Below are 72,089 nucleotides of genomic sequence, written 5' to 3'. Positions count from 1 at the left end.
GAGGAAGTTGTCCTGAGGCCGTCATGCTCCGTCCATAATTTCTGGACCACTGGATTGACTATTTTAGGACGGTGTAACGGGAACACTTTGTTGTGATTGGAGCGGCCCTCAATGCTAATCCGATAGCATGTGGGCACTGAGTTAAAAAACTATCCAATTAAGTTGCTTTAAAGAATCAAATTACAAATTAAATGGAATGAATCTCAGTTAAAAAACCCAGATTGGCCCAGTCTCAGCGCTTTATTTTATCAGCTCAATGACTATGAAAGCTCAGGAGAATTTGGCCTCCAGTGGTTGTTAATCAGAAATGAAGGCAGCATGTTAATAGCAGGGCTTGGACTCTAGATGTCAGCAGTGTCTGGTGGTCCGCTGATGAAATGAGCACCAGTACCCATCTGCTTTGCATCCAGTTTTCGTTTTGCATGCTCAAGTTTCTGCTGTGAACTGGGAAAGAGGTTTTGATTAGAAAATAAGCTTGAGTTCATCCTCATACCAATAGGCTTTTGCACTTTTAGAATGTGATTTGTGGATCATATAAGTGTAAGTGACAGATTTGGTGGTGTATATTTGGCACTCAGTACAGATCAATGATTTTTGTGTTGTTTTTTTGTACCTGTTGGATGGTTTTGAATTGTCACTGTGCTCCATTGCGATGATAAGAACTGTGGTGGATGTAAGGAAAAGGCCTTGAGGCCTAATTTCTGACCTTGTCTCTCTGGTTCTGGAATTTAAGGGAAACGTAATTTTTTTACATTTGTCAGATGTGTCGTGTAGTGGTTAGCAATTGTGCTTCAGATGATTTTTAGAGCTATAGTGCTTATGTGGATGATTTTAAATATGAATTTGTCCAACACTGGGGCATACACTCTTAAAAATAAAGGGTCTTCACAGTGATGCAATATAAGAAACATTTTGTCTAAATGGTTCCGTAAAAAACCTTAAACATCTGAAGACCCTTTTTGCTTCACCAAAGGTCCTTTTGGCAGAAGAAGGTTCTTCAGATTATAAAAAGGTTAGAAGAAGATGGTTCTTTAAAGAACCTTTGACTGAATGGTTCTTTGTGGAACCAAAATTTGTTCTTCTGTCACATTGCAGTGAAGAACCTTTTAAGCTCCTTTATTTTAAAGAGTGTAAATCTTTTTTGCTGTATTTGTCTCCTCTCAGTTGGTTAAATAAATACATAAAATCTAAATGTTTTCAAAAAATTTTTTTTTTAAAATTTAAAGTATATTTCAAATCAAAATAACATTATTGGCATAATTCCTACACACAGCATTAAATGTAACATTCTAGAAGCAATGTTTTTTTTTTTTGGTTCCATCATTTCCTTACCCTCTTCCTCTGTGAGGGGGTGGTTGTGGGCCATTGGCTGGGGTTGCCAGGGCAACTGCTGGCATGGTGAGTGGGCAAGACGGTGACTGCATCGGGCAGGACAGCTGGGTGCCATGCAGACCCCATCAGACGGGCATTTCATTTGGCTGAGGGATCGTAACAACAGAATGCTGCGTTGAGCCAGAACCACGTGTTCCATGTGGCCGGAGATTAGTCTGATTTGAACATAACTTGATTAATTTCTTCTCCTTGTTTTTGTAGGGATGCACAATACGGCAGCACCATAATGGTTGTTGGTTGTCATCATCATTTCTTACACTACCATTCAGAAGTTACAGTGTCAGAAAGATATTTTTTTGATGTTTTAAGGAATTCTCTTAATGCTCACCAAAGCTGCATTTATTTGATCAAAAATACTGTAAAAACAGTAATAATGTTACTGCAATTAAAAAAAGAAAAAAATTCTATTTTATTGTATTTTAAAATGCAATTAATTCCTGTGATTAAGCTGAATTTTCAGCATCATTACTCCAGTCTTCCGTGTCACATGACCCTTCAGAAATCATACTGATATTGTGATATACTGATTTGCTGCTCAAAACATTTTTTGACTGTAATCAAAATTGAAAATGATTGTGCTGCGTAATATTTTTGTGGAAACCATGATACATTTTTCATAATAATTTTTTTTTGATGACTAGAAAGTGTGTATATATAGTACTAGACTTTAAGGATTAAGATAATTGTTAACATGAAAAGTATTTTCTATCCATCTTTAAAATCAAAATATAGCATAAACACGATTTTCAACAAACACTATTTATGTTTGTTAAAAAGGGATTTTTTTTTTTTTTTTAAATGAGCCGTTTATAATTTTGGTCGTAATATGAAAATAATGATCTACCTATTGAATTGGTGGGAATTTCAGAATTGGTGCATCACCAGTTTTGCACCACACCAGTTTAGTAATGAGTGTAAATCATGTAACCTCCTCCTTTAATCTTATGGAAAACTGTTGTTCCTGTGATTATTCTCTGTGTTTTGTTTGAAACAAATGTAATTTCATCATGCTGCTGGTTGCTAATGACCAAATAGACCAAATTAGACTCTACTAATACCTTTAGGCCTGTGTTTATGTTCTTGGTTGATGATTTCTTTGTAGATCTGCAAAAACGGTTTAATGTGTGAAGCCTGTAGTTTCTCTGACCTTTGACCCTGACCAGTGTCATCATACAGCTGATGAAACGTGAACCAATCAGCGTGTAGAACTCTGAGCGAAAACCATTGAATTGTCCTCCATCCATCTATCCATCCCAGGCAGTATGCTAGTGTATTGCGTTCAGACACATCAAGTGAAATGAGGGTCTGAAAAACGTCCTCATCTCCTCCGCCCTTTGCTTTCCGCCTGCGAGAACACAGCAAGTTCTTCATTAGGAGAGGAAATCATTCCCCCATCTTTCACACACTCCCAATCTGCAAATGTCACCGGGGTGTGGGCATGTTAAGATGCCAGATGGATGGTGGCATGAGACACTATTTCATGTTTGACTGTGCCTTGTGTTGCTGGGAGGAGAGTGTGTGTGTGTGATGTGTGTGTGTGTGCGTGCTAGGAACGGCTGTGCACAGCGAGAGATTAATTCTGCTAAATTAATTGGGCTGAGATTGAAAATGAGAGAGCAAGCAGGTTGCAGATGAGCACCCACACACACACACACACACACACACAGGCAAACCTCCTGCCTGTGACACACACTCTCTTATTTGCCATACACCCCTGATTGTTTGCAGTGTATGTTTTTGTGTGGTTACGAGTGTGTTTTAGAGTGTGTGCGTGTGCATGCACAGCAGGGTAGAATGTATACACACACACACACTCAAGCTGCAACGCTGAGATATGCCGTCAAACACACCCACACACACCCCGGTGTGTGCGGGGACTCAGAGTGGTGATTTTGAGACCAGGAGCCCCCATAAATCTCCTTCCATACAGGAGCTGAGTCTGCACAGGGACGAGAAAGAGAACATTACCATCTGGAGAAAGAGAGACTGTGCGAAAAGGAGAGAAGGTATAGTTTATATCAACCGTCAGTAAAGTCTCACAGGCCACGTTCACACCAGAGCCGCTCCTCTTCTGAGAGTGTAATCCGGTTCTGTTCACAAAATCTGCTTTTTTTCTTAAAGGATTCAGTATCAGGTTCAGTACAAGTTCTGTATCTGTGGCATGTTGCGGAGCCCTGCACATGACATGCAAGAAAAAATAAATAAACAGGGTGCACGGTTTACTAATTTGTTCCCTCGATGTACTAAAACATGCACACGATTACTATTTCATTTCCTTGATTTGCTAAATTGTGCGCACAATTTACTAATTCATTCTCTTTATTTATAAACTGTGTTCATGAATTAGCAAATCGAGGAGACAAATTAGTAAATTGTGTGCACAAATTGTAAATTGAGGGAACAAAACAGTAAATCGTACGCACGATTTAGTGTACTATTTTTTTCCAGCATGCCATGTGCGGGGCTCTGTAGCATGTTGTTAATTACCGCAAAAATTTCAAACTTGTCCCTCCTTTTCATACAAAGCAAAAATCTGGGATACAGCAATGCATTAAAATGGGAGTGAATTCAAAAATATAAACAATATGCATGTTACCACAAATTTAGTGTGAAAACTTATGAACTTACTTTTCTGTGTATAAAGATGCATCTGATTGTATCATTTTGTTTCCATAATGCAATGCAATTTTTTTCCCCATGAGTCCAAGATGCACATACACTCTTAAAATGTGCATTAAAAAGAAAGTAAGAAAACATGCATTTAAATGATAGAAACAAATGTACCTTATGAATTTATTCAGATGCACAATTGATTATGTAGGTTTAATAAAAATTTGTGCCAGTTTCCCAGGACAACTGGGGAAGTCGTGGCCTAATGGTTAGAGGGTTGGACTCTCAATCGAAGGGTTGTGAGTTCTAGTCTCGGGCCGGATGGAATTGTGGGTGGGGAGAGTGCATGTACAGTTCTCTCTCCACCTTCAATACCACGACTTAGGTGCCCTTGAGCAAGGCATCAAACCCCCAACTGCTCCCCGGACGCTGCAGCATAAATGGCTGCCCACTGCTCCGGGTGTGTGCTCACAGTGTGTGTGTGTGTGTGTGTTCACTGCACTGTGTGTGTGCATTTCGGATGGGTTAAATGCAGAGCACAAATTCTGAGTATGAGTCACCATACTTGGCTGAATGTCACTTCACTTTCACTTTTCACTTTCAAAGGATAGAAACAGTACTTTTTTCCCAAACTGAATTTGGAAACTTTTGCAACTTTGAATGCATGGCTACCTTAACCTTGACTTTTGTGCTTATCAACATTATGCCACAAATGCTGATCAGCAAATAAGGTGTCCAACTTGAAACCTGGCCAGATGCGTCTCTTGTGCCGGATCTCACTGTTTCAAAGGCTCATAAACTGGCCACACTATGTTTCATTTGAAATCTACCGATGTCAACAAGTTTCTGAGAGGTTTACTTTTAGAAGTAGAGTCAAGTGTTTTACCTTATTATTTTTTGTGTGAAAACCTTTAGTTCTTTGCTAATATAGCATTAAAGGTTTGGATGAAATGAAAGAAAGGTGGAGGCGGTTTAGACGGATCTTTACAGAATTCGGCTTCGCCTGATCGAGCAACTCAATTATCCTGTTAATACAGTCTCAGCCTCAAACACCGTTCCCATTACTGCAGAACACACTGCCTGCGGCCACACACACACACACAAATCAACAGCTGTGCTACAAAGAAACCTCACAGGCACAAACACACGCTTGCTGAAAAATAAAAGGAAGACATTATGAATCGGAACATCTTGTGTTCTCTAAAATGGATCAGTTTTTCCTTTTAATCTCTAGCTAACATGAAGGTCTACTGGCCTTTTTGGGTGATAATGAGAACATGTTCGAAGTTTCGAGTGCATGAAAGCTTAGCAGTTGTTATTTCAGTCTCTTAAACCGTCTACAGCTTCAGTGTGGAACTCTGGCCTTGTGAAAACAAATCAAATGTAAAGTGTGTCAGAAGAGACAGATTGATGTGTCTCTCATCTCCAGCCTGACTGAACATAGCTCATCATTACTGTCAACAGAGAGAGAGAGAGAGAGAGAGAAGGACTGAGAGAACAAATGAGTACAGGAGAAAGACAAAATGAAAGACTCTGGAAAGACAAGACAGGTTTAGACTCAAATGTTTGAAGTGAAGGGTTAGATGATGAAGTTAATATTATTAGGTATAGATGAAACATTGTAGGTGGAGACTAGGAAGAAGTATCTAGCCTAAATTATCTCTAATGCTAGAATGGGGTTTTCTTTTACTTTTTTTAAGAGCGACCCTATTTTTTTCTTTGTAAATTGACGTGGCTCATGCATACACACACACTGTGCGGATTGAGCAAATGTTAGTGAGTGACAACTGTGTCACAGAACGGTCTCAAGTCCCAATTTGCCTCACATTCATTTTGGCATATCTTATTTTGTCCATTCCATTGTCCAAGTCATTGCAATTTTGAGAAAATCCCCAATTTATGTGCGGATGTCAGTCCCAAAACTTTGTAGCATGTATGCCACATTAGTCCCCTTATCAGCATGAAAAGCAAAACTTTTATTCAAATTCTGAATGGACTATATAAGAAAGCATGCAAAGAGCACTCCCTTAAAGGGTTAGTTCACCCAAAAATGAAAATTAGGCCATAAATTACTCACCTTGAAGTCATTCTAGGTGTATATGACTTTCTTCTTTCAGACAAATCCAATCTCAGTTATTAAAAACATTGTCTTTGATCTTTCAAGCTGTTTAATGCCACTCAGCGGATGTTTCACTGCATCGGTCCTTAAGAAGTTTAATAAAAAGCTCATCCATTAAAAAAAGAGTCTCGCATGGTTCCAGGGGGTGAACAAAGGCCTTCTGTAGTGAATCGATGTGTTTTTGTAAGAAAAATATCCAAATTCGAAACGTTATAATCACTTTAATCAGCACTGCGCATGCACCGATGAGTCTTGTGGAAAACAATGGGTCTCATTCACTAAATATGCGTAGGCACAGATTTTTGCGTGAAATGTGCGTACGGACGTTTTCACGAATAAATCAAGATTCATCAAAAACTTTCGTACTAAAATTTATTCTAAATGTACGAAAAGATTCAAGAACAACTTATACCACACGTACACAATAATCATGTACAACCGGGTGCTTATAAGCATGTGTTTAGAACCCTATATAATTAGATGTTATCCATAAATTATAATTACAGTTCCAATTATATATAAATAATATTAGAGGTCCAAACAATAATCACCTGATCTATCCTTATATAAACGGTGATTAATGTGTCTCATCTTGTGTTTAGAGACATGGCACACTTGGTACTGCTTGAAGACATCGCGGCGCGTGCTCTAAGGAGAGAGCGCGTCTTTAGAGAGCGCACAGATATGTTCGCGGAGAGTGACGAATGGCTGTTCAGTCGCTTTAGGTTGCCCAGAGAAGTCCTCATTGATTTATGCAACTCACTGGAACCACACCTAAGCCACATCACCAACCACTCTCACCATATACCACCTTATCTCCAAGCCTGTGTTATAACCCATGCTTCCTTTTTACCTGTGCCCGTTATGCCAGTGGATACACTTTTAAATAACAAATAATTTTTCCTGGCTTCCACCTCCGACAGCAAAACCTCACACTCATTATCGTTAAAGTTATTTTTCTTTGTCTTTTGTTTCGGTGCCATAATTGTCTTTCTCTGTACAAGTGCCTCGTTGTGGAAAGCCCTTATATGGAGCTGGTTTGGGCGTGAATTATGCTAATTACTGACCTCGTGCACGCGGGCGCTCATTTAGAAGACTCCAAATTCACTAACAGAAGAACGAGTTTAAGAACAAGCTCATGTGCGTACGCACGTGTTGTGAATTAGGTGGAAATTTCTTGTGAGAAGTTCAAATGTGCGTATAAATTAGAAAATTGTACGCAAAAATTTGTGAATGAGACCCAATGTTTGTTAACAGGAGCAAAGGAAGCAAAGTTTTCTTACTTTGGCAAAGGAAAACCAGTGTCCTCTTGGCTTATATCAAAATCCTCTGACATTCTTCTTTTAAAATCCTCACTTTGTATTTTTAATTAGAGACCATTGTTTTGTTTTGATCTGTCCACTGCGTTTCCACATGTGTCACTTCTGAGCGGCAAATACACAAAGCTTACCTCCATACGTCATTTCTCCAGAACTGCTTCATTTACAACTGTGAGCGCAAGCTAGATTCAATTGATTATTACGTTTTGAATATGGATATTTCTATTTTTCTACAGGAGGCTTTTGTTCACCCCCACCCCTTCCCCAGTTTTGTGAAACCCTTTTTTTAAATGGATGAGCTTTTTATTAAACTTCTTTATTGAACAGCTTTAAAAATCAAAGACAATTTTTTTAAATAACTGACCGGATTCATCTAAAGGAAGAAAGTCATTTACACCTATAGGCTGACTTCAGGGTGAGTAATTTACGGCTTAATTTTTGGGTGAACCAACCCTTTAATCTCAGAAAATTCTGTTATAATCAATGAATCTCTCTGCACAGCTAAATTAATCTCTTATTTATACCGCGTCTACACTTTGTTCAGTGTAATGAGAGGATTTGCAAGCTTCCAGAACTCAGTACTGAATAAAAACTTTTTTTTTTTTTTTTTTTTTTTGCGGTGAGTGGATACTAACGGAAATGCCTCTGACTGGCCACTGCGTTCCAGAAATCAACCGATAAGTCTGTGATTGGCTACAGTGTTCAGCACTGCAAAAGCAGCACAAACACAAATACACACTGGATTCTGCTGCGAGGTGGTAGCAGCTTACTTTCGTTTAAAAAGCATTTGTATGCTTGTATGATATTCACCTGCAGTTTAAGTCTCCAAATACTTTTTTGTGGCCACTGTATTTAGTTTTGGATGAAGTGGATGTTTCTACTAAATGACAAAACGGTCTTTCTTCATCACACGAGATAAATCAATCCTCTTTCAGTCTATTATGTTATTAGGAGTCAGCAGTTGTTGACCTCGCAGCTCTTGCGGCAGGTTCATTTCTCTTGCTAAACATCAGCACTTATTCTCTCTCACTCCTTTTGTGCGTTTCTGGCAGCCACTTGTGTAGACCATCCTGTCTGTGTATCAATTTGTGACAGACTCGTGCGGGCCAGACAGTGGAAAGAGAAAACGGGAGGGATGAAATGAAAGACAGACAGTCAGTCCGACAGAGAGCCAGTCTTTCCTGTGAGAGCATCTGATCATCCAGCGCCAAAGCTAATGAGTGGTAAACAGCAGTAGACAGGAAACTATAGAGAGAGTGTCTTAAATCTACTTGCAGTGGAGTGTATTTTGTGTGTGCATGTGGTTGGGTCTGAGTGCATATGTTTGTTTATTATTGAATAAGGAGAACGAGGACTCTGGGAAGTAGGGAGCCTCTCCTAAGTGTACTTGGAGCCAGTCAAAGGTAATTAAGACTCGAATTAGGGCTGTTTGCTGAAGAGCTTTACATATTGCATGTGTTGTTTCATGGTGCAGTGCTCTGTTACTGCCAGTGAGGTGTCAGTAAGGTATTTTTTCTGCCTTTTAACACATCTACATTTACACTGCATTTCATCTGTTTACACAACTCTCTGGTCAACTGGTCAGATATTTCCTGATGTTCATTTTCATAATAAATGCATTAACGTAGAGCTATTTTCATGTCTTTCTCACCACCCTCCAGGATCTCTCATTTTTATACAAACTCAACTAGTGCAGTATTATATCTTAGTTATCAATTAAAGTGAAAATGACATTGGAGCACTTCAATATTCATAATACAGTATATATTTGTAACGATATTGAAATTCCATATACATCGGGAAGAAGGAGGCGGGAACCGGCGCACAATCAATGAAACTTTAAGAATTCAAAAATAAATACAAAACAGCGCACCAGCCCCTCGCGGACGACTGGTGCGTGCAAATAAAAACCAAAACACAAAATAATGTCCCAGGCCTGGTCCTCTCTCGTCCTTCACTATAGTCGCTCCAGTTTTATATCCTTCCATCTCCTACGTGGGACTCGATACCGGCGGTGGGGCGCAGGTGCAGCTCATCTCCAATCACTACACCTGGCCTCACTCCTCGTTCCCACGCCTCTCGGCCCTGCCCCACTCGCCACAATATTGTTGCAGTTTTTGTCTTATATATCACATCACATGTCATAATCATTTATTTAAAAAAAAAATATTTAGAATATGTAACTAAACATGCTTATGTGTGTGTAAATACATTCAAATACATATGTTTACAATAATTGGAACATACAAATACATACAGTATATTCCTCATATTTTCATCAAAAGTGTGTTGTACGCATAATTTGTTCATTTAGTTATCAAAGATAAAAAAAAAATTCTATCTCATTATGACTGATTAAATAAATTTATGAAATAAAATACAGTTGTATTACATCATATTTTTTTCTGCAGTTTTACTCATTGTCTGTTTGTGTGTGTATATATGCATCATATATACAGCAGTGAACATTTAAAGTGGATCAAAACCTTTAATCAAAGTTGTTCCAAAACCAAAATGTGTTCTTGTCTTAGGGACAACTTTGATGAACTTTTTGATCCATTTAAAAACTTGACTACATACTATATATATATATATATATATATATATATATATATATATATATATATATATATGCACACACACACACACACACACACACACACACACACACATATATATAGGTTAAGTACAACTATAATAAAATTATTAACAAAAATGTAATTATTGAACATGACTTGCATGTAATGATGTAACACTCTGGGTCCTATAATACAACCGGCGCAATGCTACGCAACGTGCAGTGCAAGTGTGTTTGCTAGTTTCAGTTCGGTGCCGTTTGCATTTTCCCGTCCATCGCCACGCCGTTAATTAGCAAATGCATTTGCGCTCATTTTTGTGCCCATAGGCATGCTGGTCTAAAAAAGAGGTGTGTTCAGGTGCATTGCTGGTGCAATGCTATTTTAAGGAGCTGAAAATAGACTGTGCCATAGACCAACTCAAACCTGGTCTAAAGTCTGGGGAAATGTTTTTTCTTTGTTATTTAAAGAGTGTACACGCTGCTTATCAAACACAGGGACGCACAGCAGCACACACACATGCCAAATATTACAAATTAAAGGATTGCAATGCATAAGATTTTTTTGTAGGCTAATTAAATATATATATATATATATATATATATATATATATATACAAGTCATAATGGATAGTCATCACATGTATCAGAATTAGGCTATTTGCTTGCACACGAGTAGCTCCGTTTAATCTCGGAGACGCGTCCTGTCTTTGTGCTTGCCAAATTCCGACATGTAATAGCAAATCCCTCATGGCACGAGCGCAACTGGCTCTTAAAGGGAATGGAAGATGAGACTCTGATTGGTTTATTGCACGTTACGCCCTAAAAACACCCATTACTCATTAAGAGAATATGCACAACCCGTGTAAACCATGCACCCGGGCACGCCAACCATTTTTCCGTCATTAAAATAGCAAAAGTTGGACACGCCCTGAGTGCACCTGCGCCGTGTGCTTTACACTTTGCGTTTAGATCGTTGAAATAGGGCCCTGCGTGATTGTGAAATTCAGATAATTTTATTTATGGATGTCCAGTCCTGATCCTGGAGAGCCAGGAGAGTTCTGCTTCAGAACACTTGCCTGGAAGTTTCTACCGAGTCCGAAGACCTTGATTAGCTGGTCCAGTTCTGTTTCATTAGGATGGGAACTAAACTCTGCTGGACGGTGGTCCTCCAGGAGCAGGTTTGGATGCCCCAGCTTAAACACAAAGGCCACCTATGTGGCTAAATGGCAGTAAAGAACAGATTTTTGACAACTGTGAGAAGAGAATCTGAAAAAACCTACCAGAAGAATTGCATTATTGTAAGTCTCCAAGGCTAAAACCCTCGGAGCAGTTTGCCCTCTCTGGCCTTCAACCAAGAAAAAATGGACGCACCCTCAAAGGATGCATGAGGTCCACTGACTGAACGGCCAGTTCACACGCTACAGTAGAGGGGGGTGGGACCAGAAACAACATCCTTGTGAATTTTACGATCTGGGAAAGCCAGAGGAACCCCGCTGCGGAGCTGCAGGTGAGAAGAGAGGAAGAGTGGCCGGGATCCAGAGCCGTATGAATGTGAGCGGCGATCCACTCATCAGGGATGCACACATCAAGCTGAATATCGACGGGAAATGACCCTGTGACGTGACTGACGACCCTGAGCGCTGACCTCTTTGAAAGGGCGTTTCATAAGCACAGGAGGGGATGGGAAGACAAGTGAAGTCAGGGGAACAAATCCAAAGGAGCCGCCGTGCTCCGGAGGCCATTATGTCTCTGTCAGGGAATTCCTGAAAGCTTGCGGCCCGATGTCTGAATGTCCGCTCCCTTCACCGGGGCAATCTGTCTGCGTATCACTCCGCAGGGGGTGGGACGGCCTGCAGGAAACCAGCCAGGCCTTGAGGGAGGGGTGGAAAATCTTGAGAAAATGAATGTCTGCACCTTGGACTAAATTATGGAGTCGGATTGCCCCTGAGAATCTTTAAGGAGCATTGGTTTTGCGTGTGTATGTGTGTCGTGATTTCAGTCAGCTGGTGTCCTGCTGCATGGACTTCCTGTCTGTCTTTGGGGTCTGTGCTGTTTCCTCTAGGTTAGGAAAGCCAGTTTCCTCACACATGTTTTCCAACAGAGCTTCCAATTCAAACACACATGCGCATTTACTTATCTAAATGAGGACAAACCAAACTGCTGCTAAACATGTTGTTTTTATGAAGCCAATGTACAATCGTTTTTAATTTGAATGAACAGCAGTCATTGCAACTGTTCGGACTGACACGAATATTCGTGTGCCATCAGATTTATGATTTTTGTTTAAATACAAAGATGTGTTCTAATGTCTTTTCCATTGTAATGCAAAGAAAACTGGCCAACCATAAGTGTAACTTTTATATTTAACTAAAGCTAAAACCCTTTTTTTCACATGTATTTACATTGTATATTTAGAATTGAAAAACACTTTGTGTCATCTTTGCGCACGTCTCCAAATTGAGGTTTTGTCAGATTTAGCTTATGGGGACATTTTTCCATCTATAGTTTGAGTAAATGCTAACACATTAGATTCACACATTTAGAGTTAGATGCTCATATACAGCAAGATGCGTTCATTATTCCACCAATTTATCAAGCATTAAATCAACCCAAACCTGCTAATGTTAGTTAAAACAAATAAACAAACCAATAAATGAAAAACAGCCGAAAAAAAACCTCAAGTTAAAATGTCTGTAATTGGAAATAAACAGATAATGGCATCACTTACAGCTACGTTGCTTCAATGTACAGGGTGTTCTTTCTTATTATAGTGGACAGTTTGCTAAGCTCTTACTGAGTCATTAAGCGGCAGCATTAGCACATTAGCTTCCTGCGTCTGTTCAATCTGTGGCCTCTGGGTTACTGCCTCCCTGCTGGCTATAACCGAAGATGCGTGTTGTCAATAAAACATGTAATGACAGCTCCACCACTAAATCGTTCTCATTACGTCTCATAAACTTCCCTCTCTGTTTAAATGGGTATTACATATAGCATTTATCCTAGTTGTGACGCTACCTCTACTATATGTCATAGTGTTGTTTAGGAATAGAATAAATGTTAGCATGTCGGGAATGTTTAAAAATGAAGGGCTTCAATAAATAGTAGATGAATGGAAAGGCATGAGAGAGAAAATGAAAAAGCACCTGAATTTGATGCCTGAAATGTTTAATGGAAAATGATGAGTGGCCTTCACTACTATGAACTTGCATCAGAAGATAGCTACTGTTTATACTGTATTGCAAAACACTTTTGCTGCTATTTAGGTGGGATACAGGTAAGGTTAGGGACATGTTTGGTGGTATATGTGTAGGTTTAAGTGTGGGTTAAGGTATAAGGGATGGATCAACACAGAAAAACAAATTGTATAAAACTAAATGTGCACAATAAATGCATTGTATCAAATGATTAATTTCAATGTTAGTACTTAGTGGTAAAGGCCATCATGGCGCATACATGGTACATATTATACTATGTTACATAATATACACTTGAATATATTTTATGCAACAGTTCAAAAGTTTGGCGTTGTCAATGTTTTTTTATCTTTTAATCCATGTCAGGAATCATTCTAATATGCTGATTTGGTGCTCAAAAAGCTTTTATTATAATTATCAATGTTGAAAACAGTTGTGGTATGTTTTTATGGATTGTTTTCAAGAATTCTTAGTTCAGAATAAATCCATTTCTGTTAAATAGAATCTTCTATAACATTATATATGTCTTTACTCTCATTTGATAAACCGAATGAATTCTTCTTGGCCTTATTGGCCTGCGCGGCTAGTTGATCCCTCCCTGCCAGTGTTTCACAGCCAGGCCCAGCTGTGCTTCTCCCTGAACGGCAGTACAAGTTTCTACAAATATTTCCAGCTCCTTCATCAGGGTTGAGTTTGTTCTAATGTTGCATATCTGAACCACTGCTGTGTTTTTCTAGGTGCCACATTTCTGAGTCAAACTGATCAATGCTAAGAGTCATATAAAGTAAGACTTCATAACTTGGCCAAGTCATGCTAGTCATTTCATTACAGATCCTGTGGTAGTTTAAATCGCCGCTTTGCTTTCAGTTGTTTCTGCTGATTAAGTAACCAACAGATCGGTTCTCTTTGTTATTAGTTCTCACTGTCACTTTACCATCTCGTACAGCAGTTTATCTGCATTGCTTTGTTGGTTTATGAGCTTAGGAGAGATTCAATTTTGAGTTATTGATTTGTTACCAATTAGTCACGGATTTGGAGGTCTGCTGAGGTATTTCTGATGTGTAAGCATGTCTCTAAGCAATAGCTCTTTTCCATTGGCAAGCAATGATTTCTAGCATTTTGGGCAAGAAACTTCAAGGGTAGATTGCCTCGTTGTTAGACTAGCTTTGAGGACTCTTGTCCAGGAGGATGTCTGACCATTTTCTAAACTGAAAAATTGGTGCACAAACAATTTTCCCTCAGAAATAGTCAGTACATTTTCACAATTACAAAGAAACACAAGTAACTTTGAGCTCAACATGACATTTTGAGAGCTGTATTGTAAAACACACGTCGATAATATGTTTTCTTTCCAACTGTTTTAATGTATAGGTTTTTTTTCTATATGGCGATGGTCTAAGAATTGTCTTTGACCTTTTGAAACTTGCACATTCATGGTTGAATGAGCTTTAGTCAGTCGAAAATGTTATAAATGATCATTCACAACATCCTTAATGATTATGATAAAGACTGTTATGGGAGACTATCTTATTAATCTAGTTTCTAGACTATTTCTAGAGTAAAGACTATGAAAACATTTTACATAAGACCTTGATAAAAGGCTGAATAAAATGTCCCTTTTTTCAGACAGAGGTTTATGCACTAAATAAATCTAATGTATTCATGTGGTTAATATTTAATTTCACAGCATATTTATTTGGATGCAGGCCCATGCGCTCTGTGAATACATTAGCTCTCTCCAAGGCTATTATATTATGTAAGATATATAATGACCGCATAAATAAGTTATTTCTGCAGGGTCTGTTGGACAGACTAACTCCGGTTGAACTTATTGCTAATACAGACTGGATTCTAATTATTAGAAGTGATCTCATTGGTGAAATGCATTCATGTGAAACCACAAGCAGGTCTCTTCTTATTGTGGTCTGCTTCGATGTGTGACCCTCGGAGGGAAGCATTGGCACGCTTAATGCTATAGAACAGATGGACAGTGTAGACCCGCTCTAATGTCCCACCTAGGACGGATATGGATCCGGCTCTGCATGCATGGAAATGACCGGAGTTATGGCTCCTCTACAGTCAGAAATCTGTTGGTTTTAATTTAATCTAATGACTATGCGTCTTGTTTTGTGACAGGCTGGGCAAGTTTGGGCTCTTTGAGCTCTCAACTCTCAAATGATCCATTTAAGTAATGCCTGGCAAAAGAGTATGAACCGAACTGAAATAGGGGCATTTTTTATTTATTTACTTGCATGCGTTTGTGTCTGTGTTGAGTGGAATATAAGGAGTACAGGCTGATTGTTTCAATGAAACAATTTGATTCAATTTTCCACTCAATAAAATTAGCCATCAGGGCTCGGGCTCTCCAACCGTCCACAGTCCCTCATTTCCAGATTCTGCTCCTAATTGAACGAGTTTATGTACTTGTCTGCGAGAAATTGGAAAAATTCATCACCTGGAAAATGTGATATTTTTCTCCCTCCCGGCTGTGCACAGCTTGTTCTGTCCTCTCCCCCCCCCTCTCTCTTTTACTTCATCAAAATGATGAGCCACTATGAAATTAATACAGTGACATTTGCATGCAAGTGTGTGTGTTCAGATTTCTTGGTGGAATTATTTCCTTCTTAACTTAAAGAAGTGGCGGCTTAATTGCATGATGCTCATAGTTAAAGATTTCTATTCACTTTTCAAGCTGATTCATTTAAGAAATTAACCAATCACATTCAGTTGATTTTCATAACTGTTGTATGTGTTGTATCAAAAAATATGTATGTGTATAAGATATAAGTATATTATCATGTAATTTAGGCCTCTGTGATAAATGATAATCAATAAAAATGTGCATTCTAAAAAATGCTGGGTTGTTTAAATATGGGTCAAATATGGACTAACCCAGCTGTTGGGTTACATTTTGTAATTACATTTTTAACCCAAACATTGGGTTTTCTTCTAGCCCAGTTTAACCCCTGTGTGGCTTTTCTTCTAGCTTGCAAATGAATGCTTTCCCAGCCTGTGACAGCAAGTTAACATTTATGTAGTTAGTTATTTATGGGTAATTTCTTAGTTAGTAAAGACACAATTCACATTCCTGCATTAATCGTACATTAACATTTACATTTAGTCATTTAGCAGACGCTTTTACAAATGAGGACATTGGAAGCAATCAAAATGTACATGGGAATAAAGTTGATGTAAAATCTATTTATTACAGGAGTTTGTATTATTTTTATATTTATAGGAAGCAATTTTGACATTGGTGATACTGTATGTACAGAAGATCAGATTGTTTTGATCATCTCAAAGCATGACACAAACCTGTTGAGTTCATGCAGCTCTATATTCATAATTCATAATCAATTAATATGTATGAAATACATGCTATTTATAAGATGACATTTGAATTTATTTATTTTTTTTGTCACTGGTTACACCTTTTTTTCTCCCCAGCATTTTTCTTACATTTTTCTTACATTTGTTTAAAGCCAATGATTTTCTTTCTTAGGACTTGTGTATTAAATAGTTTTACATGAAGTACAGCTGTAATTTCTTGAGCTTTATGACCAAATATATAGGAACAGGTGTGATTTTCATAGTGTATATGTACGTGTTTATTAATAATAATAATAATAATAATAATAATAATAATAATAATAATAAAGATTTTGTGTGCATGCAGGTTTACTGTTTGAGAGAAAGTGAGAGAGTGTCTCTATGCAAGAAAGTTGACTCTGTAGGAGTGTGTGTGAGAGAGATAGAGATAAAAGAGAGGATCGTGAGATAGATGGAAGAGAAAATGCTGTACGATCTGCCATCTGTGTGCAGGGTCCCTCTCCTGTGCCCCATATGGCCAGGAGAGATGAGCTACACCACACACACACACACACACACACACTCATATGCGCAGATGCACATGCTCACACACACATTTATGGCACGTCTTAAAACTTAATTATCCAGCCTTTTTGCTCCATGTCAGGCAAGCGATGCTTCTTTTGTAGCAAATGAAAAGATTTCATAATAATGATGATGATGATGACATCACTACAGCCTTTCTGCAGAGTTGAAGCTACTTTGAAACTGTGGCAAGTGAAGATACAAGGTTACAACTCAATCTTTCTGAGCAGGGCAGTAATTTGTCACAAAAACAATAAAACAGTTAATTATTTTCGTACAGGTTCGTTTAAATGATTCATCTGAATGAACCGATTCACTCAATTGAATCAGAATTCCAGAATACATTCATCTTAAGAGAACAAAACAAAAATGTTCAATGTAGCTTTTAATCCTTATAATTAGTATCTGTAGTTACAGTAAGTTTCATAAACACTAGAATGGTTTTGTTAGTAGCATCATTCATTCATTTTAGTAATTCTCACTAGTGGCTTTATTCTCACGCAAGCTTCTTTATATATTTATTTTAATGTCATTTTTGTAAATGCTGTAATCGATAAACATCCCTCCACATGCTTATGTCTTCATACACACGTGTCCTGTGTCCTATATATCCCCCCCATTCCTCACACACCAGCACACATGCACACTTCTGAATAAGTGTTATATATTATACTTTGTAGTGATGGACAAGCTCCTCGCAGGCTGCCAAAATGAAATGAGCACAATTACCAGGGGCGACAGAGCCTGGCCACATTAGGCTGACCAATCGAGCAGAAACTCAAATGAGCAACACACACACACACACACACACACACACACACACACACATAGGCAAAAGACAAGTGCTGCCCTAACTCCACACAAAAACCTTTGCAAAGATGAGCCATGATAATACATTGAAATCAGTGTAAACTTCATATGCCATGAAATTGAATGTCTACTTTCAGGAGCATCATGTCCTTTAAAACCGAGGGGGGCATGTGCTCCTGAAGATGTTTGAGCTAGGGAGGGTTTAATGCACAAATGTGTATCTTTGATAATTAAGTTGCATAATTATTGTAGGTAAAACTGTCATTACTTTTTAGTTACAGTTCTGAATAGGCAGATCTAAATCTAAATAAATGTTATATTTTGCATGTATGTATATTATTAGTTGCTATATACAGTACTGTTCAAAGCGTTGCGGTTGGAAGGATATTATGCTTAGCAAGGTTGCATTTATTTGATCACATATACAGTAAAAAACAGTACTACTGTTTTCTTTCTCAGCATATTTAAATATGTAATTAATTTCTGTATTTCAGCATCATTACTCCAGTCTTCAGAGTCGCATGATCCTTCAGAAATCATTCTAGTATTATTTGGTACTCAAGAAATGTTTCTCATTATCAATGTTTGTGGAAACCCTGATACACTTGTTCTTTCAGTGTTCTTTGAGTGAAAACATTCAAAAGAACAGCATTCAGTTTGAAATATCTGACATTTTGAAATTCATTGACATTTGAAAAGTCTTTTGTTACATCATGAAAGTCTTAACTGTTACTGTTGATCAATGTAATGCCTCCTTGCTAAATAAAAGTATTCATTCCTTTCAAAAATCCTTTAATAGGAAGAACTTTCCTGTTACCAGATTCACAGCTTCCATTTTTGAATGTTTCTTGAAAATCAATTCTGTTCAGTTGTGTTGCTCCATAACTCTATTTCAGACAATGAGTTGATCCAAGTGAAGACCGAGGTGAAGCAGAGACAGAGCTTGGCTCGATCAGGACGTCGTCTTGGCTAAACCCCCGCCGTGCCTCCCCAGCCTGCCCACAGCCAATCAATATAACTGCAGTTGGAGATACAGGTCAGCCAATGCACTTCCAGTAAGAGTAGACTGATAAAATAGTTGGGTAGAAGGTCTTAAAGGGGTCATATGATGCAATTTCAAGTTTCCCTTTCTCTTAGGAGTTTTACGAGCTTTTCGTGAACAGATAAGATCCCTAAACTTGACTAAAGTCTCAAACCCAAAGTTAAGACTCATCCACACCCTCCTAAAACGGCTCGTTCAAACACGCCCCCACATGTCTACATCACGACGTTGGAAGATTTGCACAACACCACCCAAAATATTCACGCAAAGAAAGAAGGTGTAACTTTTATTCTCGCTGTAGTATTGTTGCTGCCACCGGCATGTCGCGGAGAAGCGTGTTTTGTTGTGAAAGCAAATCTACTTTGTTTAATCTTCCAAAAGAGGACACAAATAGAAATCAGAGGTTAAGTTGTATCTACAACACTGTTCCAGAACAGTTCATCCCAAATATTCAGATGTGTGTAACGCATTTTACGGACTGTTTCCTGATCCTGGGAGAGAAGACTACAATGACGGCTTTTCTGACAAATAATGCTGACTCACAACGTGTAAGTATGTTTTTATATTAAAAGAATTTGCCACTAATGATTCAAACGTGAGTTTTGAGCAGAGCAGAGTAGCGGCCTTTGTTTGTTGTTTCTCCGATCACAAAAACAGACATGTTTTTATGTTCATGCGGCACGATAAGCAACACAATGTGTAAAAAGGCAATATAAGTAATTATAATCAGTAATTATGTCCCCACTGGATGCTACAAATGCCTTGTTTGTAGTGGGTTTTATTGGTTGTGTCTCCTCGCGCCGGGACACATGACATCACGGTATGGCAAGGGGCATAACATTTCCATCACAGGTATTCAGCCAATCACAACACACTGGATATCTGGCCAATCGGAGCACACTTCGCTTTTCAGACCGATGAGCTTTGTAAAAATTGATGCGTTTCAAAGAGGAGAAAAAGGCAAAGAGGAGAAACAATAATCTAGAGTATGTAGAAAATAAGGTGTTTTTTTTTTTTTACCTTAAACCACATAAACACATTTCATTACACCAAATATTTAAAATAACATTCTTTTCTGGCAACGTCATATGACCCCTTTAATTTGCAGCTCAGGGGTCTGAGAGTAAAACGGCCCGTTCAGCAGACAGACAATATATGGTATGTGTAGCTTTATTAGTATATGTGTAAATCGGAAATGCTGCGTTTTTGTTTACAGGATTTTTCATTACAGGGTTTTACTTTTCAGGTTGTAATGGAGGATTTTTATCATGTCACATTAACCGCTTCTATTCAGTAAATCCGACTGAATCCATGTGGTTACATGATTAACAGTCTGCAATCTGAGGTTTAGGCTCTGTTTCGTGCAGATTAATTACCATTTGGATGTAATTGTGGAAGTTAATGCATCTAAGTTGTGTGACCTTCAATGTGACATGCTCACAGTGTAAACTATGTGCATCTATATATTCCTGTTGCTAAGTTCATGTCAATGAATGATCTTGTAAAACCTGTGCAAAGATGTTTGTAGTTTTATTCTGGGCATTCAGATCTCCTATGATGGTCGAACTGAGATAAATGATTCTCTTCCACTCATCCATTCAAAGCCAGTGGAGGGGGCATGTAATGCTTTTTCTTTTAATCAGAAGACCTGTAGTTTATATAAAAAAAAGAAAACTCAGATTCGGCCAGATTTATCATCAGATTTATATTGACATTATTTATTGATATTCATTACTGAATGTACAGGAGGCTGGATTTAGAGCTCTAGATTTTGGACAAAAGCCACAGCAGCGGTTCTGCTTCGCTTCGTTTGGATTTGGCTCCGAGTCTCTCCAGACAACGGTTGGGTCTTAACTGCCATTTTCCTTAATAGTGCTGAAGTTATGCTGCTCACAGCCGCCCATATCTCACGCTCGCGCTCATATCTCCTGTCCTCCTCATCTGCGCACACTGGTACAGAGGCGGATAGAAATGCTTAATTATTAATTGGCTTGTTGTGTTTGTGCCGGGAGGCAATAAATAACGTTCTCGTCTAATGAATAATGGGGTTGGTTCGGGGGCCCCGGCTCAACCGCGGATCCCCACGGTGAGCCATTAACGTTTTACAGTGTCTCCAGCGCTCGGAGGAAGCCGGTTTCCTGCCAGCCCATTACCCGAGCACCAGGGAGGCGGCGACTGGACCCACTCCGGGGCAACGCAGCCGACCCCGGCGGCCCGAGAGGACAAGTGTAGCCGCAGGGTCGGCCATGGGCCGCTGGAGGGGAACAGAGCGGGTTCTGGTCAAAAAAGTTTTATGGCGAAGTTTGCGATTAGCAGTAAGAACAGCTCACGCAGAGCCTAAGGGGTCGAAGGTCTGTTAGTTTTGAGTTGATCAGCATGAGAAATGGATTATTAATACAGAGATGTTTGGGAATGTAAAGGTCACCTGGTCACTGAAGTGTTTGAGTTATGTAAAGAAGAAATCTGGAGGAGTAAATCAAGGACACTTCTCAAACTCAACATCTTCACTGGATTGAGAATTGGTTGCAAAAGAAATTGCATGAGACTTACTTTGGAAAAAGAAAATCATTCAGAAATTGCTACTAAATTCCAAAGAAACTGCTTTTAAATGGCTGCCCACTGCTCCGGGTGTGTGCTCACAGTGTGTGTGTGTGTGTTCACTGCTCTGTGTGTGTGCATTTCGGATGGGTTAAATGCAGAGCACAAATTCTGAGTATGGGTCACCATACTTGGCTGAATGTCACTTCACTTTCACTTTTAATTTTAAAGTAAAAAGGATGAAATTGTATTTTCTTGTAAAACGCACTCTTCTGTTCTATTTACGTTAACTTTGAACTTTTTTTGTTGTTGTCGTTTTTAAGTATGGCTATCAATCCATTAAAAGCTAGTGAACTGCTGATTAATTAAATCACATTGTTTACTGAAAAAAAATTGCTACTTAAAGTCATTTAAAGGCGCTATATTATTGTGTTGGTTTGAAAGCATTACATAGCCATATATATATATATATATATATATATATATATATATATATATATTTCTGTTATAAATCTATTTCTGTGAATAACAACAAAAGCAGTATTATTTTTGGGGGGGTTGTCAGGCAGTCTGTAAATTTAAAGGCCATTCGAACAGGATGTGATGTGATCTTGTATTCTGTTTACAAGATTGTTTTGTTTGTTAATATTTTTATACAGAGTCTTTTCCAAGCTATGGCACTTTAAAATCAATCATCTTAAAACCGAGAGAGTGTTGTTGATCTGTGTACACATTACTCTTTGTTTTATAGCATCTCACTCCATGAGTGCCATTTATTTGGTCCATGATGTGTCGAGGTAAAATGGTTCAACTCTCAGTTTTTTTTCAGTTATTTGTGCTCCGAGCTCAGGGGCAGATTTTCTTTTTTGTTATAATTAGTTGCACTAAATTAGTTTATTATTAATTTTCCACAACTTTATTTTTTTTAAACATTATATCATACTAATTTTATTATATCATTAATTTAATAACAGTTATTGTTATATTCCAAAATTATATTGCATTGATTGCTATTTTAATATTAATTTTAACAATACTAAAATGGCACAAAAAAAAAAAAAAAAAAATTACAAGCACTTCTGCAATGTGGCTATGGTTCTTTCTTTCTTTCTTTCTTTCTTTCTTTCTTTCTTTCTTTCTTTCTTTCTTTCTTTCTTTCTGTCTTGTGTAGTTCTGACACATCTGCTCACCCAAACACCTACGCATGCTTTCTTTTGATCTTACATTCTCACATCTTATATCTCTCTCTGTCTGTACACACACACACACACACACACACACAGCTCGTCTCCATGTCAGTTGATCCGTTCTGAGAGGTCATTTTTCAGTAGGAGAGGCAGACAGGTCTGTGCAGGGATCAGATTGATTTGTCCCCAAACTTCACAGCGCTGCAGCAGGAAACCTCACAAATCAACACTGTCATGCCTCCCGCTGAAGCCCCACATTCAGTCTGGGTGTGCTGTATGTTTTTGTGTTTGTATGTGCGTGTTTGAGAAGGCAGAAGAGAGAAAGGTCAAGAAATAGAAAGCATATGTGTGTTGAGTAGCGCTCCTGTGAAAGCAAAAAACATCTGACCTTTTGCAATTCTTTTTTTTCTCCCTTTATTTCCGAGTTTAAATTTGAAACCCAGACATTCAGACCAGATTCAGACATAAAGTTGTAAGTGGCATTTTATGTGCAGCAGACGTTCAATTTGAATATACTGACGTGTGTATGTTTGTGCATATGTATACCTCGATAACTCCGACAGTCTCTCCTTGTTCTGCATGTCATGTATATTTCATGCGTGTGTGACGGTGTAGAGCGAGCTGGTTCCTCTCAGAGGTGTGAAGGAGATGTTGATGTGCAGCGCAGACTAGGAACCGTGTGCCTTCATCAGTATGCATGCTGCGAACCAATAGGCCCGCAGGGGGAAGAGTTAGTGTGCGACACGCATGGCTTCCCTGCTTTAATTTCCCTCCATTTGAGAACATTAGCCCTGACAAAGGCAGAGAGGTACAGAGGGACCGCTGAACAAACAGAGCGGAGGGAGGGAGAGAGAGAGAGAGAGAGAGAGAGAAAGGCTGTATGCCTGACCGAAAGATGGGCAGAATAGATGGAGAAATCTGAAACCTGATTTTCCCAACATTGTCTTGTGAATGTAGCTCTCTGATACAGTATTTACTGCGAATAACTGTGGCTGTGCTGCTGTGCAGTGATGGCAGAGTAACAGATGCTTACACTATGGTACTTTTAAAGGTACTGGCAAACAATGTTGGTACCAGGGTGTTTTTTGTGTTGTATATTTACATGGTACTTTTTTCTGGCATATAGTAGCATAAAAAAAACAGTTTTTTTTGTTGTTGATACAGTTCCTTCCAGTTTGTGATGTTCAAGTGCCCATTATTGTTTAATTTAAATGAGCACAAATTGCACTGAAGGTATACATTTAACCAGTTTGTGAGGGATATGATATTAAATTGAGCACAGTATTGAAATTACTGAATGTCATAAGCTGATCATTTCTATTTTATATTCTCAGTCTTTTCTAGTGGTTTAAATGTGTTTTCTTTTAATAATTAAGGCCCATCCCTTTGTGTTAACGATGATCTAATTCTTAAAATAGTTCAAACCAATTAAACATGCATTATTTTTAAATATTAATTACATTTAATATTCAGTAAATATTCAGTTTCAGAAAAAAAAACATTCCAAAAGTATATAAAATGTATTCTTAACAATAGCATTTTAATTCTTAAAATAATGTTATTAGCTGATATCAGATTTGTTTTATGTAGATACAAAATACAAAATATAGAAATAATAATAATAAACAAATAATAATGACAAAAAGAAATATACATTCTTAATTGTAAAAAATACAATTTAAATTCTTAAAACAATCCAAAACATTTCAATATCATATTTTTATCTGTTATAAGCTAATATCTGCAGGTTTATTTTTAATGTATGTAATGTTAATAAAATAAATATCTTAAATAGGCTTATACAATAAAAACAGAAATAAAAATTCAAAAATATGAATAATAAACATACTAAATTGAGAAATATATATAAAGAGTATGCATAGAAACCATGTGGGTTTATAATCTTGAGTTGTGTGAGCTTCAGGTATGGTGATTCCTGAGCAAACAGTTTTAGTGAAAAATGTCAAAAGTCCTCTGAAGAGGAAGATCAAGATTCATTGGTGGCCTCTTGAAGTGTCTGATTTGTGTGCCGTCTCTGATTGTGTCGGAAGAATGAAGGCCCCTAACGGAGATCAGACGCTGTCAGCGATGTTCATCATGCCCATGTGTCTGATACGCCGCCAGTTTCTGAGGATCAGTTGTGTGTGTCTGCGTGTTACTGAGAGAGGAATCACTTAAGTGAAAGACCAAGAGGGAAATGTGGCCGTCTCCTCTGTGCAGATGGCACAAAAGAGTCTGGTGTTGAACAATGAGTCGCTCAAGCAAACCGGTGACAGTTCATACAGACCCTCAAACATATGAGGCTCTATGGCTCTGTGTAGATGTGGCAGGTTTGTGTAATGGGAGCGTGCAAATGTTATTTTAAATCTCAGACTTCCAGATACGACAATTTGCCCCCTAGTGGTGATTAATATGCTTTCGCTTGTTAATTAAGCATCTCTGTTTCTGTTTATGCTTTTTGTAGTGGAGTGTGCAGAATAAAAGAATACACAAACACATAAGCACACAATTTATTCATTTATTACATTTTTAATATGCCTGGAGTTTGAAGGGACAAATGGAAATAGTTTTTAATTTGCTAAAATTAACTAAAATAGAATTAGATGGAGAATCAGAAGTTTCAAACGAACCAAAAAAAAAAAGAAAATGTAAATGACAACTAATTAACAAAATGTTTAGGTATTTATAATATTAAAACTAAAATTTAAAGGTAAACTGAAAATATAAAATTATTCAAAATGTTAATGAATGCTATAATAATAGAAATGACAGATAGATGACCAGAGCAAAGTGGAAAGAGGGTAAATGAGGTAAAAAGAGAGTCTGAATGATCATAAACAGCCGGGATGAGAACAAGGAAGTCTTGAAGCTTCTCGCTCAGTTTTACACAAATGATTGTTTACCAGCAGCAGAGCCAAAACAACGAGCCAGAGTTCATGTTTGCAGTCAGCCCTCTTTCCTCACATGCCAGGACTCCTAAACAAAGTGGCAGGGCTGCGTTCATCTTTCATTAGCCCTTTAGGAATGTGAGCATTGGCCTCAGGTGTTTGCGGGACAGGTCTCGTCCCAGGCAGTGACAGAGAGTCTATCCGTTAGCGCCTCGTCCAGCCATGGCCTCCGTCGCACCTTGTTCTCCCGCCCCCTACAAATCTCTGAGTAAACCGCCAATCATTCATCATCAAGGTAAAGGGGTCGTTATTGTCCCATGACACCAGACAATCCCCCGTGAACTGTGCCTCTACCCCTCCGCTGTTGTTAGAGGCATCCATCCAGTGGGATGAATGGAGAGGGGCGAGATAACACAAGAGAGATGGACACGGGACAGAGATGGCAGGATAAGAGCAGAGATACAGGTGCTGGTGGGATGAACACACATACCTGACAGGGTCCGACTTAGATTTATGAAACCATGACCACCTTGTTAGCACCTGTTAAATCTGTTTTATCTGACCATTTATGTTGGGGAAAAAAGAGGGTAACCATAGCCATGGAGATGGACACTGATAACCCGAAATAAAGAGGTAAATCAGGGAAGAGACAAAAAAAAAAAAAAAAAAAGAAATACTAGGGTTTTTTTTTTTGGGACTAGAAAATAAATGTAAAGGGAGGGGCTTAATGAGCCTCTCTGGCTCCTGATTGGATGATAGTGAAGGCAGGGAATACTAATGAAGTACATGAAGTAAATAATTCACCTTTAGTTAAAGGGACAGTTCACCCAAAATCACAATTCTGTCATCATTTACTAACCAGAAAACTTGAGTGAGTTTTAGTATTTGTGGAGCACAGAAGACATTTCTGCACTTTTTTGCACATATAATTGAAGTCAACAGGTTTAAGAATATGGCTGCATTATATTAAAGAAATAATAAAAATAAATAAATAAATAAATAGTAAAATAATTACTCAAATTAAAATTGTACAGAAATGACATCAAGTTGAAATACAATTTAATACGATTATTATTATTATTTATTTTAAGTTTTCTATATTTATTAAGCAAAATCTTTAAAGTGTTTAAAAAAAAACATGTTTTCATGATTGGGTTTGTTTTTTATAATAAAACAAATCTCTTTCAGTAAAATATATTTTTCACATAACTTTTCATAGGCTATTCATTCCCACTGTTTTTGACCAGTTCGGCATGATTATAAAATAATAATTATGATTTTATTGTGGTCATTATTACATAAAATTAATTTAGTATACTTAAGGAAGATGTGTTACGAATGTGGGAAAAAGAATGTGTTTCCGCCTGCTTCTTGTGTAAACGTGTGATAGATACAAATAAAGAAACATAAAGAGAGGGTTATGGAGGGATAGAAAGACAAAGAGGAGTGCGAGTGCGAGTGTGAGTGAAGGAGGCTGATGAATGAGTGAAGGTAGTGGAATCAGGGATTTACCTGAACTCTGTGCAGGGTCACATCACATTTGATCTGAAGAAAGAAAATGAAACAGGGAGTGGAGAAAACAGACTAATTCTACAGGAGAAGAAGAGAAATACAAACTTCCAGACCTTTTGCTATGTGAACAGTCCTAGCTGAAGTGGATTAGTGCAGGTTTACGATCACAGCTTTCTTCTTTCATTCGTCCAGTTTTTTTTCTTTGTGTAGCAGATTCTTTCAAAGTGAACCAGTTGCTGGTAAGTGAAGTATATGGGCTTTTCTGACCGTGAGCCCGTGTGGATAGAGTCATCACAGGCCTGTCTCACCAACAAACAAACTCTACACACAAAAAACCAGGAGAATCAAAGTGATCTGGGAACATGAAGACAGATGAACGCAATAACAAAGGCTTTAAAAATTTGTGTACTCTGTCACAGTGGTGTGTCGTGGGTAAATATGTGCCATAACTCACGCAGCGTCACCGCGGTGGCGTTTAAGCGTTCATGTGTATAATTATTTTGGAGTATGTCTCCATTTTCTTTCTTTCGCTTCAAATCAATTTTTATGGCAGCTGATTTTATGGCCGTCATCAGCGCGGTGGAGAGACTCAGCCTGCGTCTGCTGCGGGCGGAAAACAGCGGAGAGGAGCCACAGAAATATTAGCGCTGCCACTGCGCCTCAGGCGGCGGAGCCGGTGAGAAGATCAACGTATTTGTGCGTGTGTGAGAGGAGAGCTGAGAGTCCTGCCGGTGACCTTTGACCCCGCGCTGCCATCGCTCTGTGGTAACAGAGGTTATCGTTTGACTTTCACTGACAGCCTCGAGATAAAGGAGATGACGAGCTCTGTCTGTCTTGTCCGTCTTCAGTTCTGATTCAGCTTCGAATGGAGCATTTCTCAAATCTAGATTGAGTTCAGCACCAGGCTAAAAATGACATCTGATAGAAAATCATCTTTCATGCTGGAAATCGAGTCTTGGGTTTGGAAAACGCCTCGCTGTGAACTATATGAACATTTAAAATTTATGATGATGTAATTTCTGTTATGGTTAGTTCTGGTAAGCATCACTACTTATATTATATTATATTATATTATATTATATTATATTATATTATATTATATTATATTATATTATATTATAAATCAAATAATATTTCATATTTTTATTTAGAACAATATAAATCCTGAATTAACTGACTTAATTCAAAATATAAATATAATTCAATATATTTTAAAATGAGTTTTAATAAATGCATCTTGTTTTAAGGATTTTGAACAAACCTCTAAACATAATGTTAAACTAATATTTTATTTTATTTTATTCAAATAATATATATCCTGAACCAACTTGGCTTAAATAAAAATATATTCTTTGAAAAAAGAGCATTAATAAATGAATCTTGTTTTAAGGATTTTGAACAAACCTCTAAACATAATGTTAAACTAATATTTTATTTTATTTTATTCAAATAATATATATCCTGAACCAACTTGGCTTAAATAAAAATATATTCTTTGAAAAAAGAGCATTAATAAATGCATCTTGTTTTAAGGTTTTTAAACAAACCTTTAATTCTAAATATTAAACTGTAATTTCTTCTTTATTTTTCTTCTTTCAACCATAAATGTAATAATATCTAGCAAAGTGTCTGCTATATTATATTACATTACATTACATTATATTATATAGTCCTGAGTTATGCTTATTTTATCTTAGTATTAGTAGATAATCATACAACTTTTCTGTAAAATAAGGCTAAAAATAAAACAAAAGAAAACACAAAAAATATTATTATTATTATTAATTCTGATGAAATAATTATTATTTCTATATTTTTTCTTTTTTTGACATCATATAACATCTTAGCAATCGTAGTAATCACTGACAACACTTGACGTTTGCGTGGGCAACTTAAATTTTTTTTTCACAATAAGTACAAGTACACTATTATAAAGGTACCAAAGCTCCCTCTTTGTTTCTCCTTGATGCTGTTCTCATTTCCTGCTCTTTATCAGGAGCGAGAGCTAAGCAATGACAGGATTAGTGCTGTCCAAACACTTGAAAGAGGCCGGAGCCCAGGGCAAGGCCTGCGTCTGCTCAAAGCTGCTCCGTCCCAAGCTGAATTAATGGCAGCAAATATTAACACCTGCACTTCTGTAAATATTAGTATCTCATGCTCTCTCTCTGTAAATTCTGCGTGTGATCTTTGTCACCTCTGGAAGTGGATGAGGACATAATCTCACGTGGACGTAAAAGCTTTGTGGAGATCAAAGCGGCGAGCGGGGACTGAGGGATCTGGACGGGCTTCTCGCTGGGACGCTAAAACACAGCTTCTTCACTGCGCTCCATCATCATCCTCCCAACGCAGCAAACCTGTCTTAAATGTCACTTTGATTCTTTGTTTCTAGTTGCTTCTTTTGCCAGAGATGATCTGATGGCCTTTATTTCCAGCGGGTGAAATAGATCTCTGGTGGATTGCTGAGGAGGAGATTGAGTCTAATTGTTTCTATCAGTCTTTCTTCGTTGGCGGGTTTCAGGCTCTGGCTGCGTCCCAGACGTCATTTAGTATCTGCTCGCTTTGAGGGCGCTCACTCAAAAGCTGGAAGTGCAGAATCATTCATTCTGCTCTGAAGTGTAACTTTTTATTCTAATGAAATCGTAGCTATGAGAGTCGCTTTAATAGCAACTAATTGTTGACCCAGTACTTGTTGGAAAGCATGACTTCTTTTTATGATCTCTGGCTCAGGACGTTGTTCATTTTTCCTACTGGGTTTTATGCATTCAAATGCTGTCAATAGTTGTACTTAGGCCTGATATCGCAGTGCGCCACCTGCTGTTCTCATCCAGAACTGCAGGCTCATCCACAGACTTCAGCAACCTTTGAGAATATTAACTCGCTAAAGGTCTGGTAGTAGCCATCTATTGTGTAATACATGATATTGTATTGTATAGTATGTTTTTATGCATTTGTTTGTTATGCTTTGACCAGTTGAGCTTTAATTGCTTAAATTAGTTTTGAAATGATGGATTAATAAATTTTTCCAAGAAAAAACATGAACTTTTAATTTTTGAAATTAAATTGCAGCATTAGTGTTTGAGAGGTGGAGGTGGAATGATGGGAATATACCATATATATATATATATATATATATATATATATATATATATATATATATATATATATATATATATATATATATATATATATATATTTTTTTTTTAAATTGGTGCAAAAAAATCATAATATAAAGAATATATATATATATATATATATATATATATATATATATATATATATATATATATATATATATATATATATATTAAACATATTACACAGAGCTCATTGCATTCTGTCTGTAATTGAATGGGAAGCTTTTTCTGAATGTTGATAGGTTTCAATTTCAAACATAATTTTTTTAGTTTCTATACATACCTTGTGAGAAAATATTTAAACTGCATTTTATATAATTTAACAATTGTGTAAATAAAAAAATAGTTTTAAAATAATATATATGTATGTTTTAAATGTTTTTATATATATATATATATATACTGGCCAAATTTTAGAATGCACTCTTAAAAATAAAGGAGCTTAAAAGGTTCCTCACAGTGATGTGACAGAATAACCAATATTGGTTCCACAAAGAACCATTCAGTCAAAACCATCTCTTTTCTTACTTTTTTTTTATTATCTGAAGAACCTTTTATGGAACAGAAAGGTTCTTCAGATGTTAAAGGTTCTTTAATGAACCATTTAGACAAAAAGGTTCTTCTATGGCATCACTGTGAAGCCCCTTTATTTATAAAAGTCTAGCTTTGAAAGGTTAAAGGTTACTCACCTGCAACCACGCTGCTCAGGGCCTTTTTCAACATCCAACATTTGTCCTTGCATTCCGAAATGAAACTTTTTGTGTTGTTAAGGTGACTCTTAAAGACGTAGGATGATGCAAAAGCCCTAGGGTTTTCAAAAGTCACCTGAGGAGCCAAGTCTGCAATTAGACCTCCATTCAGGAAACACATAAATAACAGCTCGAGACATTACAGTGATTAATAGAACCATTCACTGAGGCTGATTTTCATCCCAAAAGCTTACTCATCTTTTCCCCAATAATGGATAATTACAATCTATGGATATTGTCAAAGGTGGAGAGCAGATGAAGTGATTTTGCTCAAAGAAATTACAGCATCGGTTTTACAATAGTTTCAGAGGTGAAGTGAATCCTGGGATATACAGATACATAGAACATTTCATTAAGAATCTGCTACCTAAACTGGTGTTTTTATTTTATTTTGTGTATAATTTATCACAATAGAAAGTACAAATGTGATTTAAGCTTTAACTCAACATTCAACTAATATTTAAATGAATGGGAAGCAAAAAAAGGGGAAGAAATGCTTTTTCTATAAGGTATATGAATTTGGTATTTTAACAGAGGTTTAACTTTTAAAACAATTACATTTTTAGCTTCTGCACACGCCTTGAGTGACCGAATTTAAGCAAACTTTTTACGGAAATTAAGCATTTGAAAAATTAGTCTTAACATGTACTTTGCAAACAGTTTTTAGTTTCAGAGAGAAAATCCTGGGATATACTGAGAAAATAAACTTTTACCTAAATTGGTGTTAAAATATCATATTCTAAAGGAATATTTATTCATTTACATTAACTTAATTTCACTCATTGCATAAAACTATTACAATATATATATATAGTGGCCAAATTTTAGAATGCACTCTTAAAAATAAAGGAGCTTAAAAGGTTCCTTGTAGTATGATTTTTACAAATAATATCACCAGTTTTCATATAAGCCAGTAGCTGTGGGATGCAGTTTTCAGAGAGGAGCAGACACAGATAATGTTAATGGTGTTTGTTCCAGATGTGCCGTGCAGATAGTGATTCAGAGGGTAATTGACAAACAGATCGATGGCCTTGAATCTGTTTGTCTGCCACTGAAATGAACAGGGCTCTGTAAAGTGTCACGCTGCATTTTGGATGTCCACCACAGGATAGCAGTGTCGGCTCAGTTTTGAGGGGCACTCGCTCACCCCACCCCCACCTTTCATTCCCTCTTCCTCCTCCTCCTCCTTAGAAATGCATTATTTATTTCCTGGAGGAAACACATCCTCTTTGTTTCAGTATTCATGAGGCTGTGAAACTTCTTTCAGGTGGTCACGTTACCTGTCCTTCTGTATGTCTTACACTAGAGGGCCAAGAAGACCGTCAAGTGTGTATCGCGGTCTGCTTAAATGTGATATTTCAAGGTCAACTGCATGGATTACTGTCATAGCAAACTGCTAACTGTGCCTTAAAACAGTGCTTTCATATTTGAGGGAAAATGAACTGCCCTTTTTCTTTTAACGCCTCCAGAGCCTTTTCAAGTCATTGTGGAGAGTCAGACGGCTTTTGCCTACAAATTCTCCACAGCATTCGGCTCGAATCCCACAGACAATCATCTGAGGTTTGTTCTTGAGTTTAATAGATGAGCGTGGTCAGATGTTTAAAAACTCTTATCAGCTCGCTACTCAAAGGCCTCTCAGAAGACACAAGCAACGGGGAAGCCCTTTAGATAAGAGCCAGAGGGAGAGACTGCTGCTGGGAGCATGAGGAGGAGGGCAGGCGTTGTAGTTGTGACAGTTTGAGCTCACAACAATGGTGTGGCTTTATTTTGTATCAGCTACTGATCTCGGCTCACAGTGGCCGCCTCGTTCTGAAACTAAAGCTAACAGTGGACTAACTATCCCTAAAGGAGTCCAATATAATGTTATGGGTTCAGTGTAATGTTGAAGTCTACAACCAGCAATTGTTTAATTTCAATGACCAATTTATTTAGATCTATCCTTCGTGCAGTGAGGGTAGTAATATTAAAGTAATAAAAATGTATATTATTGTTTATATTGAAGGGTTAAAAAGTAGACATACAATGTTTTTATAATATATTTCAATATCTGTGAACAGTGTATTCTCTTGAAGCAAAAACTATGAAACATTATATATACATATACAATTATTATTGTATATACAGTATATATATATATATATATATATATATATATATATATATATATATATATATATGTGTGTGTGTGTGTGTGTGTATATCATATATGTAAGGTTTATCTTTATGTGTGTGTGTGTATATATTTAATATATATTTATTTCTTATAACATGTATAATGTTCAGTGTGTGTGTAACATAATGTGTGTGTGTGTGTGTGTGTATATATACACGTGAATGTGTTTGTAAATACTGTATTTAGACAAAATATGTTAACAGATATTAATATATATAATATTAAAACTTATGATACTTAAAAATTTAATTGATAAACAATCATTATGAAATTATAAACAATAATATTTATTATTATTATTATTGTGTGCGTATAAAAACACTTTTTGTAAATATATTTTTATTAAAATTATACTTATGTGTTTTATATATATATATATATATATATATATATATATATATATATATATATATATATATATATCACATTATAAGAAATAATATGTATGTACAGTATATACATATTTCCTAGACTATTTTATAAGAAACATAAAACGTTTGTGTACGTGCAGATTGGTGTTTGTTAATGATATTGATAAATATTACACAGTCTTACCAATTAAATTACCATTTACCATTTCCATTAGTTAATGTAAGTTGACTGCATGAATTAACAATGAATAACTGTATTTTCATTAACATTAACAAAGATGAATAAATACAGTAATAAATGCATTGTTCATTGTTTGTTCATGTTAATGAATGCATTAACTAATGGACCCTTATTCTAAAGTGTTACACTGTGTGTCTCAGGTTTGGCTGCAGGAACGAGTCTGAAACACTGAAGGCAGGGACACAGACATGACGCAGACACAACCGTAGGGAAATGAGAGCGATCCGATTGTCCAGTCAGTTGTTGTGGGTCTGCCAGGTCACATAAACAGAAATCACAGATCATATACACGCGCACAGGCCAAAATACATTGTGTCATCATAAATACTTCAGCGGTGTTTTATAAGGCCCTGACTCAGGGGCTCGCCTCCAGAGCAAATCAATATATGTCAGATTTATACAGAATGCATCATTTGCATAATGTAAAACTTGTGAGATGGGAGTATTTAGGCAGGAAAGGCTGTTGTGAAATTGGCCTGAGCGCAAACCACTGGATGAATGGCCATGCAAACATTCGTCATCCTCCAGCACAAGCCCACACACACACACACACACACACACACACAGCCCACCATGATTTACCTCAGTGTCTGAGGCCACACCATAATGCCACATTGTTCTGCCATTAGCTCCTCAACAGCCTCTAAACTTAATTTCCCTGATTTGTGTCAAAGCGCCGACAAGCTTCACTATCGATTTAAGTGTCACGGGAGGCTTCTCACACCCGTAAGGGACCCATGTGTGTGTGTGTGTGTCAACGTTGTGTAAATATACATGAGATAAGATTGAATAAAAATGGTTATATGTGGTCTTAAGATCTTAAGATATTTCAAGCATTTTGTTAATTATTTTTGAATTATTATGCATGCCCCTTTATGTTCTCATATTAACTGATTGGAAGATTTATACTTAAAATGAATATGCCTCACTGCGGGAGCATTTAAAATGAACATGTAAAGGCAAAAGAGTGATTAAGATGCTCAATGATGACCAATCACAGGACCTAAAATATTTGCTCTCCCTTAAATATATATAGAAAAAAATGTAATGTTAAATCAGGGATGCTGCAAAATGGATATTTATCATTTTTATGCATAATATTATGTTGTGAGGATTTGTGTGTAATATACTCTTTTTTTTTCAATGTACAGTAGTTACAGTATAGTAAACAAATTCAATCGTGACCACAAGAATTATTTCTACGTGACTTGATTGTTAAAAATGACTCCTGTTGATTCTTGAAAAATATTTTGGTCTTTAACTGAGCACGTTTTTACCAAATTAAACACTTTTAAAGTATGGTTATCGTGTGGGAGATAAGAGTTTGAATCTGGCTTGCACACTTTCCTATTTCTCTTAAACCATCTTTTAAATAATGTCCTTTAAATGGATGAGGATGGTGTGATTAATATACAGCACCTACTGTATATATCTGATTAAAAGAAATGTAAGTAAAAGAAGTAATGCTGTTGTAATCCCTAGTGATTAGTGGGAAAATGCATTATGTACAAAATACAATGTTTATATGGCAAGATTAGAGTATAGTTCACATGGTTCACATTCAAGGCTGAAAGCACACTAATGCATAAACCAGGAACAGAGTACGGAAGCAACAACAACAATGGGACATGGTCGCAAGCACTGCTCTCTCGTCTTGACGTGTCTTAATGGTTATACAGGAAGTGAGCTCTTGATGAACCAGTGAAAACAGGACATCCAGTTAACCTCCGTCCAGTAGGGAGGCTCCTGAAAAACACAACAGATGAGGATAACATGACGGGATAATTCAGCCTTTGGGTTGTGTACGTGTGTTGGAAGGAGATACAGACCTGTGTGGCCTGACGCTTTCACCTGTGACCTCAGCTGACCTCTTGACCTCGAGTGGAGCAGTGCAGTGAGGTGGGGTTTAGATGGACCAATGACTCCTACAGTATAGATATCCTCATAGACTGATATCATCAACCACAGCTGTTCATTACGTCCTTCACTGAGAGAGAGAGAGAGAGAAAAAACGGATCATTTCTCTTGCAAACACAGTTTTCTTGCATTATTGGTTTATTGATTCGTATGTAAACCTTTGAACTGGGTTATTACTCTGCTGTACAAAGGCAATGCTAAAATGAATAATAATGGCTTCAGTGTTGTGATTGTAATCTGATCTGTTTAATATTCCTGTGAATCTGATCACAGTTGAATCAAACCTGTTTGTCACAGGACAAACCAAAGTCTAACTTTCCGTTTTATTTGTTCTCCTGAGAAGAGGGTGCTGGGAGAAATGGATGTTGCAATATTTATATTGCATAAAAATATAAACTAAAATTGTTGCTGTTAATAATAATAATAATAATAATAATAGATTAGATAACGATGATTATTTTAAAATGTGTGTAATGTAAAATGTCATAAATGTGTATTTTTCCCGTTTAAACTTCACATGTATTTAGAATTTTAGAAATTAAAATTTGAATTAATTTTATTTAAATAAATAAAAATAATACATTAATTTTGTTACATTTAACCAACAACAGAAACAACAGATTAGATAATGATGATGACATTATTATTATATTTGAAATGTATGTGGTGTAAAGTGTCATAAATGTGTATTTTATTCTTGTTTAAACTTTAACTTTATTTTGAATTTTTAAATAAAATTTGGAATCAAGTCTATTTAAATATATAAATTATAATAAATTATTTAATTTTACATTACATTTAAGCAACAACAACAACAATAATAATAACAGTAGATTAGATGATGATGATGATTATTTTTTTTTATTATGTTAAAATATGTGGTTTAAAATGTCATAAATGTGTATTTTTCCTGTTTAAACTTTACATTTATTTTGAGTTTTAAAATGTAAATAAATTTTTGAGTTCCTAAATAATAAGTTATTTTAAAAAAATTATTCTAAATACTGATCATCATAAATCAAAAAAACTATTTTCTGCTCAGGTTTCTATATCTAAATTACTTTTAATCATCAGTAGAAAAAAAAAAAAGAAAAAAAAAAAAAAGGTTTTTACAATTTAAAAAAACGTGTTATTTTTTATTTTCTATTATTATTATTATTATTATTATTATTATTATTATTATTGATATTCAGCATAAAAAGTATGGAAAACCCCAAGACCTGTTTTTTTTGCAGATGTTGCCACATTTTGCCTTTGCGTTGCAGTATAATAACCTGAGTTTTGATGGTTACTAGTATTTTGTTGTACATACACTACAAACACGCTCGAGTGATTCATGAGGGGTATGTGTTGTTGTGTCCTGAAGTCCTTATCAGGTTCATAGCAAGAATAAGTGGCAGTGCTGGAAAATAGTTTGTTGTGTGTGTAAACAGACGCACAGCAGCAGAACTGGGTCGTTTGATGATAAACTCTGTGTTAGCGTGTAAATCTGTTGCCAGTCTACAGTTTCATTCAGCAGCAAAATTAATGTGTAAATATGCTGGCTCATATCTCGCCGCTGTTACATCACAGCGGGACTTTGGGGGTCTGTTTGTGTGCGTGTGGGGGAGATTTATTCAGCTTGTACTCTGGTGCTTCATTATTGCCGAGCATCCGAGAGCGCTGGATCTCCAAACAATTTATGACAGACACCTTTATTGGCCCCTGTAAAATAAAAGCGAGGAGAAAAAAAAGATTAATCATCTCTCTCTCCATCTATCACTCAGGCCCCGGAACGCCCCATTAAAAAGGGCCATGATTTTACAGCGTTTTAAACGGGCATATGTCTGGTCACCACTGGTATTCAGCTGTGAGGGCAGCTTTAGGACCCTGCTCTCCAGCTCAGCTATCTAAATGAAAGGTTGGCGTTGTTGCAAGCTTTGCCCATCTGGATTTATACCATTGCACATTGTTTAATTGTGCCACTAAATAATGCCAATGTATTATTTAATAGGCTGTTATTGGGTTTTTAATTGGCAGGCCAGGATGCACTTCATTCTCAGAGAGTGCATTAAAAAGCATGGGAATCGGCCCGGTTATCTGCGTTAACTGGTGAGGTGGGTTTTTCGTCGAGGTGTCAGGTGTGTTCATGTGTGTGCGCGCTCAGCAGGGGTTTCAGTTTCCACTGTAATATGGCTATTTGTTTAGACTAGTTTCACTGGTCGTAATGCTGCTGAAATATGGTATGCATTGAAAATATTCATACGAGTGCAATCAGATACAAAGTTTTATGTGAACATGCCTTTCAAGACATCCCTTAAAATGCTTCTAGATAAATAAAATAAAAAATAAATAAATTTGTGTGTGTGTGTGTATTTAAAGTCTCTTCAAATTACCATATGGCACTTTCTTTTTAATTATGTTATATATTTCTAACGCTATAAAAAATAAGTGCATAGGTTACATTCAGCTACCAAGCAAAATACCGCTTAAATGTTTTTTTACATTTCTTTTTTATTAATGTATAATCTACATCAACAGTGATGTTAAACATGACAGATTTGAACTTTTGAAATGTTGCCAGTTTCGTAACATCAGAATCATGGGAGACACTAGCTATGTTTACTTTGAAGTATCACATCAGAAACGAGTGATGGAAACTGAAATTAAACAAAAAAAATGATTTGCAAAAAACTTTTTACACTCACTTGAGATGGTTTTATGACGTGCAAAAAAGTGTTGCGAATAATGGGAGATGGAAGCACATTTACCAAATAAATTCGTCCCATGTGCATCAAAAGTCATGTGACTTGCGCAATGGGACGGCATAATTTGACTAACCAGTGGACCCATCTTGTTGCAGTGCAACTATAATGTTGTCATGCTCGTTCTGAGATGCCTGAGCAAAGTCTGGTGTCAAAGTGTTTCTGTATAATTGCCTCCCAGAACTGTCTTACACGACTACGTTCCCAATCAGCAGGTATCAACCTCTAAAAGTAGATTGTTGTATATGAACATTATTATATTAGGTTGCTTCTCCTACGTTTCTTAGTGATATTTAGTGCCATTTTAAAAGAAAGGGATGATTTGTTAGTTTTGTTTGACTCGTTGAATGGAAACAGTGCTTATTCGCAAATGGCATATGCAAAATTCCAGTTTTGTGCACAAGTTAAATTTGCGACATCGCTACTGGCTGCACCCGAAATTGCAGACTTCCTTACATTATAGGAGGCAGTATGTGACCAGGTTAGTTTGTTCAAACTAAAAGAGTAGGCAAAAAGTCCCTGGATGACCTGCTGTTTCTGGTGAGAATCTTAAATGTGCATCTGATGGATACTTTACTATCCCATGAGGCCACGGGAGAAGATTTGCGAATGGCAGTGAACGCAACTAGTAGTAGGTCACATGACAAAGACAACACGAAGAATGTAGTGCACCAGGGTTTAATTCTGCTGCACACATATTATATAGAACAATCTTTTTTACGGCCGCTAAAAAAACGTACATACTCAGAGTATGCGATTTCATACACAGCCATCGGTTAAGCCTCAGTCAGTAGATGGCGCTATTCTGATTCAACTCAAATGGAGCAATCAGATTAGCACATTAGCCTCATGTTTACCGCAAACATTTCCGCACTGTTTTACAATGCTGTGTGTGCCTTGAATATTTGAAATAAAGTGTTAAAATGGCTTTTTGCAGCACATATTGCAGTCATTATAAGCATGTTTGGATCATACTAAACATAATGATAAAGAGTAATGGCTTACCTTTTTGTCACTAACCTTATTGCTAAATTTGCAGTCAGTATTGTGTGGTTTTAGCATCATAACAAATGTCCTTCATAAATTCAGCAACTGCTTGGAGGTCAGAGTGTTTATTTGATGAATCCCAGTCAATATTAAGTAATGAGTTTTGTGGATATGTTGAATGAAGTGTGGACAACAATTTCAGCGTTTCAGTTCAGTTTTGTAGCGTTGTGTTTCTAAACTACCACTGCTGAATCTTCTGCGCCACGGCAAAAGAGATCGTATTTATGAATCATGAGATTGCTGTGTCTATATAGCATGCAATGCAATAAAAAGACAGTGTACTATGAAATAATGGCATCTTTCTATTGAGCTGTCCTTATGAACTATACTTACAAATGTGCAGCTAGAGTGTAGACCGATCATGAACAAATGACTCTTGTGAAGTGGTACTTTTTAGTGAATCAGACACATAGCAAAATAACTTAATGAGCTGGATTTTATAACAAATAGTTAAAAAGAAAGGAAAATTTCTGCAGAAGTAGCCACTTTGAGACACATCTGCAATGAAAGCAACTAGAGATTACGAAAGCTAGCTTACTTAGACACACAGAAGCGGAGGACAAAGATAATTAGGATGTTCATATTGAAACCCACTCGCACACACAAACACTTACAGTAGACTACTGTATATACAGCGAGTTGTCAGTGAGGTTCACACAAGCACACACAATCCCTGATTAATTAAACCACTCATGCTGGCACACCACTTGATTTGCACACCTACTCAACCCCCTCAACACACACACACACACACACACACACACACACACACACACACGCATACATAGTGTGCTGTCAGCATCTGAGGCTCTGATTTACATAAACCCACTCAGGGGACTAACGGCATCGTCTCTAATTGAGCTTCAAGTCAATCAGAGGCTAGTCAGGGGACGTGAAGTGATTTAACATCACGGTCAGATGCAACCACAGAGTCACACGCTTTAAAATAGCACTTGGTTTGGTTTATCAGCACCGGAGCAAAGGATGGTATCCTCAAAAGGTCAACAACAAATCAGCTTGTTTCATTTAAAAGGGATAAACCAAATAAAAACTTGAGTTTTGTGAGATATAGAGAAAAGGAAAAGAAAATACTTTATTCAGCAGTTTGGAAAATTGGCTCCAATAATGCAATTTGTGACCAAAATATTTTTTTTGTGGCTTATATGTGTGTGTGTCTAGATAAATAGATAGATAGATAGACACACACACATACATAGTCATTATATAATAAATTAATATATTTTTATTATTTAACAGATTTAATATAATCTAATATTTTATCCAATAAAAAGTATTTAATATAGAAAAAAAACCACACAATTTTATTTTAATGTAATTTTGTATTATTTATAAGAGATTTAATATAATTGTATTACATTTTCTTCCATTAAAGTGTATTTAATATAGAAAATATATATTAATTTTATTTAATTTTATTTTATTGTCATTTGTATTATATTTAACAGATTTAATATAATTTTGTAATATTTTATCCAATAAAAAATATATTTAAAATATAGTAAATATACAGTAGTTGTAGTAAATATTTATTTATTTATTTAAATATTTATTTATTTATTTATTTATTAAAAATAATTTTTAAGAGATCTTTGCTGAAACTTTAGATAAGTTTTGCAATGACTTGGGTCTTTTTTCCCCTGTTTGCTCTCCATTAAATATTCTTCCTTTAAATGCTCAGATAAAGCTACATGTGTGTGTGCTTTCGGTCAAACAGCTTTGTCATGATACATGTATGACTTTTTGTAGTTGTAACAAGATGAACTACAGCTACCACATTCAACAAACCTCAGCAGTCTCCCACAGAAGTCTATCTCCCTTGAGACGCTACACAAACCCAATGTGACAGTAAAGTGTGTGTGTGTGTGTGTGTGTGTGTGTGAGACAGACCTCCATGTCTACTACTTTTTAGCTGGGCTGTATAATTCCCCCGTGTGTCTGCACAGCCATTTGATACAATATTTAGACAGTAGGCAGCATATGTCTTTTTGTAACACTAGACACTAAAAATGTGCCCTTTACAACTCTAGTTAAAATTAATGAGCTGGTTAAATGTCTTCAGGTATAAACTGTAAAAGTGTGTGTAAGTGTGTGTGGAGTGAGATGAAGTGGGTGAGAGGGGAGGTATGGAGACAATGGCGTCTCTCTCTGACGTTCCTCTCTCTCCCTTTCGTTCACGGGAGCTCATCTATCCTTCCCGCGGGGGTCACCCGGAGGTCGCCGACATGGAAGGGTAACTGCAAGGTCACGAGCCCGCCTCTCTACCGGGGTACAAATAAACCCTTAGCACTCACAGAGTATGGGCGCTCAAATGTCTGAATCATAAAAAAAAAAAAAAAAAATGCTTTCCATAAAAATAAATCACTTGGAAATCGTTTTCGGCCTGGGCAATTACCATATTTCACTCATAATTGTACAACTCCTATGGTCAGATAATTGTAGGCACTCTCTCAGTCGGGCCGTCTTCCTGTCTGTTATGCTTCCCCTGAACCCTAACGCAGAGTACCGACTCTCTCTACCTCCTCACGCTCATCACTTAGACCAGGTAAACACGCGGCGTTCAATACATACACAATATCTGCGTGTAACATGAACACCGCTGGCGTCGCGATTAGCCCGTCTGGAGACTCGCTGCGCCGCCTGTCCGTCAAATTGCTGCGGGGTCCCACTCTGAGGAGCGCAATTGATTTAAGAGAGCCCTCTAGGTCCAGTGTGCATTTTCATCAAAACAGCAGAATCGATGCTAAGCAGATTTAGATCTTCCTCGCTGGCTATATTTCAGCTAGCGCCCTCACTAATGCTGACGTGTCCGAGGCGGCCATTATTACCCGCCATTAGCATTACTGTCGCCGCTGTTACAAATTCAGCTGTTCCACCCAATTTAAATTCAGCTGAAGGAAGTGTGTGTGTGTGTGTGTGTGTGTGAGAGAGAAGCAGTGGGGAGGTAGTCAGGTTTGGACGGGGAAGACAGAGGTATGTGAGCTTCACAAGAGGAAGCGTGAGGGATGACTGCATTAGCATACTGTGGGCTAATGCGGCGGCGGTCCTCGCCCTCAACAACTGGATATTTTGAGTTGCTGTGATGTTGTAAATTGGCTTTTCTGTAGGCTGAATTCATTTGAAATATTCACTTTTTTGTTGGGTGACACACAGAGTTACAAATTTGTGTCTAATGTCTGGAAGTTTGGCCACTACTGGCATTCAAAGAAGAAAACACACACACACACACACACACACACACACACATAATTATATATATATAAAACTTTTGAACACGATGAAGTTGGCCAAATTTGTCTTATTTTGTTGAAATATAATTTTTTTCCATTTAGTTCTGCCCTTCGTAAGCAACAGAAGATACTTGTATGTTTCCGGGTACACAAATTAAGTACAATTTACCTTGATCTTCAAATTCCAGCTCTTAATGCATCTTGTTTCCTTCTGGAGCATCAGTGAACGTTTGAATCTTTTTAAATAGTTGTGTTTGAGTCCCTCAAATGTCCTCAGTCTGAAAAGATGCATCTCAAAATCATACAGTCACTGCTGGAAAGGGTTCAAATATGCAAAGATGCTGGAAAACTGAAGAATCTGCAGGACCTTAAAGATTTTTCTGAAGAACGCTGCTCAGTTTAACTGTTCAGAACAAACAAGGGACTCATGCACAACCATCACAAAACAGAAAGACAGCCGAGGATCATCAGGTAACAGAACACATTATTTTAAGAACCAAGGGTTCCCAAACTTTTGTGGGGGTTATTTTAATAATTTCAGCAATTCTTTTGTCTTGTGGAATATCTTAATATCTTTTATGTACAATATCTTACTCAGGACAGTACTAAATAAAAAAATAACATGCATTTAGTATGATCTCTCTTATTTTTTGAAAATTACTCATATTTTCACAGATTCTGCAAAGGGTGCCCAAACTTTCGAACCCCACTGTATATATGTATATATATATATATATATATATATATATATATATATATATATATATATATATATATATATATATATATATATATGTATATATATATATACATTTATGTATATTTATTTATTTATTTAAAACATATTTACATTTTTATTTTGGTATTAATTAATATTTTCCTAGTCATTCCTAAATTCACTTGTAACATTTAAAGTCATTGACTTTAATGTTTGTCCTAAACTATTTATAATAACAATATTGTATAGAATTAGAAGTAGCGAATTTTAAGATTGGCCACAGCATGGACATATTCACTGGTATTGCTCAGGATTTTTATATCAGTGCATCTCTATTTCTATAAAACACTGAGGATCACAAGCAATTTCCAGAGCTTTCAAAACATGCCATTTTAATTTATCATGATTTGCTATTGTCAGGATTCATCCATACATACAGACATAAATTTAAACGAACAATATGATTCATAACGCTTTTACCCTACTTCAAGAACATGATGTATACATTTTTTTTTGTAATTTTACAGGAGTAGCACTAACTGTAGGAACTACGATATTTTATATTTATATCTGAAACTAAGTTTAACGGTTATTTTTGTTAGGGTTTTCTACAAAGATCTAATATTGAGGCTGGAAAAAATGACTTTCAAGGGATGTTTATCTCTAGAAATGAGCGCTTTTGTGATGGTGCTCATGAGATATTATAAAGAGGAAAGTTATATTGGCTGAGATATTACATGCAATCTGTTACTTATATGTGACTTGCAAAGTTGTGACATACGGCTACTTTTTTTCTTTCCAAAGTAAAACATTTGAGCTATTTAAGAACGTGTTAAGTGCGGGGTAATATATGCTTACATCTAAGTTGTCTTTAAATGCAATTCAATAGAATCCATTGATGCAACTCTCAGAAAGAATAAGAACAGTACATTTAAATTAAATTAAATATCCACTATGTAAAAATGTGTGTATATATAATTATGTATATATTTATTTCACATGCACATAAGTATTTTACTGTGGTACAATAACTTTACATTTATGCATGCAATTACATTTCTGGTCACTTTTCCTCTAGTGTGACTCACAGGAAGATGCATATGTGATATAGCAAGACGTTACTCTGTTAGTAGGTAAAATGCTCTGTAGTGATAAACGTATTATTTGTGTTTTTGAAATGTATTGACCAACCAGAATCCAGAACCTTTCCGTTTTTATAATTTGTCTTATTTGATAAAAGAGCAATAAATGTTCACAGGTTGCATGTGCTCTATTGCTTTGACAGTGAAAAAAAATCCTATTCATGCTCTGAAACTGAAATATGGTGCATTCGTGTGCATGTACAGTATGTGTGTACACAGGATGTGATTTACAGTTCAGGAGAGGATATGGAAACCCCCCTCCTTCATACTAGCCTCTTTGTACCCTCATTTTTACAGATCAAATCTGATCCCCTCCTTCACTCCCACTTAAGCTTTTTCATCCTTGATCCCTGAGCCTCCTCCTTATCTCTTTATACCATTCCTTCTCTCCTGTTTTCACTCTCCCTTCACTTTTTTAATTTCAAACCCAGCCCTGGGGTTAGTACTCTTATCTTTCTCTATCCGTCTTCCAGCAGCCTTTAGTTGGCTAGTTGTCGTCTCACAGGAAGTGTGAGGCAGGGCCGTGACCCCTGGATGAACTCTGCTGGTGAGGTGAAACAGAAGGCCGTGGGGGGGGGGGGGGTTGCCAGGTTGCTCGTTAGGGACATGTGATCCGGCTGATGGGGCCACCACACACACATCTCTCCTCATTAATGGAGGTGGCTGCTCTCTCTCACACACACAAACAAACACACACATGGAACACTGTATAGAGAGGATCGGGCACATATTCGGGTGAGAAGAGGGAAGTGATTCGTAGATGGCATAAGATTTGTATAACAAAAAAGAGAGGATGTGCAAGGAGCTAAACGAAAGTGAAAAATAAAGAGCTGCAATCCAGAAACATCCCTTCTGAACATTTAAACGTATGCATGTGGCACAAGCTCAATTAAATATATGTCATAGTAGTAGTAGTATATTTTAGTATAATGTATCAGTACTGCTACTGTTTTAAAGTTAATGTATTTATTTATATTCAATTTAAATCCTAAAGTAAATTCCGTATGTATTTAATTTATTTTTATAAAAAAATGTATTTACTATCATTGATTATTTTGTTTATTCTCTTTATTATAAATAATAATAAGAATAATATAACTATTATAAATTGTTATAAAATATAATAATTTTATATTCACTATCATTCATTATTTAGTTTATTCTCTTTTTATTATCAGTATTAAACAATAGTAATATAACTATTATAAATTATGCTATAACATATAACAATTATATATTTTATATCATATATAACTTTTTTAAAAGGAATTTATTTATTTTAATTCATTATCATAGTTAGTACTGATCTTGTTGTTGATGTTATAATTAATAATAACTATTGTTTTATTTATCATTTTATGTTTTTGGTAAAATTATTATTATGTTTTTTTTTTAATGATTAATAGCAACGATAATATTTTCCATGCTTAAATGTGAAATCAGACAAAACCATTACATCTGAAAGTTTTACAGTCTTTAATATTTTATCATAGTCAAAGTTTTAATCAGCAGTTATTTGATAACCTTGTTATTACTATAGTTTATGTTATTATGAAAGGTAATAATAACGATAAAATAGCTACAACAAAACAACAACAACAACAATAATAATGATGATGATGATTATTATTATTATTATTATCTATTTATTTTGTTTACAATTTGTTACGATGTATTATTTTAATGTATCATAATTACTGTTGTTACATTTACGTTTAATCATTTAGCAGACACTTTTATCTGAAGCGACTTACAGATGAGAATGTTAAATCACAACACAGTTAACATGAAAGTTTTATCATCTGTGTGATATTTCTGCCTTTTTTTTTTTCTTTGAGGAATAAAAAACCCTACATTACAATTATATGATAAATCATGACTTTAGTGTATGACGTAAAGATAATTTCCAGAAGTGAGTAATTGTATTAATGGTACAAAAACCCATTTTTTTGCAGTCTGAAATAATCAAGTTAATATACTTTGTATGTAGCATTAAATTGGTGCCTTTGAAAATGACCATACTGTATGTAACAGATCTTAATGGGGAAATTGAATTCATTAGGAAGGGTGTCCCCAGGATGCAGCCATGAGGAATTGTGGGATGTCAAAAAAGGACATTAGGCTCTTCTAATGGAAACAGAAAACCAAATCATTCCACACTCTGAGTTTAAATGAAGTGTCCATGTAATCAGATTGAAGGAGAGGTCACTTGGTGTCCCCTCTCCGAGCCTGATCGATAATTATACAGCTCTACAGGAGAATACAGACGGCCCTGGTTTTCAGTTACAAAAGTCGTTTGGAGAAACAGCAGTGAACTGAAACATTTCTGCTTTAGAAAAGTTAGAGAGCCTCTGAAATTCTGTGTCTATTTCACACACACAAACAACACGAATCAATTTATCATAAACACATAAAACCTGCCTTATTTTGTATTTGAGCCAGTATTTCACCAGTGGCTTTTACAGAAGTCAGGGTTTTCCTACGGAATGTACCTACTGTATGTGTGATGAAATGACGTGTAATACTACGCTGCGAATGTGCTGAACGTGTGTAAACGGTTCATACGTGTTCGAGTAGGATCTGTACACACGTTCCCAAACTGTATTTTAGCGAGACATGAGAAACGGGGGGCGGAGAATGTGAAAGAAAGAGAATTGGAGTTTAGCCAAGCTTGCTACGTTTGACCGGGACGCTGAAAAGAATTTACGACCTGGCGGATTGGGTGTCGCTTGGTAGAGTAAGTGTGTGTGTGTGTGTGTGTGTGTGTGTAAGAGAAAAGGCTCCCCTCTGACCATGCTCGGCACTGGGCCGAGAGCTCCCTAAATCTCTGCCTACAGATTTATGGTCACCCCATTCACACGAGTAACCAGAAACACAATCACTATCACAATCACCATCAGCCTTCACACACACACACAGACACACACAGAGCAGCCAGCTGATGCTGAGCTCGCCTCAGCTGAATCAACTATTCAGGAGGAATTAAAAAAGCACACACAGACACACTAAATCACTCCGACTTGCACACACACTCGCGCCATGTGTGGTTGGGAGAGAGAATCAGGAACGCATGAAAAGAGGATAAGGACTGAAACGGAGCATTTCTATCCAAATTACTGCGTGTTATTTATTGCAGCAATTACTCTCAGACGTCTGTGTGCCTCTTCATTTGAAACGATTGTAAAAATATATCAATAGCGGCTCAAAGAGCACAGGCAGTCTCTCTGAGATCAGCTGCTGAACAGACATCACACACCTGGCTCAAGAGTCGGCCCACGTAGCACTGGTCTTTGAGAGGCAGGGTTTCTTTATTCCTTTGTTTTTTACTGTGTTTTTACCATGTGACACTGTGTACTGTACAGGCATTTAAATGATTAGGATGTGACATGATATCCTTTAATATGATATCCCCCCATACCTCACAAAGGATTCAAAAAATCAATTAGGCAGGGAAAGTTGTTATACAAAGGCTAAGACAGACATATCCACATATTTTCACATACAAAAGTGCATATAGGCTATACACACATTAATCAGCAGAGTGGGAGATAGTTATGGCCTGTGCTGATATTTGGTATTAGGTATTTTTTGGTATTGGTATTTGGTATCAATATTTTTCTGAAACTGTATAAACATATCCCAAATGTTATGGTAGTCCTTTAGTTTGCCCTTTATACTGTAGGTTGTTCTTTCCAGTACAATATAATGTCCCAGATCTTTCAACCAGTGGTCGATGGATGGACCTTCTATGTTCTTCCAGTAGAATGCTATCAAACGTCTCGCAGTAACTAAACAAATGTCTATCATTTTAGTGTGGTAACCTGAAATACACCCAAAGCACACATTTCAGGGGTATCTGGAACTGGTTTTGAAATAATTGAGGAAATTAGTGTTATGTTTAGTGTTATTTTTGCCAGAACGTCTTGGTCACCTCACATTCCCAGATACAGTGAAAGAATGTTCCCTTATGTTTTTGGCATTTAAAATGTATATCTGGGATTGTTTTTCAGGTGTTACATCAGTACACATTACCCAGTTGGATTGGATCAGTTTAAATCTAGTATTAATTGGCAAATGCTGGGCTTTAACACATATCTGGATCCATTCTGAATGCGAAAGGTCAAATTGTAAATCTATATCACAAGCAACTGTCTTGGAACCTGAGGATTCTTTAGAGCTGTTAACAAATTTGCAATGAAACAATTATATTTCAATTTGTACTAATATCCTCATGAAACATAAGCTAGATATATTTATCATAAGTAGAACAACATCTAGTTCTGTTTGTTCATCTATTTGTATTTCAAAAAGTGTGTCATTGGGAATCCACATTTTTCCTTGAGGTCTTTAAAGGACATTAATGTATCTCCCTCAAATAAGCCACCAATCTTCCGTATACCTTTTAATGCCCTCTGTTTAAAGCCAAAGTCATTTTTCGCTGGTCTGAAGACCCTGTTTCCCCAAATAGGGGAAAAGTAGGAAAGATTTGGGACCTCTTCCAGTGCATCATTCCACACCAATAAGGTCCTTTTAACTAAAGGATGTTTTAGTATTCTTTTTCAAATTTGTATACAAATCTGAGGACAATTTCAGGCCCATATCCATATCTTTTATGAATGTTGATTCTAACTCTACCCAGGGTATCTAAAATTACATTAAATGGAATTGTTAAAATATTAGTTGTTAAATTCCTGTTTACTAGTTTATAAAAAATTATTTTTAGTATTACACTTAAATATTAAGTGTATTAGATAATTGCAAAAATAATGTTAATATAGAGAAAATAAGCATGCACAATTAAATGCAAAAAAATTGGCTAATATTAATGAATTAGATAATGTTTAATATCGCCAGATATCCAATATAATATTGATCCAATGAGTATTCGTGCATCCTTGCATTCACATCTTTTAAAGTATTTTTTTTTTAAGTAGCATTTGTAAATCCAATGTGAAATTTTTGCCATCCTAAGCCAACTATATTTTTATTATACAGCCAAATTATATAGCCACTAAACAATATTTTATAGTATTTCTACTACATTCACATTGCATTTAGTCATTTAGACTTACAAATGAGGACAATAGAAGCAAACAACTAACAAAAGAGCAACGATATGTAAGTACAAATGACAAGTCTCTGTATGCTTTTAATAATAGCTAATATTTGAATAAGTGTGGCTGTAAAGGTGACGTTGTCCACAGGGAATGCTTTTGGTGCAAAATGACCCAGTTTGAGGTCAGAAGTCAGAAGTCAGGCAGCTGTACTTCCTTTTGCTGGACAATGTCACACGTCTTTCCAGATCCTCTAATTGGCTCCCTACCGAGAACTGCCTCTCTCTCTCTGTATCTCTCTCTCTCTCTCTCTCGCTCACTCACACCTCTCCTGAACTCTGGGAAAACAGCCACTAGCCGACTGACTCAAAATGGCTGAAGGGAAAAGACAACAGCACAGCAACGAGATACAAACTCTCCTTCCCCCATCTCTCTTTCAATACGTGATCGTAAATTCCTCTTTCCTTTCTTTGCCTTCCTTTCTCTTGTGTGCGTTTTTTTTTTGTCACACACACAAACACACACATGCAAACTTGCAGACATATCCTATACTCTTTCACATCCCAATTCTAATCAGTTAACCCTCCTGACAAACATTTTGTTTGCATTTTTAGATTACTAAAACATTTGATATTCTTTTAAGATGTTTTTCTTTTTACAAACATTGTCACAAGGCGATTTGGTATGCATTCATTCTTTAAAAAGCCACAGATTCATGTCTGAAAATGAATATGTGAGTGCATATATTTAGACCACACTGTGCTGTGATTTTCACATACAGTGCACTCGTTTTAAGCAGTATCTACTATATAGCAAATCTCCACTAATTAATTGTTATATCGTCAAAAAATATTTACTACGGTATTTTCGCTCACCAAATTTTTGATATTATAAATATAGTATACTCTACATTATCTGCATACATAAAGTATAATCACATAAAGCAGTCTATACTATATAGCAAGTCTTGGCCGTTATTGTTTGTATATTGAAAAATGTGAACTGTATTATTGCATATCTCTATGAAAAGTTGTATATATAGTATATTTTACCCAATTTTATCTGCATACATACTGTAAACTTTTGCAAAGCACTATATATTATATAGCAAATCTCAATTGCTTGACATTATTTCATCACAAAATATAACTATATTATCGCCTAACTCTTTATATAAAGTTGTATATTTAAGTCCAACCTTATGTATGTATATATATATATATATATATTAATAGGAGAGAATTATTGGTCATCCAATCTTTTACATTTTTACATTGCTACAAGTGTGACTGCATCATATAATAATTGCTGTTAATAATGTTCATCGTCTGGCTGACTACGTCTGGTATTAATTTTTATGAAAAATCCTGTCATACATGCACAAACTGACAGTCACCACTTATAAGCTACTACTAAATATTGTAGAAACGTAATTTTCTGTAAAGTTGCTTTGTAACAATTTGTATCGTAAAAAGCACTTTACAAATAAACTTGAATTGAATTTCATATATATATATATATATATATATATATATATATATATATATATATATATATATATATATATATATATATATATATATATATATGTGAATATATCAAATCTCAACTGCTTGATTATATTGTAGTAGAATGTAGACTGTATTATTGCAAAGTATATCCAACTTGATCTGCTTGCATAAAGTATACTCATGTAAAGCAATATAAGCTATATAGCCAATCTAAACTGACTTTTTAGTTGCACATTGTAACTATATTTTCATCCGTTTGGATATATAATTGTTTATCATTTTTTTCATCACAAATTATAACTATTATTGCCCAGCTCTTTATATAAAGTTGGATGTACAAGTATGCCCAACTTTATCCTAATACATAAAGTATAGGGAGAAAAGTAATTCATATATATAATCTCAACTGCCTGATTTTATTCTGTCGCAAAATGTAACTATATTATTGCAGAGCTCTACTCTGCTAAATGCAACTATAATGCATGACATATAATGCAACATTATTATTTTATGCAAAGCGGCATTAAGTGTATTTTTTTTTAAACATACATACTGTACGGTTACATTCAACTTTAATCAACCAATATTTGAAGATGATTCAATGGTATAACTGAATGATGTAAAGACCTGGACAGACAACCGCTTTCTTTAACATATCAAGTAAACCATTGTCATAGTTCATCCTTTTCACCTTGACACTCTCTTGTGTTTATTGGTGGTTGAAGCTAAAAATAAACAGTTTTTACAGACTGTGCAAACGGTGATAATAGTGCATTACAATTCCAGCGGTGCCCTTGAAATCCCCTGTCCTCAAACAGGTAGTGTTGATGTTTTTATAGCTAAAGAGGGTTAGCTTCATTATCTTTGTCTTGTTTCAGAACAGGCCATTCTAAAATGGAATATTACAGCATGTCGAATCACACTAAATCTTTTCTTTACATTTATTTTTAACAGTTTATGCCCAAATCCCTCATCTGGGTTCAGGGGTTTAAAGATGTGGGGATGTATTTACACTCTGGGAACACTCTGGATGCATTGTAATTTATGCGTGTGGAGACGTTTTATTCCTCTTTGGATTTTGAAAGGGCCTTTGTGGAAACTATGGCACGGGGAAATTAGCCGTGTGTGAAAAGAGAGCCTGATTTTCCATAGTTTAAATAAAAAAAAAAAATAAAAAAAATTGTGAAATCAGCCTTAAATTACCAAGTGTGTGGAAACTCATTTGGCCGGGAACGGTTTTGGGCAGAGTCCGATGCTGAAAGGCAAGAGTGGAAAGTTTTTCTAGGCGAAGCGTAATTAGCAAGCCAAGACACAAACATTTCATCACGCTGCGCTGTTTCTTCTCCTCTGTCTGCCTGACTGACTCACTCACTCTCTCATTTACACCGACACATGCTTTCCGTCCATTTTAAGAACACACCCAGAACCCAAAAGGAAAGTGCACCGCTTAATCTGCCTGTCTTTCTCTCGCACTTACTCCCTAGATGGTCATGAAGATGAAACGCCCAGCTCTCGAAGCTTCATAATAGCATGTCATTTGGAGTCTGACACTGTTTGGCTAAGCCACTGTGTTAACCACTCTCTAACTTTGAATAACAAAGGGCGATGGGATAAAGTACACGTCAGTTGGACACGTCAGTGTCTGCGCAGTATTAAATATTGGGAATTGTTATGTATACGTATGCGTCGTTGTGATTCTTCTTCTCAGGAAAAATTTGGAAACAGTGCTTTTTATTTAATAGCCATCTCTCACATCTGAGAAAAGCGTGCGAGGGAGAAATGGAAGTGCTGTAATGTGTTTCACGCATAGCAAAATTGTGACCACAGAAGCTGAAATACACAAATAAGGGAACGCTTATTTGGGCAAATTGTATGTTCAATGTGTTAATGAGATTATTATAGAAACAAATCGCCTGTAAAAAAAGCAATGGATGGGTTGGGATGCGATGCGATGAATCTCGGGTATCCGTGATGACTTCATGTGTCTGCGTGGAAACAGTGTGAGCTTCTGCTGATGGCTTCATCACAGCTAATGCACGTATGAGACTTCCTCCTTCCTCTCGAGCAACTCGATGAAGAGCAAGGTGAAATATATGATGCACGAGAGAGGAAAATCAGCTTTGACGAAGTGAGATGAGAAGCTCACAGCTGGGGTGAAAGACTCATGAAAAATACTCGTAAACAGACGTGAGCAGAACCATAAAGCGCCAAGATGCCGGTGGCTGTAGCTCAACGTAGACTAGCACAGATGTTGACCCCCCCCCCCCCCCATCATAGGTGGGTAATTAGACCCAAATCACCACACTCTCAGGTGGAATCGCATCATTTCAAGGGGAGATGGCGGGGGGCTAACTGAATCATCCCATTTAATATGACCACAGTGCCTCTCTTTGTTTGCCTCCTTTTCTGTCTTTTATTTGTAGAGACTTGTGACAGAAGCTGAGCTTGTTAAAGTTATTGTCTGCGTGCAGGTGGAGGTTTGTTTGTCGCTGAGGGGTGTGGCTGATGTGCTTTTGATTTAACTTCATGTAAACTGAATTAGAAATGTGGACATCAAATGTTGAAAAGGAAACCATCGTTACTGTACAGTTTAGAAACAAACAAATAGCAGTCAAAACAGCTGGAAAAACACATGTACAAATGCAAATGTGCCACAGCTTCAGAACTTAAGTGTATATGGTAATAATATAAGTATAATAAATAGTATTATATATATATATATATATATATATATATATATATATATATATATATATATATATATATATATATATATATATATATATATATATATATATATATATATATATATATATATATAATCACTATTTATTATACTCATTGTGTGTATGTATATATGTACAGGTGTATCATGTTTTATTATATAGGTATATCGATTATATATACAGAGAGAGGTATATATATGTACATACACACATCATGGAATCTGTATGTGTGTGAGTGTGTGTGTGTGTGTGTGTATACACCTTCTCACACACACACACACACACACACCGAGAGAGAGAGAGATAAAGTAGATGATAGATACACATCATAAATAACGATTATGATACATGTGATTTTATGATTTTCAGGAGGTCAGAATTATTGGCACACTTGGTAAATATGATCACATCTAAATCTGCATTGTTAATCCATTTGATCTATTATTTAAACATTTCTCAAAACTCTAGCCTTTCATTGGAGAATAAGAATTAAAAATGGGGGAAATTTTACAGAACGTGTACTAACATGTACTTATAGTGTACTTACAGTGTATTTATCTAAGAAAGTTCTGGTAACACAAGATAACTACATGGGGTAGGGTTAGGTTTAGGGGTAGGTTCAGGGTTAGTACCTAGTTATTACATAGTTATTGTAATTACTATAATAAGTACATAGTATGTACATGAGGAACAGGACTGTAAAATAAAGTGCTACCAATGTTTTTTCTCTAATACACATCGGACACAAATAACGGTACCCTTTTATTCAATGCTTTTTTTAATCCTCAATTTGGCAAAGTAACAGCTCTGAGATTTCTCCTGTGATGCCTGATGAGGTTAGAGAACACCTGACAAGAGATCAGAGACCGTTCCTTCATCCAGAATCACTCCAGCAGCTCCATGTTGGTGCTTCTCCTCTTCAGTTCACCACACTCATTTTCTGTAGAGTTCAGTTTTTTTTTTTTTTGATGAGTCTGGTTGGAAGATCCAAAAAGATTTTTAAGAGAGTCTTTTATTTATCTGTTGGTATTTGATAGAATCAAAGATGCCCTGTATCTGAACAAGATGTTCAGGACCTCCAGCAGAAATATAGGCCCACAACATCAAAAATACAGCTGTATATTTCATTGCACACATGGGGTAATTTTTATCCCTGTATGCACCAAACCCTTCTCATCTGACCATAGAAGCCAGGCCCATTTGAAGTCCCAGTTGTGTCTGACAACTGAATATACTGGAGTTTGTTTTTTGGTGAAAGCATTTTTTTTTTCTTGATTTGTTTCTTGAAGCCCTCCCAGACAAAATGTAGGTGATGTAGGTGCTGTTTGATCATTTTTTAAAGGTTTTCTGACCCTGAAACTCTGCAATTCTGTTTCTTGGAGAGTCTTTAACCACTCAAACTCTCCTTCTCACCGTGAATTAGGACGATACAGACACACGTCCTCTTCCAGCAGATTCATTACATTTTCTGTTGATTGTAATGTTTTAACTATGCCCTGATGGTGCAAATGGACATTTTCACTGCTCTAACTCTTTCCTTAAAGTCACTTTCTAATTTGTGAAGCTCAATCATCTTTTGATGCACAAATAAGATGATTAGCAATGCAGATTTATTTTCACAGCCTTCTTTGATCATATTTACCAAGGTTGCCAATAATTCTGACCTCTTGTATATATTATTTTTACATTTCAGAGATCTATATTAAGTCTCGTATATCATACAACTATGATAAATGCATTACCATATGTAAATCTGATAGATATTTAGACATTTCTATATGTATAAAGACTTTGAATGATAAATGTCATAAAATCATATTGTCATATTTATGTTATTTATACATTTATTTAGATATTTCTATTTGTATTGTTTTATAAATAGAATGATTATAATAAAACAAATCAAATATATTATTCATCATATCATATTATAGACATTTACAATATTATGATACAATGTATCATATAATATAAATGTGTGTAATATGACTTTATTTGTGTGTTAAGACAAGCAGTTAAGCACAAAAAGCTGAAACACTTGGATATACTGTATATGGTCCCGTGAACACTCTCTTGTGCATGATACACAGTCTGTTCCTGAAGTCTGGAATATGTGTTTACATTAGCGAGAATCCACCCTAATGGGCCATCCATACCTTAAATGTGATCTCAGTTGAAGATTGTTGCTCTCCATGGTACCATGCATCAAGCTAACCCAGTAAAATACTGTCAGTCATTGAGCCCAGCTCGTATCAGCTCTAATGCCGTTCAGAGAGGCCAGCATTCACAATGTGCAGTGAATGTCCACGCTCTGTGCTCCGACGCTTTCCAAAGGCTTCACAAAAGGGTGCAGGCCTTATATCCTTGATTCAGTTCGGCTCTGACTCCAGAAAGTTGTACCTCGGAAATAAGCCAAAAGTAATCTCAGATCTCAAAGACGACTCAGTTCTTGGTGGAACAGGAGCATTTATTCGTTTTTACACAGCTTTTCAGTAACATTTAGTTTATACAGAGGGATTGAAGTCTTTGCCTGCAGAATATTTTACCGTTCATTGATGGTGCTAATACCAGTTAAGTTACGTTGGAGGAAAAAGATCTATCACTTGCCCATACCTGCCTGGAGTCTGAGGAAACACCCCCCAAATTCAGCTTGCTTTCTCACTGTCAACATTATAAATCACAAGACTGTTTGACTTCTGCATTACTGAACTTTGTGAAAGAACAAGCGCCATACACGGTGACTTACAGAGATGTTTATATATAAACAATAAAGAGAAATGTGTTTTAGAAAGATGGTCGGCGTCTTTGACTACCTTGTCTTCTTTAAACTTTGTATGTAAGAAGAGGGGGAAAAATTACAAGTTTAGTGTAAAACAGAGTAAATTGTTATAGTGATGTGCACATTTAATACAAATACTTTTTGAGGAAGCAATTTTAATATTCACTTTAAGTATCATGATATTTTTTTTATTACATTATTTTCATGTATTAAAATCAATAAGATACTGTTATCGAAAAACAGAAAAATTCATATTATATATAGCTATATATAATATATTTTTAAATGTTTCTACAAATAAGGAAAACATTTCTGACTTATGTGATCGCATATTAACTCTTACATGAGCAGTGAAGGTTAAAAAATAACATCTGAATGCATATAATGCAATGTGTAGATATGTAGCAATATTAATTATGAATTTGGAGACACATAGGCTTCACTAATCAGCAGGCCATAAACCCCAAACCTAAATGAGAGAGGATCAGTAAAGATTTCCTGTGTCAAGAAACAAACGACACTATTGCTATTCATAAATGATCTCCATCACCAACAGGATTATATCGCCAAATTAAATAAACAGACCTCCCCAGTTATAGAGTTTAGCTGAGTCAGTCCGTTGTTGATGTCCGTGAAGGCGAGCTATATGATGACAGACCACACTTACCAAACAACCGAGGCACTTTGCTCCTCCGGTGAAACGCGAGCTCCGATCGATCGATGCCTCTTCTCTTCTCTTCTCTTCTCTTCTCTTCTCTTCTCTTCTCTTCTCTTCTCTTCTCTTCTCTTCTCTTCTCTTCTCTTCTCTTCTCTTCTCTTCTCTTCTCTTCTCTTCTCTTCTCTTCTCTCCGGGAAGGCGAGCGCAGCACACTCGTGGAGTGCAGAAAGTTTTTCAGCAGTCGCTCGACGACACTTTCTCGGTAAGGAGGAACAAGTCCTTGACATCAGTGCCCCTCATCCGCGGTCGAGCCCCCCTCCTCACGGAAATCACGACTTCTCTTCAGCTCTCTGGCCTTCGCTTCCCTGTCTCTGTTTATGTTGGACACTGGTAAATCAGCAGGTTTAGGACATTTACTGATATTCTACTAGCCTACTTCGTTTCTTTTTCTATGTTAAAAAATAAAATAATCAGACAAAGATTGATTGATAGGCTACATATAAGGATATTTTAATCATGCACAAGATTTATTTCTACGCTACTTGATTTCCACTGATGCCGTTTTAGTATTTTTCCAAACGTATTAAGGGTCTTAATGACAAGTGCAAGCTTTTTAGAAAATTAGTTTTAATATTCATGTCGAACACTTTTTGAAACAACAACAACAACAACAACAACAACAACAACAACAACAAAAAACGTTTGATCATTTGCTTTAATAAAAAGAGAAAACTCTAAAAATGTAAAGTGTTGTAAACGTGTAGAAGTTACTAAGCTATTTTTCTTATGCCACTTTCCCAGTTTAGGTCAAATGTTTTCTTAAAAGTCACGAAGGTCTGAAGGTGTCTTCTCTGCTTTATTGGTTTCTTGTCACATGACAACAAAATTAACTATTAACTATTGTTTTCAAATTAGCTAATATATATATATATATATATATATATATATATATATATATATATATATATATATATATATATATATATATAAAGTGATCCACTTATTTTTTATTATATATTTTTGTATTTATTTTGTATTTTTTTGCCAAACTACTTAAGCTTTTTTTTTTACAGTCTGTCAAATGTTACACCTAGCTATGTTTTTACTTTAAGCCCAACGAAATACATATTTTTAATTAACAACATTTTAAACAAACATAACAATTTTGTAAGAAACATAGCTATGTATTTTTTTTTTTTTTTACTGTAAATTACTGCTTACTTGACTGATCCAATATACAAGAATATACTTTGAGAGAATAAAACATTATGAATAATGAAAAGCATTTTGCTTCTTTTAGCAGATGATTGATTTGAACGGAAGATACTGACCTCGAATCAATTCTCATCTAGATATGTAAATAAAATGCATGATCATTTCGGAAAATTGTTTTTATCATCCTGTGTGTGACTTTGGATCAACGTCAAACAGGCAATAATGGTATTTATATTTGCGCGTGAATTTAAATGAACATGTTCGGCAGTTAGCAGAATGACAAGTGTAAATTCTAGCCTCATTTCAACACAAAAATCCCGTGCTGTAAGTGCTTTGTCTGACAATAATTGAACGTTATGCACTCTCCATCGCCGTTTGGGCAATAATTAGCCAGTCTTTTAGTTTTATGAGACACACGTTTAAAGATAACTCCCACTATAAAGTAGACTGATCGGTTTTTATATCGTTTTTGCGCTCATGTTATGCTTGATTTTTCCCTTTCAAATAGCGAAGGTAAATACTTAAAATGATATCTCTCCTGTATGATAACACTAATCGACACATAGCAGTGATGGAGAAGCAATTACCTACAGAAAGTTTGGGCTTCACGTTAGGCCTGGATCTATCTCTGCGGTGTCAATCTGTCTTAATGAAAGATTGGGAAATTATAACGTAATTCTGCACTTTGCAGATTGATGTCACTCACACAGACAAAATAGCTATCAAAATGTTTTTGTTTTGTTTTATTCTCTCATGAACGTAAAAGTTTTTACATTTATTAGGCTTTCATACTGATTTTTTTTTAACTGATGAACGTAAGCTTTTATGTAGGCTATAGGCTTTTTTTTCTTATATTTTTCACAATTTTTATCGGATTGCAAACACATTTAAAATAGCCTAGTAAAGTCACCAAAATAATTATCAAACCATTAAAAATAATAGAATAAATAAATAAAATATTTCGACACACAGTTATTTGCATTAAAGGTATAACCTACGTTATCCACATAGCCAAAAATAAACGACGCAGATTACATTTTTAATCTTTCTAGGAACACCCATTAGCCTACGTCAAACTCATTATCTACAAATCTGCAACAGTTGGAGCTCACTAGTCATGTAAAAAAAAAAAAAAACATCAGAAAGTTTCCTTGGCTTCAGTGCTTGTTCTTACACTAAACCGCACATAAATTAATTTTGAATTTACTACGACTTGAAGGGGAAAGTTTACCGTTGTCTTCGCTGACTGTAATTTATGTTGAAGGTGAAAAGATGTCTCGAGGAACGGAGTGATCAAACACAGACAGTATTCGAGGCCTACTGTAATTCAGAAAGACTTATTTATAACGTCGTCGATCAGCAGCCCAAAAGATCCGGACGCGTGACATTCATTTGTCGGAAACAATAAATCAGCATCGTGTCTGGGTGATAATTAGGCAATATCAAAAAAGAAGAGCTAAGAGTGTTCCTGATGAATCGACATTCCAGATTTCTGAGGGCTGAAATATTTATGAGTCCCTAATGAAGCCGAAGGGTAAAATATGTTTTGGAGTGTGTTCATGGCGGAGCATCAACTTCGACTCAAACAACGTTGCGGATTGTAAAAAGTCCAATTTTAATGTCGGTCTCGTTCTTCTGGAGATAGGAAATAATTAATTTAATCGATCTGTGGTTGATTTATTTTTTTTAGCAGAGAGATTGTTCACCAAGCAGCGCTCTCTCTGAGGGTTTGGTGTAAAGTCAATGAACAGCAGGTGGCGCAGTTGAGGCCGGAGCCTGGCACTGTTGATAGTGGAGGATCTGTCCCTTGGGAAATGACACTTGTGAGATTCTGACACTGTGAAAATAACAGAAATGTGCACGCCACAGTTTTCGAAAGCGAACATCTAAGAAATTATGGCTATTCCATTCCCATATCTGTTTATCGACTAGTAAAACGATTAAAAGTAAATTAGTCCGAATTATAAATATTTTATGTATAATAGACACCTTCTTTCAGTGCTGTGATTGAATCTTAAACACATCGTCAAATCCTGAAACGGTTAAATCTCCTCTATTCTCAGACTTTTTGTTGTCCGCATTTTGAGAAAAATACAGCCTAATTCCCCTGAGTGTAAATTAGGCGGTTTATGTACATGTAAATTAATTTGAATAAATCGGAACGTGAGGTTTTTGGGGTTATGGTGACGATAGCCATGAGGTTACTATTATTATTACTACTACTAGCATATTATTATTATTATTATTATTATTATTATTATTATTATTATTTATATTATTATTATTATTTGTATTTTATTTATATTTTTACAGATAATGAAAAGGATTTTGTTGTTGTCAGTAAAGTGCACATCTTTTGGAAGTTATTTATTTAAATTACTGTTTTGGAATAATGATATACAACGTGACCTTAATCATTTTCAGTTTAAATATGAATTTAGCTATATAATTTATAAACGTATAAAATTATTATTTAATCGATGTATTATTTATGGTTGAGTTTGAGTTGTTTTATAAGAGTTAAAGTAATCATTCTTGTCATTAGCCTTTTCTGTGTAGCGCTAGAGTAGGCTATTATATGCTCGAGAGGGGAATTAATTACTTAGAGGTTTTGCTAGAAAAACTTTAATAAAAAAATGTTTTATATAATAGTTTATATAAGTTGGTAAAATCACACCAAGTTTCTCTCGTTTTTGTTTCGCTAAAGGAGTTATTATTTGTTTCAGGTTGCATCTAGCGTTCGAGCGCGTTTCTGAGAAGTTAAAATCATATTTCTAAATTTATTTTGATCAACTTCTAGTCTAATTGCATTCCGGCACAATTTATATAATTATTTATAGTATTTGCATGCAAGAATTAGACATATGCACGTCCCGTTTTGTATGTATGTTTGTGTGTGTGTGTGTATAGGCTATATATATATATATATATATATATATATATATATATATATATATATATATATATATATATATATATATATATATATATATATATATACACACGCGCGCGCGCTCGCACGCACATATAGGCTACACACACACACACACACACACACACACACCATATAGTGTATTTTTAATTATTTATTTATTTATTTAGTTTTTGTAATGACTAATGAAAGACATATAGAAAAAAAAGCTTGCCTGCTTTTCTTCGCCATTTTACTTAAGCAATGTACAGTAACAATTGCAAAGTCTAAGCAGAAGTAGGCATGGCTTCATTATTTACGTTTGTTTCCGGCGCAAAAACTCTTCCGACCTGCTCTGTTAGCTTCCTTTCTCACTCAGATGTCAAATGTAAACACGACAACTGCGCCAACAAATTAGTCCAAGTTAAATTTACACCAACCTGTAATTCGGCTCCTGGTTGAACAGCAGGGGGCTCATTCTCTGAGAATAAGGGACCTCAAAGTTTCTCCGTGCTGTGCTGTTTAAATCTATTAGCACCAGGGTTTAGTCTTCCCTATCTGCCTCACACTGATGATGATGGTGATGGTGATTTTTTTGGCGGGGTGTGCAAATTAGTGCAGTCATTGTGTTTATACTGTCTGCTGTCCACTTTCAGCATTGCTCTCAAAATTAGGTAATGCCCCAGAAAAAAAAGGCATTATGGGATTGAGTGTCAGTACAATAGATGTTTTACCCAAAATGCAACAACATGTGGTGTCTTGGTTTGTGCATGTACACTGTGCACACAAGAGGATTAAGGCTGCTTTGCTGTTGTGTGTGTTTGAGGATTCAGGTCTAGGTTATATGGCGTGGAACGGGTTTCTTCATACACGGTGCGACTGGCTCCTGTGTGTCTGCTTGGGAGGGTGTGTGTGTGCCGCCCGCAAGTATATAAAGGTGTGCATCTCTGAGATGACAGAGAGAGTTTCTTTGGAGAAAATCCTTTTGTTTTCTAGCCGTGTTGCCATAACAGAGTGGGAACACAACAGGTTTGTGTACTGGCATAACAGACCACCTGCAGAGGAGTGTGTGGGTGCACTTTATGTAATCGTCCACACGGCACACGTAGGCTGGTGATGAGAGCGTCCTGTAACGTTTGTACACATGCCACCTGACAGATATGTATGTGAGCAGGAGAAAGCCAGAGGTAAACAACAATTAGTGAACGTGGAGTGGAAATTTCCCTCTCTTTCTCTAAAGACATTTGGTGTCGTTGTCGGCATGCACCGAACATTGGAAATGACAAAGCTATTGCTCCTTATAGACTAGAACAATAAAAGACCTTTGATTTTACTGTCTAAAACACACACACACACACACACACAAAATGCAATATGAATCATCTAGCGCTGGGAGAAATATCAACTCAGCAAGTTGTTATGGGACGAACTGAGTTACAATCTTTAATTTCAGGTTTTTATTACTTGTGTATGTGTGTGTGTATGTGTGTGTGTGTGTGTGTGTGGTACATTCTAAAAACAAACTATAACAAAAAAATATATGATGAATTCATGGTAAAAAAAAAAAAAAAAAAATAGACAAAAAAACAGATGCCAGACCTTTTCTGTTCAATAATAATTATAATAAAATAATTAAATAAAAATGATAGCAACATTTTAAATTTGTATATATATATATATATATATATATATATATATATATATATATATATATATATATATATATATATATATATATATATATATATTTTTACATAATTGAATTAACTGATTTAATGTTAACATACTAAAATATGTTTTTACCTTTTATAATATACTGACAACCACCAAAAAATACAAAAACCCATCATGCTAAAAATTGTGCAATAATTTAACGACATAAGATGTCACACAGGGAATTCTGGCGATGCCAATTATGATTTTCCACTGTAAATTATGCGACAGCCTGTTCTTTTACACTTCCAGAAATTGTAAATTTAAGACTACTGTACTACAAAATACACGAAAGGGTTTCATTAGATATGTTAGAGTTTTACAGATACTGGATTAAATTATGTAGAGAGTGGTGTGACTGGTGTAGAAATTCACTCAGACATTAAGCAAATAGTTTCTGAGTAACAGTAAAATGTGAAAATTTGAAGTAAAAAGAATTGCATTTTCTTGTAAAACATGCTCCAAAAATGTTTTTCTTAAAACCTTTGAAAACTATTATCATTGTTATTATTTTTAGAGATGTTCCCTTTTTAGCTATAACTGTTGACATGTGTGTGTGTGTGTGTGTGTGTGTGTATTATTCAGGTACACTTAATCCAGATTAACACAGTGTAGATACCAAAGGCGCTGCTAAAGTGGAATCTCCTACACATGCTTGGCACGGCACGCCTGATTTGTGGGCTGTCATCTGCACCTACGGAGAGAGAGAACGACTTCAGGTCAAAGGTTGGTCTCATTTTTTAGCCATCAGGGCTGGGGGTCAGATTATGGGTGGCTGGTGGGTGTTAAGGACAGTGGGGGTCTTCTGGTGGGTGCCAGTCTTGAAGAGAAGACAACGCTTTGTGCATTGATCCTAGTTTAGGATGCGCATACAGTGTTGAGACTGCTCATTCATCGGGATTCAGGCGCTGCCATTGTGCAGGGTGAGGCGGAGGGGTGCGCGGGGCACCGTGGGAGTTGCCACCCACATACCCATGCATTCTGGTTGTCTTCCTGTATGAACACCAAAAATAGCTCTGAATGTGTGTGTGCTTTCTGAGAGAAGAGGGTCTGTGGGAAGGAAATGGTGTTCTGGTGGGTAGGAATGTAGGACGAGCTGGGCCGACTGGTTCGACTGTGTGTGTGTTTTGTATTTGACCGCCTTTTGACCTTCCCCGAGAGCCCCCTCACCTCCCCTTCACCCCCTACTCCCATCCTTCACCTCCGCTCCCCTCCAGTCTGTCCAACCTTCCCTAGCAGACTGATGGGCAGTGGGCCTCTGACATTCTTCTGCTCAACACACACACACACACACACACACACACACACACACACACACACTCACAGAGAACCTCTGAGCCCTCCTTAACCCAGCTGTGACCTCGCTTGGAATGTTACAGGAGTTTTGACACACACAGAGCCGTAAACAAACACACGGTTCTTTGTGTCTTCATAGTGTCTTGCTAAATAAAGGGGATAGATTACAGTTGTTGGCTGAGTTTCAAGACGTGCAACAATCAAAAATACTTGAAGAATGGACCGGTGAAAGCTTGTCAAATGACTGTTTTCTTTTGCGCTGGAGTTTGCGTTGACTGCTGACGCAGATTTATATGGAATAAAATGCTCATTTTGACTTTATTTCCCTCGGTTGCACTATACATCTCAAAGCTGAGTCAACTTCAAATCTCAAAATGTTACATTTTCACTTATTTGCGACTTTTCTCATTATAGTGTGTTTATGTCTCACACATTGTTTTATTTCTCGTCAATTACTTTCTTGTAATTGAGATTTATATATGTTTAAATTGCTACTGCATCTTAATTGTGACTATCACACAGTGTCACTATCTCATAATCTTTTTCTCTTGATATCAAATTTAACTCAATTTCAATTCTTATTTATGACTTTTTCCTCATAATATTAACATCACAACATTTGACTTCATTTCGCATATAGCTAATATCCCATATAGCTACATATTTTATAATATTACACCTCTTTCCCCAATCTGTCATGAACGGCCCCAGTAGTTGCTGTTTTATATGAAGGCCCGCCTTCTGAAATACAAAATGTGCTGTGATTGGTTAGCTGGGCCAGTGTGTATTGTGATTGGCTCCACTTGGCACCTGGTCGGAAAATGTCATGTCCCTTACTATAGCCGCCTGCGAGCTTCAGTGTAAATATTGCTTCAAAATAAAATCAATTTGAGTGAGTTAAAACCCGGATGATTGTAAGCTCATCTGCCTTATGAAAGCTTTTGATTTCAATGTATTGTAAATCTTATGCTGAGATTTACAACCATATTTTTCATAATTATGACTTGATATCTTAAAATTGTGAATTTCTCTTATTTCCAACTTTTTGTCATAACCGTATAAATAAATAAAAACATTTTTTTAAATGACTTTATATATCACACTTGCAATTTTATTTTTTATAACGGACTGATGAAATTGTGATTGTTACATTTACGACAATTGTGCAGGACTGCACTTTTATTTCTCGCAATTGTTAACATCTCACAGTCTCAAAACTGCAACTTTCTCTGTGATTTGTGTTTTCGCATAATTTTAAGTTTCACAGTGACTTTAATCACACACCTCCAGTTTATTTCTCATAATTGCGACCATTTATCGTTATTTTGACTCCATGTTACGATTACAGCAATTTTGCAGAATTGCTCGCAATCGATGCTATTTTGCATAATTGTGATGATTTCACAGTGTGACTGTCTCACAAATATGACTATTTCTTAAAAGTGTGACCTTATGTTTTGCAAATTGTGACTATTTCTCATAGTTGTGATTTTACATTTCAAATGTGACTTTATATAGTTCTCATAACTGCAGCTAATTTCATACAAACATGATTCCAAAAAAGTTGGGACACTGTACAAATTGTGAATAAAAACAGAATTCAATGAAGTGGAAGTTTCAAATTTCAATATTTCATTCAGAATACAACATAGATGACATATCAAATGTTTAAACTGAGAAAATGTATAATTTTAAGGGAAAAATAAGTTAATTTTAAATTTCATGGCATCAACACAATCTTGAAAAAGTTGGGACAAGGCCATGTTTACCACTGTGTGGCATCCCCTCTTCTTTTTGTAACAGTCTGCAAACATCTGGGGACTGAGGAGACAAGTTGCTGAAGTTTAGGAATAGGAATTCTTGTCTAATACAGGCTTCTAGTTGCTCAACTGTCTTATCGCATCTTTCTCTTTATGATGTGCCAAATTTTTTCTATGGGTGACAGATCTGGACTGCAGGCTGGCCATTTCAGTACCCGGATGTTTCTACTACACAGCCTGATGTTGTTATTGATGCAGTATGTGGTCTGGCATTGTCATGTTGGAAAATGCAAGTTCTTCCCTAAAAGAGACGTCTGGATGGGAGCATATATATTCTAGAACTTGGATACACCTTTCAGTATTGATGGTGCCTTTCCAGATGTGTAAGCTGCCCATGCCACACGCACTCCTGCAACCCCATACCATCAGAGATGCAGGCTTCTGAACTGAGCGCTGATAACAAATTGGGTTGTCCTTGTCCTCTTTAGTCAGGATGACATGATGTCTCAGTTTTCCAAAAAGAACTTCAAATTTTGATTTGTCTGACCACAGAACAGTTTTCCACTTTGCCACAGTCCATTTTAAATGAGCCTTGGCCCAGAGATAACACTTGCGCTTCTGGATCATGTTTAGATATGGCTTCTTTCTTGACCTATAGAGTTTTAGCCGGCAAAGGCAAATGGCACGGTGGATTGTGGATTGTGTTCACCGACAATGTTATCTGGATATTTTCTGATATTATGCACTGTAGATGATGATAACTTCAAACTCTTTGCAATTTTTCTCTGAGAAACTCTTTTCTGATATTGCTCCACTTTTGTTCGCCGCAGCATTGGGGAAATTGGTGATCCTCTGCCCATCTTGACTTCTGAGTGACACTGCCACTCTGAGAGGCTCTTTTTATACCTAATAATGTTGCCAATTTTATCTTATAAATTGCAAATTGTTCCTCCAGTTGTTCCTTATATGTACATTTAACTTTTCCGGCCTCTTATTGCTACCTGTCCTAACCTTTTTAGAATGTGTAGCTCTCATGAAATCCAAAACGAGACAATATTTGGCATGACATTTCAAAATGTCTCACTTTCAACATTTGCTATGTTATCTATATTCTATTGAATAAAATATAAGTTTGTGAGATTTGTAGATTATTCCATTCCTTTTTTACTCACAATTTGTACAGTGTCTCAACTTTTTTGGAATCGGGCTTTGAACTTGGACTTCATATACTATACACATGGAGCAAAAAACATTTACAGTAAAATTACCCTCTGTATTATTATATCTCAAATAATACTGAATATCTTTTGTTATGTTACACCAAAATCAACCTGCCTTTCAGCATCTCTCAAGTTGCTTTAGAGGATGAGAAATAGCTCATCCAATCAGAGTTTCTAACCCGGTCCAATTTACAGATGTTCAAGAGTAGTTTAAGGCTGAATACAGTCCAGTGTTCTTGACAGAGCAGCCTGAAGCAATTGCAGCTCAAGGTTAATGTGGGCCCTTGATGGCTTGAGGGGGACTGGTGGCAGCGGTTGCGAGATGTGCAGAGGGAGCTTTCAGTCCACTGTTTGTGCTGGATTTATTGATGGCATGTGGCTAAAAGCAGGAATTTAACTGAGACTGTGTTGCGGTCGCAGACAGCACACTGCACACATGGACAGAATGAGCTCAATATCTATGACACACACACACACACAATGTACTCTGGCTAGCACTTACCATATACATGAGAGTCTGAGCATGAACTAAACAAGCACAGCGACACACACGGAGATGAAGAGCTTCGCTAACACACACACAGGCCACCTGTAAATCAAAATAAATGAAAAATAAAGTGGTGTGAGGGCTTCCTAATCTGAATGACTGTTTCAGTTGAGGATGGAGGAGGAACGGATACAGGCGTCTGTGGTAGGGGGTCACTGGTCCACCGCTAGTGTTTATACAACGCAGATGTGTCATAACTCAGCCGTACTGTCTCGCTCTCGCTCTCTCTTACTAGCTGTATTAGGCTACTGGGTGAACTGCATTATGGGAGACTAAACATGCCCATTTTAAAGTTATAGCAATTGCTAAAAAGTGAGTTAGTAGGTCAGTCTGGGCACTTTCAGAGATATATTTCTGCTTATGAGTTTACATTTCCCTTGCGGGAACTGTCAGATGTTTGTCATTTTTACAACATAAGTGCATCGTAAAAATAGCATTTTGTTTATTTAGTACTTCCTTGTGGAAGCTATTTGACACATTTACATTCTACTAGACAAAACAATTATATTATGCTTATCATTATAATGTGTGTGTGTGTGTGTGTGTGTGTGTGTGTTTGTGTAATGTTTATGTAGTATGTGTGTGTATGAATATACAGTAATCTACCTTTGAAGTGGATCAAATCCTTTCACCAAAGTTGTCCTAAAACCTAAAACCAAAATGTATTCTTGTCTTAGGACAACTTTGGTGAACGTTTCTGATTATATGTGTATGTGTATATATTAGGGCCGGGACTTTAACGCGTTAATTGAGATTAATTAATTACACAAAAAATAACGCGTTAATTAAGATTAATTAGTTACAGAAAAAAAATTTCCCGCATTTTTAATAACTTATTTTTGCACCGCGGAACGTTTCTCACTGGATGAGTTTCGGCGGACCGATTGTACTGGAGCACCAACTAGCGTTCGCATATCACTGCAGCACATCGAGCCTCAAGTATCACCTCAACGCAAAACATATAGCAGCTAGCGTGGACTTTACACTTTATGTTGAACTATGTATTATTTTGTTGGTGCAACTGGCAGTTTATGTTAAACTCTTTATTGTTTTGGCCAAGGTTATTGAGAGTTGGACTTAGTATGTTATGGCCTCTGAAGCAACAGAGAGATGTTTTCTAATAGTCAGTGTTTCCAATGTTCTGAATGTAATTGACAGTATTGTGTATTACTTAAAAAAACACTTTACAGAAGGTTCCAGCACCTATAAGCTTCCTGAATTTCTGAAATGTACTATTTCTAAATTGTTTCTAAATATGCTATTGCTACACTTAATGGCAAAAATTGCACTGGTCTGCTAGACTTGGTTGAACAAAAATAAACAATATTTTGTTGCTTAAGCTTATGTATTCAGTCATTATTCAATGGTATACTATCAATCCATGTGAAAAAAAATTACTTCGCACTGTTCTCAGATCAAATATTTATATGCGATTAAAATGCGATTAATTTCAATTAATTAATTACAAAGCCTCTAATTAATTAGATGAATTTTTTTAATCGAGTCCCGGTCCTAGTATATATATATATATATATATATATATATATATATATATATATATATATATATATGATATGATATAAATTATACATTTTAAAGGGGTCTTAAGCTGCCTTTGTTTTTATTTTATTTTGTACTGTTCTCTGAGGTCCATTTATAGTGTTATCAAGATTTTTGCATCAAAAACATCAACATTTTAAAGTTATAGGCTATTTTCTGTCCTGTTTTAGACCCCTCTCATCAGAACACTCTGTTTGAATAGGCATGGTAGATTGTAAACTTGAAAATAAACACCTACTGATATGATTGACTAGCAGTTTTGTATGTTTGACAGCCTACGTCCTTCACAGATGGACACTGCTGTGATTACAGGTGCTATGATGATATGTTAAAACTTATAAATACTCATTTCATATGAAATAATCTTTAATAACAGACAAAGCAATAGTGGCTAGATAATAAAAAGTTACACTTGTGGGTTGCGACATTAGTGTTGGATTCTCTTGTCATTTTCATACTATGTGCACGAATGGGTGGGCGGGGCTAAACAGCCAGTGATGTACTTTAGAAGCAGGCATGCTTAGTGCTTACCCACACTATTATATCACAGAACTTTCCACAAGCCGTTGTTTTGGCATATTGGCATCAGTATAAGCCATTTTTAGTCTAAAGAAAAAGTTTTGAGTTCTGAAATTCATAGAATGTTTTTATAATGTAATGACCTCTTATATATCAAAAGATCAAGGGAATTTAGTTTTTCTTTAAGAGATCTATTGCATCTCAGAGGTGGCACGAATGCATTTACAGCGCAATAACAATTGAATAAATAATGCATAGTTCACCCAAAAGTCAAAATTGTCATAATTTACTAACTTTCATATCATTTCGAGTCGGCATGTCTTCTTTCTGTTTCAGTATTATATATATATATACACACACACACACACACACACACACACACACACACACACACACACACAAAACAGTTTATTAACCATCATTCTTCAAAGCTTTTACATTCCTCAAGAGAAAGAAAGTCATACAGGTTCGAAACAACATGGGGGTGAGTAAATGATGATACATTTTAGATTTTTGGATGAACTATACATTTAATCGGCTTTTTGGTTTTGGTATTGGTATTTTTATTTAATTAAATGATACTGTAAGTTAGAAACTAAAACTGATAATGTATATGTATACATTATATATGTGTGTGTGTGTGTGTGTGTGTGTGTGTGTTTGTAACTGTCCGCTTAATATAATAAATGTTTCGAGTAATTACACAAAAAATCCAGGCTACTAACATGTTTGATGGTGGCCTTGTTAGACAATGTTTAAATAAAACTTAAACTGTTGGTGCTCATGTGATGGTAGCATTGTCGTTTTTTACTGGTACAAAATATAGACATTTAACTTGCACGTTCATAATGTCCTGAAGCTCCAGTCTTCTTGTGTTTTATCATGATCCTTTTCATGCTCCGGCGTGATTTTGGTCTATTTTTAAGATCATCATTTCCTGGTTTGCAGTCTTGATGGTCTTCACTTTAGCACTACCTATTATTTTATATTTATGCACTTATGTCTTAAAGGGGCAGTTCACTCAAAAACACAATCCTGCCATTGTTTATTAACCCATGACCAACACACACACACACACACACACACACACGTCTTGAATAACATTTGAAACCAAACAATATTGAATGCTGCGTGGACAAAAAAAAAACAATTTTTTTTTCTAAATACAGTTGAAATATTGTTCCACAGATTTGAGAAGGAACTAGCCCCCCATCATAGGATTATCACAAAGACAGTCTTTCAGAGCTGTTGCTTCTTCATACAGTCCTCCTCAGTGTCAGGGGTCAAAGTCAGGACAGGCTGAGGACAAGCATTAGGTGTTGAGACGGGTCACACCTGCTGTGTGTGTGTGTCTGTGTGTGTGTTCTGGAGTATCACAGTGGAGCGTGCAGTGTCTCTGATTAGTAGTACTTATTTATGAAACACTGTTTTTCATTCAATTTTCACTTCTAAAATCGTTTCCACTTGTGTCTGTGATATTCTAAGGAATACTGGCTTTAGGGTTTGGTGTGTGTCAGTCCAAAGCATTCCTGTGTGTGATAACGTATGGATGGCAAACACCTGTGTTTTCAGTCCCTGTCAGAGTTTGAGAGAGAGCGTGTGCGAGAGTGTATTTCGAGGCAGCTCATATAGTTCACATTCGGCTGGTGAGAATGCTATCCATATGCTATCAGAGAGAGAAAACACATCTTTCTTTTTCATTTTTCAGTCTTTCTTCTCGTTTTCCCCTCATCAGTCACTTTCTGGTCTCTCTTTGATGGATGTTTCTATCCTCACAGAGAGGTTTTCATACTCCCTTACATCTAGTGATGTGAGCAGGCGTGCGTTTGTAAGGGTGTTTATATTAAATGTGTGTGAAATTACTAGAGGATCTAAAGCTTTCGCTCTCTCTGTTCCTATCACCCTTACAAACACACACACACACACACACATACACACACACACACACGCAGAGTCATCACTCACTCGCATTACATTATCACATGTGTGCTGCATTGTGGAGCATCTGGTTAGCAGCTGACAGCAGCATGTGTGTGTTAATCCTCATTCTTAA

At 36.3% G+C, this 72,089-nt stretch overlaps 1 long non-coding RNA gene across 1 annotated transcript; it reads right to left on the bottom strand.

The window, feature by feature from the left end:
* Nucleotides 1–34,864: 34,864 nt before the first annotated feature.
* Nucleotides 34,865–57,606, bottom strand: LOC113046731 (uncharacterized). The gene is made up of 3 exons (XR_003276145.1): nucleotides 56,015–57,606; nucleotides 35,581–35,738; nucleotides 34,865–35,497 (listed from the first exon to the last, which is right to left on the bottom strand). It is a non-coding gene; the product is annotated as an uncharacterized LOC113046731 (long non-coding RNA).
* Nucleotides 57,607–72,089: the final 14,483 nt, after the last annotated feature.

The sequence above is a fragment of the Carassius auratus genome, chromosome 28 (assembly GCF_003368295.1).
Source record: "Carassius auratus strain Wakin chromosome 28, ASM336829v1, whole genome shotgun sequence".
NCBI lineage: Eukaryota > Metazoa > Chordata > Actinopteri > Cypriniformes > Cyprinidae > Carassius > Carassius auratus.
This window is presented reverse-complemented; position numbering and strand designations above follow the sequence as displayed.